We start from the raw sequence: 72,089 nt of genomic DNA, 5'->3' as shown, positions 1-72,089 counted from the left end.
TTCAAGAAGTTCCTATGCCAAATAATAATAATAATAGCTAACATTTACATAGTACTTTAAGATTTAAAAAATGCTTTCCAAATACTGTCATTTTTTTTGCTTACAGTGATCCTGGGAGATAAGAGCTATTATCATCCCCATTTTACAGATCAAGAAACTGAGGATGACTAACCCAAATTCACACAGACAAGTTTCTAAGTCTGGATTTGAACTTAGGTCTTCCTGACCTCAGATTCAACACTCTGTCACAGGTCCAGTAAAAATAAAATTAATATATAATTAATCTTCAAGTTAACTCAGCAATATTTTTCCTCACAGTTAATCTGGATTGATGTATCTTTAGATCAGGGATACCTGATGGGAACAGGACATCCTTGAAACTGAATACTGGCTGAGTGCCCAGTGAAGATGGCCCTATAGAATCCTGCCCAGTCTTGTTCTGCCCTGCCCATTCACATGGGATCACATTCTTAGCAGTGTATATTATGATAAAAACTTGGAATTCATTTGACCTTCATGACGATGGACACTCCTCCTACTCTGACTTAGCTGGAGACCAAGTATGTCACCGGTTTGGGTCCAAGGTCACCCCATCAGACAGTAAGTGCCCAGTGGGGAGAATATACATAGAAACATGAGAGAAAGGAACAGATGTGTCCCTGGCAGCTTCCTTTCCTGGACTCCCTCTGAATTCCTATTTCCTCTTTATCTATCAGATGAGGGTAGTGGGGAGGCGAATGGAAAAAGAAAAACAAGCAAAGTAGAGTTTAGAATCAATGGGATATGTGATCTGGTCTTAGAGAATGAATCTTACTCTCTAGTCTCAAAACAAGACAGGAGGAAGGGTGGAGTCAAACTTGTTATTGATTCAGCACAGCTAGATCTGTGAAGAAAGATTCCTAGTCCTCTCCCTTCTAAATTCTTGACCCTTAAGCAGTATTATGTAACCTCTGTCAATTGAGGACGAATGGACAGGACTCCATCTTGAAGATAACAATAATAATAACCTAGAATACCTCATGTTTTTCCCTGGTCTACGTAAATCTGAGGATATTTAAATTCTATTAGTTTTTTACAATATTTGTCAGTTTCCCAGAAATAAGGAAGATTCTAATCAGTATTTAAATAGAAGTTTTTACTTGTACAAGAATATTCATAGCTGTGCTCTTTGTGGTGGCAAAAAATTGGAAAATGAGGGGATGCCCTTCAATTGGGGAATGGCTGAACAAATTGTGGTTCATGTTGGTGATGGAATACTATTGTGCTCAAAGGAATAATAGAGTGGAGGAATTCCATGTGAACTGGAACAACTTCCAGGAATTGATGCAGAGTGAAAGGAGCAGAACCAGGAGAACAATGTACACAGAGACTGATACACTGTGGTACAATTGAATGTAATGAACTTCTCCATTAGTGGCAATGCAGTGATACCCAAAACTTGGAGGGATCTATGAGAAAGAACACTATCCACATTCAGAGGAAAAACTGTGGAAGTAGAAACACAGAAGAAAAACAACTGTTTCATTACATGGGTCGAGGGGATATAATTGGGGATGGAGACTAAATGAACATTCTAGTGCAAACATCAAGAACATGGAAATAGGTTCTGATCAAGGACACATGTAAAACCCAGTGGAATTGCATGTCAGCTATGGGAAGGGGTGGGGGGAGGGAAAGAATATGATTCTTGTAACCAAGGAATAATGTTCTAAATGACTAAATAAAATTTTCAATAAATAAATAAATAGAAGCTTTTAATTCAGGGCAATAACGAGTAAAGAGAGAGTATTATTCCAGTCCCCTTAGGGAAGATTGGAAGCCACTTTCCTGGGGAGTGTCTTTTCCATCCCTCCTTTCCTTTCCCAGAATGGTCCCATCTTAATCACCGTGGAAGACTCCCAACATCAAATGACAAAGTCCTAATGAAGTTCCACTAGCCTGAGGTCACTGTTGACCAGCTTCCACTGTAGACACAGGTTTGTGGTACAGTATTGGAATTGGAATCAGAAAGACTCATCCTCCTGAATTTAAATCTGGTCTCAGATACTTCCTAGATATGTGACCCGAGGCAAGTCATTTAATCTTGTTTGCCTCTATTTCCTCAACTGTCAAATGAGCTGGAAAAGGATCTGGTAAACCACCCCAATATCTGCCAAGAAAACCCCAAATGGGGTCATGAAGAGTCAGACATAACTGAAAAATGACTGAACAACAAAACTGATGTCATGTATCCTATTGAAAACAAAAAGCAAGTGTATTTGAGCTAAGGTTTTTGAGGTTCCAGAGTCAGACACAACTAAAAACAACAGAACTTCCTTTGTATGGTTTTCTGTTGTTGAAGCCTAGTTCCTGTAGCTTCTGCTTTCTTCAAGTACTTCTATTCGTAATAGTCACTGCCATCATTCCTTCCTGGCCAATCTCAAGGGCTCAGTTTAGGATCCTTTGCCATTTGCCCTGGTAATGATTGTTTCTCTATCTGCCAAATCTTGGAAGCCTCTCTCCTCCTTCCATATGGTTCTTTTTTATTTCAAGAATCTTTGTTCAATGGGTTACCTCTTAAATTCTGGGAAATATAGTCCTTCCCTACAATGTTGCCACACTCACTCCATTTATAGCCTACTTCAAGGATTCCCGACTTAATTGGTGTGGGTACCTCCTCTGCCACTGCAGATTGAGACCCTGCCTATGCCTTAGTAGGAGATCTTTATGAGTTGCTGTGGTTGGAAAATAGTTATCACTTAGGGGCCAAGCCACTGACCAAGACCCTCTCTGAATATAGGCCACTTGTGCTGTCAGTGCTGGTACTGGGCCAGACTAAGGGAAATGATTTGTTCAGGGTCATGTGGAAAGACACCAATTTGAATCTGCAGCTTTCTAACTCTAAAGCAGTTCTCTATTTACTACTCTAATGCTGCCTCTCATTATTATTGTTTTTTTTTACACAGGTCCCAGTATGTTCAATGTGTCCTTTCCCAGGAGAAAATGCATCCTCTCTTTGTTGTTTAGTCATTTTTGAGTTGTGTTTGACTTTTTTGTGAGCCCATTTGGGGTTTTCTAGGCAAAGATACCAAAGTGGTTTGCTGTTTCTTTCTCCAACTCATTTTATGGACAAGGAAACTTAGGCCAACAGGTTTAAAAGTGACTTGTCCAAGGTCACAAAGCTATTATGTGTCTGAGGCCAGATTTAAAATGTGATCTTTCTGACTTTGGGCAAGGTTCCCTATCTACTGTGCCATTTGCCATCTCCCTGCCCTTCCTAAAACTTTTACATCTTTGTGAGTCTGGAAGAGTCCATACTCAACCAGCTTTTTGAAGCCATCAACAAATTTGGAATAGTTTCCACAGCCAGGTTCTGAAAGATTTCCTTTTATCCATTTAAGTTGTGACTAATTGTCATGATTTCCTGGAAATCCAAGAAAGAAATGTAGGAGTCTTACTGGTGATTTGTTTTTGTATCTTTCCATAAAAAGAAAGAAAGAATAAAGAAAGATGACTTGGATGAAGTATTATTGCCTCAGCTGATGCTCAATCAATGAGTCAGTTCCTCGAAATGGGTAAGCTGGATGTTCACAGAAATAGATATCCAAGACCTAAGAGATGTATGCTTATGTGAGAACTGTAATGGAGACTATCATCGAAGACCTGTTACCCCAACCTGTTTCCTGCATCTCTTGTTCTTGAGTTGTTTCAGTTGTGCCTGACTCTTTGTGGCTCCATTTGAGATTTTCTTGGTAAAGATCCTGGCGTTGGTTTGCCATTTCCTTCTACAGCTCATTCTACAGAGGATGAAACTGAGGCAAACAAGGTTAAGTGACTTGCCCAGGGTAAAACAGCTTAAGTGACTGAGGCCAGATTTTTAACTCATGAAGATGAATCTTCCTATCCACTCTATCCACTGTGCCACCTAGCTATCCTAGTCTGAGAAATATCCCACAGAGAGCTTGTATGGCCTTTCCTGATTTCTTGAAAAAATGATGCTATCAGTCCCTTGAGCAAGATTGTCTTGGCCTGAGGGGTACACACGCTTTGACACATAACTACACAACACTGAAAGATGCTCCCTCCTTGTGCTGAAAAGCCTCCCCAGTGGATGAGTGTTTACATTTGACTGATCTTCAACAATGAAGGGTGTACTTGATTTTTTCACTGCTGAAACACAATGCATTCCTGTTAAGTCTTATTCTAGACCCCGGTGAGTTCAAGGTTTGGTCCCACACTCCCCAGTGACCAGATTTCCTGCTAAACCTGAGAGCAGGTTCTAAATCCCCAAGTCACAGACCCTCATTGGATGACCTCTTCCCAGAGCTCTGTTTGGGTCATACTGAGCTGATCCTAAGGATACGATTACTTTGTTTCTTCTTAAGAAACAGCAGCAACAACAACAGTAACAAATGGAATGAAAAGTCGGAGGTTACTTAAAAATTCCATTCACACAAGGATGATTCCTTTGATCTGATCTCCCCTGATCCTAAAGTTCTGAAGAAATTGCTTAGGAATATTCTCAAATCCTCCCCTCCTGGTCACTGCTGGTCAGACCATATCTAGAGAAATGTGTTGAGTTCTAGAGTCCACATTTTAGGAAGAACATTGACAATCTGCAGGATATGTGGTGAAATGTGACCAGAATATGATAATATGTGGATGAAGTGCTGGTCTTAGAAAAACCCGAGTTCAAATCCTTTTGTAGACACTTATTAGCTGCATGATCCTGTACAAGTCACTTAATCTGTTTTGGCCTCAGTTTCCTCATCCATAACATGGGGATAATATTTACAAAAGGATGTAGGAGGATCAAATGTGATATATATGTCAATAGCTTTGCAAGCATTCATGTACTATAAAAAGTTAGATACTATTATTATTATTATTTATTGTGATGATGATGATGATGATGATGATGATGATGATGATGATGATGATGTTGAGGCAATTAGAAACTATGCCGTACTCTTGTGTATGTTTAACTTGGCAAATTGAAGATTTAGGGATGAGTAGGAGAATTTGGTGGCTATCTTCAAGTATGTACTGGGCTACCAGTTGGAAGAAGGATTAAAGCTTGCTCTCCTTAGTCCCAGAGAGCAATCAACCAAAATACATTTGTTAAGGGAAGAACTAGGAACAATGGGTTGAATTCTTAAAGGCTGATTTAGATTGGATGCAAAGAAATCTTACTAATAATCCAAGCTCTAACATGGTGCAATGATCTGCTTTGGAGGTTAGAGCTTCCCTTTTGCTGGAGGTCTTCAAACAAAGGCCCAAGGACCACTTATCAGGTATGTTGGTCCAAATTTTGGCTGGATATAAGAATTATTTCAATATTTATTTGACAAGTCTATTCTCTTTCCCCAAATACAGAAACATTGCTGCATTTCCCAACCAGAAATAAATTCTGTTTCCTTTGAAGTATAACTTGGTGCATCTCTTATTCACTCTCAATCCTTTATACTGACTTATAATAATTTATTCATGTGCTTTATTCCCCTGACTAGACTGCAAGCTCCATGATAGTAGGGATTATGTCTTGTTTTGTCAGGTCCTGTTACAGAGGGCCTTGCACAGCCGAAAATTCAAAAAAGGGAACCTCAGTTTTCTACTCTAGCACCTACAGGTTACAGTTAAAGAATTTGAGGCCCCAAGCAGATTAATGGAATATATATATATATATATATATATATATATATATATATATATATATATATATATATATATATATATATATATATATACCAGATGAACAATGAAAAGAATTAAATCTTAAGAACTGTCTAGTCCAGCCACCATATTTTATAGCTGAGGAAATTAAGTTACCAAAGAGGGTTAAGTTCTACAAAGGGTAGAAGTAGATATCAATATGTTCCAGTGATTGATTAAAAGAATGGAATCCCATGAGTTGTCTAGTCCAGCTACTATATTTTATAGCTAAGGAAACCTTAAAAAGTCAACTCTCCAAGGTCAAACACCTTGACTAAGTCAGGAAGTAGAACCCAAGTTTATTTATTCCCTGGGCCAATTTTCTTTTTTTAGTAAACTCCAATGCCTTGTTGTTCTAGAACTTCTCTTTCATTTTTTGGTGAGGCAGAGGAGAGTGAGGGTTGGATGTAGGGTTAGGAAAACCTAGGTTCAAATCCAGCCTTAGGTCCTTAATATGTACCTGAATGACTATGGGTAAATTATTTCCTTCCTTCCTTCCTTCCTTCCTTCCTTCCTTCCTTCCTTCCTTCCTTCCTTCCTTCCTTCCTTCCTTCCTTCCTTCCTTCCTTCCTTCCTTCCTTCCTTCCTTCCTTCCTTCCTTCCTTCCTTCCTTCCTTCCTTCCTTCCTTCCTTCCTTCCTTCCTTCCTTCCTTCCTTTCTCTTTCTCTCCCCCTCTCTCCCCTCTCCATGTATGAATTTCTTGTCTTTTTAAATTTAAATGAAATCTTTAAAATTTTTTATATATATTTCAAATTTAAATTAAATCTTTTAACATTTCTTTTATATATGTATATATATGAAATTTAAAAAGATTTTCATTTAAATAGGATACTATAACTATTGACCAAATAGAACCCCAGGTCAGTAACAACTTCCTAATAATACACATGAAAATCTCTAAGTCACAAAAGTTTCTTCTGTTAAAATAAAGCCTGCAGTTCAAAGATCCTTTTGGAAAGAGGTGGAACCATTTCTCCAGCTCTTTGATTTTTGCTCCTGAATATAGAGGCTGCTGCACCAAATGCTTCATTTTCCTTTTCTCTTAGCTCTGTTTCCTAAAGCATACTGGCTCTGTTCCTTTCCTCTTCTCCACCCACTTCCCCAGTCCTCCCAGAATAGGCAAATGGGAAAGAGAGGAGGCCAAACCATTTCAGACACCAGTGGAGTTCACTGTCAACAGCCCTAGTGGATAAGGGTGGAGATGGTATGACAGTACCAAACTTTTGACTTGGTGAACTTTCCTCTTAAAAAAAAAAATGCAGCTGTGCTTCCTCCCTAGGGACTAAAGCCAGATAATCACTTCCACCAATATTCTGCATTTATTTAAATGAACGTTGGGAAATAGATCCCTGTGGCGATAAAAGTTGGAAGGAATGATTTTTTTTTCTTCTTCTCCAGCACACGTCTAGGTCAAGTTCCTTGTTGCCAAACACAATATTTTTCTTTTTCCTCCCATGAACTAAACAGCTGTGTTTCAGAATTCTTTCTTCATTGTCTTTTTTATAATGTTTCATTATTTTCTGATGCTGGGGTCACTAGGAAACTGGTCGAGAACTGGAAAGGGGCAGACTGAACCCCTCTCCCCCTACACATTTTTTAAGTGAAATATACATAATTTAATTTTAAAAAACATTAAGTGCCTATCATGTATAAATCACTGCCCTGAGTGTGAGAGCTACATCTGCACAAAGAAAGCAGCTTTCACTCTCAGGAAGTAGACGTTCTATTGAGGAGATGCAACTTCTATACGCATAAATGTGTTGTACTTGTTAACAATTTCTTGAAGAGTAATAATATATTAAGTTGCATTCTTCAGAAGAGAAATGATCCCCACCTCTGGGAGACTGAAAGCTGCCTGGGCTTTGAGCATTCTTCAGGCTTCTTATCCTTGCCCTCCCATCTCCCCCAATAATAATGGCTAAAAGGACAAATAGGTAAAAGGAAAAAAAAAGTCTTTAGGCAAAAAAATTGAAAAATTTGTCAATACTTGTGTCTTCCTTCTGTGGAGAGATAGATATAAGATAGCATATTACATATATATACATACATATGTTGAGATATAAATATATGTGTATATATATGTATATATATATCTTTTAAAATTTTTAAACCCTTACCTACCATCTTAGAATCTATATTGTGTATTGGTTCCAAGGCAGAAGAGTGGTAAGGGCTAGGCAATGGGGGTTAAGTGACTTGCCCAGGGTCACACAACTAGGAAGTGTCTGAGGCCAGATTTGAACCGAGGACCTCCCATCTCTGGCTCTCAATCCACTGAGCCACCAGTTGCACCTGTCCTGTATATATATTCTTTATAAATAGCTGTTTGCATGTTATCTCTCCCACTGGACTGTGAGTTTCTTGAGAGAAGGAACTACTTGCTTTTCTTTGTACCTCTAGAATTAGCAGAGTGCCTGAGACATAATTAGTGCTTAATATTTGTTTGTGGATTGTTTGAGAAGAAATAAGAAAGAACTCTAAAATCTTTTAGTCTCAGAGCTTGATTGTGTCATTCTTTTTCCTAACAAGGAAAGGATATCATTATCATAAAGAAAACTTCTTTTAATGAGTAAAAAAGTAAAGTTAGGATGTCTTTATAGGTTCTAGAGCTAATTATTGAATATTTATTGAATGCTAATAATATGCTGTTAGTAAATGATCAGAGCAAGAAGATTGTCTTTAAAACCTTGAAAACCTTTGGAAATTCAGAATAAACAGAAAAAAGAAAACGAGGAAGGGAAGAAATCATGAGGGGTATGTGTGTTTTAGATGGAGTATTGATCTCCTGATCAGTTTGAATATATGTCTGCTGCAAAGAGTTCTTAACCTGGGGTGTTTGGATAGATTAAAAGAGGTCTATGGACTTGGATTGGAAAAAATGACATTATTTCAATATTATTGGTTTCCTTTTTTGATCCTTTGTATTTTATTTTATATATAAATTTTAAAATATATATTTTTATTATGTTTTATTTGTATTTTATTTATATTTAAGGGTCTCATAAGCTTCACCAGATTGCCAGTGGTACGTGACAAAGAAAATTTAATAACTTTGTCCTATAGAGAATAACTGACAAATCCTGATTGTATTTCCATGACTGGACTTTGGTTGGCACAATTTGGTGGCACTTTTAAGAAGAGGAGGGAGGGATGCCTGCTCTATTCCCCATAAATCTTAGAGCACTTTTCCCCTTTATCTGGAGCAATACTAAGCCAAATGACATAAAAGAATTTAAACAACAGACCCTTCCAGGTCGTCCTAGAGGTAAAGTCAAAATTGATTTCTGAGAACTGAATTAGATCCTTCTTCCTAAAGGCTTGGCTGGCTAGAAATCTAGTAGACTGACTATTTTGAAGACCACTTTCTCAAAGCTTCTTTAGTTTATCAGGGAAATTAAAGTTCTTTTTTAAAAAATTAGTTTTACCAATGATTTTTTAGAAACCTGCCATTTCAGAAAATAGCCTCCCTGCAGCTTCTTCCGACCTTGTTGAATCCTCTTTCATAACAAAGAAAAATATTAAGCAAAAAGGAACAATTTAGTGACTGTTACATGACAATAACACAATATTCTATTCCTGTAGTCCCCTCCATTTCTGCTGAGAGGGGGCTATGTATTGTAATATTGAAAAATTAATACTATGCCAAATGTAATACTTAGAAATTGGTTTGGAAATATAATATTAGTTAATAAAATTGGTGTGGTCGCCATTTATAAAATAATTAATCCTTAAGTCACAAGGATGATAGTAGCTGCTTTTAACAATTTACTTTTCATATACATATAGTCTAAGAAAGAAATAAGGAGGGAAGGAAAAAAGGAAATTATTTTCTCCTAGCATACCACCCTAATCTTACCAGCCCACAAGAATGTCTTCTTCCCTAGCCACCAATGCCAAATCACAGAAAGACCCCCAGCCAAAGACCTCCAGAAAATACCCCTCCTCCTCCATGGTCTCATTCTTTATAGCCCTCTTTCTCCACATTACTTACTTTCCCTGTGTACTGGTCTATCGCATCTCAGGAACCAATCAAAGTCTCTGTTTGGAGCATACCAGCCATGCTAATGGGCTGGCTCTGAAGAGCAGAAAATTCAAGACCCTGGGAGGAAGGGATTCCCTTTACACAGTAAATTTCATTGTCTGTGGTATGGGACCAAAACTGATCAGTACTCAGAATTTGATTTTCTTTTAATTTTTCCACTTATATCATTCTAGGTATTGTGTATATTCTACTTCTACTATCTCATCCTGTTTTAGTTTATACAAATATCTCCAAATTTCTCTTAAGTCCTCATATTCATAATTTCTTTCCTCTTCGTAATGTTATATTACATACATATTTAGTCACTCCCAATTATTGAGAATCCACTTTGTTTCTGGTTTTCTAATGATATGATTATTTTGACATATGTTAGACCTTGAAAAGTCTTTGACCTTGAAGCATGTGCCTACTAAATTGACCCTTGGTCAAAGGTTATGAATAATTTAGTCCCATAATCTCATACATTATGCTATCTCTAATATATATGTTTATATTTTGTAAAATAATTTTATCCCATAATTTTTTCTTTCTTTTTTTTTAAATAAACCCTTACCTTCCATCTTGGAATCAATATTATATATTGGTTTCAAGGAGTGTTAAGGGATAGGCAATGAGGGTTAAGTGACTTGCCCAGGGTCATACAGCTGGGAAGTGTCTGAGGGCAGATTTGAACCCAGGACCTCCTGTCTCTAGGCCTGGCTCTCAATCCATTGAGCTACCTGGCTGTCCCCTATCCCATAATTTCAAGCTGTTTTCTAGAATAGTAGGATCGGCATAGAACTCTGCTGACAGCATTTTAATGTACTCAACTTCCCACAGTGCCATCCACATTAATTTCTGTTTTTGTTATAGTTGGTTATTGTTGATATCTTTGCCAATTTGATAGGTATTGGAGAAAGGGATTTGAAGTTCTAAAAACTTTCCCATCCTTGAAGGATCACTGACTGAAGGAGAACAATTGTACACAGTCTTCTCTGAATGGAGGAAGCACAGATTAAAGGAACTTTATCTGGCTAACAGGGTTACCAGATGGGTAGATCAGGGGAATAAAGTCATCACAGTTCATCTAGATTTTATCAAAGCATTTGACTGATTATCTCCATTCTTATGAACCAGAGGGAACTATATGGGATAGGCAAGCATAGAACTAGGTGGATTTGTAAATGGCTGAATGAGAAGGCAATGATTAGGTTAATAGATGGTTAATAACTTAGTTGGGGCAATTTTAGTAAGGGCAGCTGGGTGGTGCAGTGGGTAGAGTGCCAGGCCTGAAGTAAAAAAGACTCAAATTTGTGAATTTGAGTTTGCCCTCAGTTGCTAGCTGTATGACCTTGGGTAAATCACTATTTGCCATGGTTTCCTCATCTATAAAATCAGCTGGTAAAGAAGGAACTGGCAAATCACTCCAATATCTTTGCCAAGAAAACCTCAAGTGGGATCATGAAGAGTTAGATATGACTGAAATGACTGAATGACATCCAGCTTGAGCTGGATATTTTTTATTGTTCTTTCCCAGGGACTGTTCTTTGGAGATGTGGTGTACACAGTTTTAATCAATGGTTTCCATGACAGCATAGATGCTATCTTTGTCAGATCAGTAGATAAAGCTTGGGGGAGGAGTGACTGATGATAACAGAATAGTGAACACACCAGATGACACAGTCAAGATAAAAACTATATTTTTTTCTTCCACCATTCTAGATAGGCATAACCTCTTGTAACAAATTTAATATGCTAATAAGACAAATGTAAAGTTTTATACTTGTCTTTTTAAAAAATCTCAATTTTTTAAGGGGAAAGGGGAAGTGTGGCTAGAAAACTGTTTGTGTGTATGTCAAAGGTCATCGCTTGGAGCCTGCTCACAGTTTGCCTATCCCAGTTCCAAATGACCACGTTGGAACTTTAGAGAATGTTCCCATCCATGAGGCAATCTGAGACTTGGCAACCCCATGGCTCTCCCCGAGAACTTTCAATTCAGTCTCTTGCTTGGATTCTCCATGGAGTACTCTGCCTGTAATCCTCCTTTCCCCATGAAGGGTGGGGTTCTGTGATAGGCAATATTCTTTCCCCCATCCCATTTCTGCTCAATAGCCCCTCAATTTACCTAGGGAGCTTGTCCTTGGGCATCTGGCTGGCTTTTCTATTTTGAGTCTTCTTTGTTGACTATCATTCTCAGGGTGAATGTGCCTAGGTCTATAGGTGACAGTGACATTAGGTTTAAGACATTCAGAGGCACTTGGTGCTGGGAGCCATCAGACCTGGACACCTTGACAGAGTCACATGTGGTAGCTGGGGAGAACACAGAGTGGTCCTTGTTGAGATGTGATTGCCCACCCAATCCCCCTTTACATGACCTCTTTCATCAATGACCCTTACCTATGAATTGACATGATTATTCTCCCTAGTCTCAAAAGAAATAATGCAAGAGCAAAACAACTGTACCTTAATTCTCTAAAACATCACCAAAAGATCAGACCCTTAAACCCAATCCCAAAAAGACTATCATGGGTTAACTTTTATTTAGGTACATAATTCCCAGTAAAATCGCAGCTACAGGCCAAGGCCAAAGAACTTCCCCACTCACAGAAACCTATTCTCATGAAGCCAACACACAAATTGATCATAGAGGCCTAGGCGATAAGTACAAGTACATCAAGCTTCAGTATGCCTCAGTGACTCGATTACACAAATCAGTAACTCAGAAACTCCCTAGTAAAGAACCCTGAGAAATGACCAGTCTAAATTTGAATTATGTTCCCAGTACCCCTCAACCTCAATGATAGGATTTTTGAATTGTCTTTTAAGAATTGCTGATTAATTCTTCCCTTTTATTAAGAGCAATAAGTAATTTTCCTTGATTGTTTGTAAGCTCAAAACTTCTCACAGGGTAATGAGAAAATTAAGCCACCTGTGACAAAATCATTTATCTTGTGTGTAAATTTATTCTGTCTTTAATCACAATACAAAAATATAGAATGTTAATCAAGTGATTTGTTAAAAGTTAATATATCACTTTTCCAATTATCTCTCTTTGATTTTGTGTATCTACATGCCAAGAAAATGGGTATAAAATAAAAACCAGACATCAGGATGGCAGAGCAGCTGTCTGATGCAAAGCAATCCCATGGCTGTTATGATTAAGCTGTCTTCTGTTTGTTATTTTTGTTGACTAATTGTTCATCACCTGTCAGGAAACCCTGGAGTCATGGGCAAGTGTAGACTTTGCCCGCATCACTTCAGCACTATTCAGATGGGAGCTTCTGAGGCAGAGAGAACTCTGCACTTGTGAGAAGATTAAAGCCTGGCTCTTTTAGCCGCAGAAGGGAACAGAGACTTTTTTAGACAGTGCTAAGCAGAGGTGAAACACAAAATACCCAATCTTTTAGACTGCTCTATCTTTGGATGATGATGCTTAAGTGTGAGCCTTCAAGTAGATTTTGGCATGAGGTAAATTATTGAATCTTTTTAAGTTATTGTTAATGCACTGTGATTTTTTTTTAGCACGAATACCGACTTCATGTGAAATTCATATTATACACTGAGTACCTTTTTATTCCCATCTTTTGGAAGAACCCTCGATGTGAGCCATAACCCACATCCTAGGTAAATTTGTCCTTGAGGCACCAGAACACCAGCTGAAGAGGAGGAGAAAAAACTCTGTCATGAGAGAGTGGCTTCCTAGGTTGGACCAGATTCAGATCATACACCTAAGTACAGAACAGGGAATGGGCACAGGGCCTCATATCCATGTAAATGTTCCTCAAGGGTGAACATAAAAAAGATATACAGAGTTTCACAGTTTACAGATTCAAAATAAGTCAAGAATAGGTCATGACTGGTTATCAAAAAGCTAATGCTGACCTACAGGTTACATGGGGCATGTAGGTGGTACAGTGGATAGAGTCCTGAGCCTGGAGTCAGAAAAAATTAAGTTCAAATCTAGCCTTATACTTACTGACTATGTCACCCTGGACAAGTCACTTCATTCTGTTTGCCTCAGTTTCCACCTCTGTAAAATGAGCTGGAAAAAAGAAATGGCAAAGCACTTCAGTATTTTTGCCAAGAAGACTCCAAATGGGACATGCAGAGTCAGACACAAGTGTAAATGACTGAACAACAACAGAGATTTATAGAGGAATAGTGCCCAGAAAGGAGGGGGTAACTGCTGTCCTCTGCCTTCTTTAGGGTATTGTAATAAAGTGGATAATCTGTGGAGACTATTTCCCCTCCCCTGGTCTTAGTCAGCCACCTTCTAAGTAACTCAGGGGAACTATGAGATTTCAGAGAAATATTCTCTACTCTTCATTTCTCAAGTAAAGGGGTTTATTGATAACAACAGGATGGGGATTGAGGAGAGAAGGATGAAGTTTGTCCCTAATCTACAGGAAGGGTTATGAAGGTTTTAGGAAATGTCAGTCTTGTCACAACTGTGAATCAGGAACAGTCACAGAGATGGAGGACAACTGTTAAGTCTTCTTTCTTCTTCCAATTACTCAAAGCCACCAACAAAAGTAAATTTCTCCTCAGATTAGTTCCAGAAGCCCCCCCAAAGGTCCTTCAACCTATGATGACAGATGAAGCTAGCCACCATTGGTCAGTAACCCCCAGAGAAGAAGTTTTCTCAGTTCATCTTCCCTGGTCAGCTCCAACTGCCTTTCCTGGGAACATTCTGTTTTGGAATGTTCACCTTGATTGACAGATCAGGTCCTTTACTTTGGTTTGCATGCTTGTCTTGTCTTGTAAATCCTCTCTTTCCTCATGCCTCTTCCACAGTATTTACATCTTTAACATTGTATTCAGTTTTAGGTGTCACATTTTAGAAAGGACATTGATAATCTGGAATGACTCTAAATGAAGGTACCATGCTGGTTATGGATTGAAGATCATGCCATTTTAGGATTAGTTGAAGGAACTGGGGATGTTTATGCTGAAAAAGAGACCATTTAGGAGAGACATGATAGTTTCCTTCAATTATTTGAAGGATTTTAATGTGGAAGAGGGACTAGGCTTGTTTTATCTTGTCCCTGAGGGATACAAGGGATAATAAGGAAAAGTTGCAGTGAGGCAGATTGAGGCTTGGTGAAAGGAAAAAACCTCCTCAGAATCCCAAGAATTCCTGAGAATCCAAAAGTGGAATGGGTGGCCTCAAGTGAAAAAGTAGGAATGATTTCCCTGGAGCTTTTCTGAATAGAGGATGGACAGCCACATTATGACAATATTCTAGGTGCAATTTTGATTCTCTGTGGTCACTTGGTCTGTGATTCTGGGATATGCAGAGATTCTCACAATTATAGGACCACGGAGTCATACATGTAGAGCTAGCAGGAATCCCAGGGGCCATCTTAGTCCAACAGAGCAGAGATGATCCTTGGTCACTGAAGGCTATGTTCTCAGAGTGCATGATCTCATTATGCTGGAAAGGTTTCAAGTTCCAATCAATCAGTCCATTAATTCACAAGCATTTACTAATTGGTTACTTGTGCTAAGCACCATATGAAGCAAAGAGTTATAAAGAAAAAGTTAAAACCCCAAACAATTCCTACCTTCTAGGAGTTTACAGTCTGATGAAGGAGACAGTATGCATGTCAATAGAACACATCAGATAAGCACAGAGTCTATGTGAGGTAGTCTCAGAGAAGACACCAACAGTAAGGAGACAAGGAAAGGTCCCTCAGTGATGGCGGAGTGGAAGCCAGGGACAGAGAGAGACAGAGAGAGAGAGAGACAGAGAGAGAGAGAGAGAGAGAGAGAGAGAGAGAGAGAGAGAGAGAGAGAGACAGAGAGAGAGAGAGAGACAGAGACAGAGACAGAGAGAGAGACAGAGAGAGAGAGAGAGAGAGAGAGAGAGAGAGAGAGAGAGAAAGAGAGAGAGAGAGAGAGAGAGAGAAAGAGAGAGAGATAGATGAGGGGGGGGGCATTTACCAGGTGGGGGGCACAGAGATTGAACGTGACAGCTAGAATAGTATCGTGGCAAGAGGTAGAATATACGTCACCCCTAATCAGCCTAGTAGAGACTTAAGAAAGTTGTTCATCGAATGATGATTTTTTTCCCCTATTTAGTCATGATGGCTCAGAGAGGTTGTCAGCTAAGGGACAGAGGTGTTACACTGTGATAATGAAGGGAATGCCCTAAGTTATGAGAACAGGAACTTGAGGAAGGGAGAAATCTTGTAGGCTACTGTAAGAGGTGTCATTGGTCACGAAGAAGGAAATGAGTTGAAAAGATGAGGGCTGAAATCAGGAAATACCTTTTTCCCTTTATAATGAAAAGATGAAGCAACATCAGCTTTGACATACACTTAATGAGCACCAGAATAACTTCCTATGTTGTGATATGTGAAACTCTGGTGAATTTCTCATCCCTTTATTTTTTTCATTTCCTAGAAAATGAGCTAATTGAGTTTTTACATCATAGAATTTTAGAACTGAAATGAATGTTTAGTGACAATCTGGTGTATTTCATTGATGAGGAAACAGAAACCCATCGGGGTGAGCGACTTGTCCAAGGTCATGCTGTGAGCTGTCAGGATTAGAACTCAAGTCTTCTGACTCCCAGTCTGTCTTTCCTATACCCTGAACCTCACACTGAATCCTATAGCAGTTATCACATATATCTAGGACAGAAAATTAAGCAAATATTTTGCTGAAATTTTCACTTAAAATTTAGAAATTTATCATTACTGTTTATAATCCTATTTTATTACTACTAATACTTCTATCATCACTATCAAGCTAAGTTTATTTTTTTGCCCAGAGTCAGGCTTCTCTGACACTCCTTAGACATTTCTATATCATGCTGTTTCAACTCAGTTCACCATCATACCCATCTCTCCCCCAACCTCCTGGATGCCTGGGCTCTGCCCTTGGGATGCTGGTTCTAATAGGTGAGTTTTTGCTTTCTTATTCTGAGAACCAGGTCTGCATGGCACTTTCTGGCTTCCTTTTGTGTGCTATCCCACCCTCCCCTTTCCTTTTATTCCCCTCCTTCCCAAGTTTTCTACCATTGGAAACTAAGTTAAGGGGATTTCCTTGCTTTTTATACTTGTATCCTCCTGACTTAGCATACTTAATAAATGCTTTCACAATATATCTTTATCTGTCTATTAAACAAAATCTAGCCACTCGAGTGACTTAGACCATGTGAAGGCTAAATAGGCCATGGTGACAGAATCAAATGTTTTTAGTTTTTCTAGCTCAGTATTTATGGAAAATTCGATTTCTTACACAGATGTAGCAGATTGACCAGACTCACTTTGTCAACTCTTATAGGCATAGGATTATTTTTCTTGTGATTTTACTGGGCATTTAAAAGGCAACGAGTTGAAGAGGCAAGAATTGAAATCAGGAAATGACTTTTTCTATTTTTTTATATGAAAAGATGAAGCTACTTCAGCTTTGACATATGCTTAATGTCAAATTTCTGTCAAAATAGTTAATGTAAAATTTAATGTCAAAATAGAATAATTTTCTATGTTGTAATATATAAAGATCTTGTGAATTTTACATTCTTTTATGTTTTGTTTTCTAGAAAATGAGCTTATTGAGTTTTTATTTCAAAGAATGTTAGAAATGAAAGGAATCTTTAGTGATAATTTGGTCTGTGGTCAAGGTATGCAGACAGGAGGATGGGCTTGTGGGTCTGAGTGGTACGTGCTCTCCTTGGCTCCCCCTGCCCCACCATCTTCCCCTATGGCTTCTGTGAATCAAGATTCTTGGTGAGTTGTTTTTGTGGGCAATGGAAATCATGACACTATGGGCAAAGCTAGTGGAAACAGTTGAGCACGAATGGGCTGGTGAGGCATATAGATACTATGTCCTTGATCATTCCCATTCCCATTCCTCTCATCTTCTTGTAACAACAGTCCTCCATTAACTGTTCAAACCTCCACTTATTCATCCCTCTTTATTCCTGAGAAAGAAGAAAGAAAAGAGAGAGGAGGAGACAAGATGTTCATCCATCTGAGGTTGTCAGTAAAGGTTCATGTCTTTTATTTCCTCACTGTAACTCTTTGCTTTATTTTCATTTGTTTGATAAAGAGGCATAAAGGTGTCTACCAAAATCCACCAAATGTTTATGTATTGATTTTTAAAATAGAGTCATTTTTCTTGTTCAGTCATTTCAGTTGTTTCTGACTCTTCATGACCACATTCTGGGGTTTTCTTGGCAAAGATACTGAAGTGGTTGGCCATTTTCTTTTCCAGCTCATTTACAGATAAGGAAACTGAGGTAAACAGGGTTAAATGACTTGCACAGGGTCACATAGCTAGTAAGTGTCTGAGACTGGATTTAATCAAGTCCTTCTGACCCTAGACCAGGACTCTATCCCCTCAGCCACCCAGCTGCCCTTAGATACTCTTATGTCTATGCTAATAAATCTATTACTCATTATCTACCCAGATAGAAAGTAGACTCCTTGAGGTGAGAGACTTCTATTTCTCTCTTTGTATCCTGAGACCCAGCAAAGAACCTAGCACAGGATTAGTTCTTAATATATGCTAATTGATGAATAATAATGCCTACTTTTTATGATTGTTGTGAGCACTGATACTATAATATGGACGTTAAACATCTTAAAATGCTATTTAAATATGAGTATGTTATTATTATTACTATCACTACCTCATTTTCATCTCTTCTTTGAAAAGAGTTCAGATAGGATCTGTCCTTGGACAAATTATTTTCCTGCTTAGCAGCAGGAAAGCTTTTGTATTTAATGTTCTATGAATTATTTCTCAGATAAAATAACTGCCTTTTGGACTCAATACATGTAAAATTTTTAACATATGCCAAGGAAAGCAACTAAAGGCTACAAGCTTCAATCTGAAAGTCACATGGAACCAACAGAAAAGCTGATACCTTCAGCTGTTATCCTAAAATCAGAACTGCATGATTTTGCAACATCAGTCCTGAGGGGCATGTTCAGAACTATAAAATGGAACATAAATTCAGTATCTTAACAATAATCCATATGATAATAAATAGTTAAACTACGTATTAAATTTAGTTAACTACTCTAAAGTAGTTAAAGCAAGATGAACACTTCCTTACCCAGAAAGAGGAAGAATATTGAGGGACATTCATTGAGTCCATAATAACTAGATAATACTTTTAGGATCAGGTAGCTATCCCTTCACCAAGAAATAGTAAAGGTTGAAGCAGGCCCATGTCTTTGGATTTATCTAATGCAAGTGAACAGTTTACTTCTGAATGGACCTTGTGAAATTAAGGTTAAGATTTTTTAAAAAATTAATTGTCTGTTGCATTAAAATACACAGGTAAAACTCCCCACCCCCCATTTGAAAAGGTATCATTTGACAGAAAGATACATGAATTTATAAAACTATATCTTGTTTATTTCTATTTATCATATCTTTTTCTGGAGGTGAACTTACACAAGTTATTCTTCAAACAATATTTCTGGTACTGTATATAATGCTCTCTTGGTTCTGCTCATTTCATTCTTCATAATCACATGTAGGTTTTTCCATGTTGTGTTTTTTTTTAAGCTCAATAATTAAAAATTATTTTTATTTTATCGGGTACATGTAGAAATAATTTTTGACAATTGCTTTCTGTCATTTGAGGATTCAGATTTTCTTTTCTCTGTCTTTCCCTCCTTCCACCCCAAGGCAGTAAATAGTCTGATATAGGTTATATCAGTATTTTTGTTCAGTGCATATTTACATATTGCTCATGTTTTGGCAAAAGACACACATCACACATGCAATTAAAATATCCTGAAGGAAATAAAGTGGAAGATGGCACACTTTGATCTGTGATCAGATTCCAGCAGTTCCTTCTTTGGCTGTGGAATAGGATTTCCATTCTGAATCTCTGGTGTTTATCTTGGAAACTTGCTTTGCTGATAATGGTCTTTCCCAGTTGATCATCATATAATATTTCTGTTCCTGTATACATTGTTCTCCTGATTCTACACTTCTCCTGGTTCACTACACTTTGCAGCAGCTTAGATAAAGTTTTTCTGAACTCATCCTGTTTGTCATTTCTTATAGCACAATAGTAGTTTTTTACTTTTCATTGGATAGGATTTGATTTTTGTTGTTGTTGTTGGGGAATCGATAGAATACTGGTGCTAGAGTTAGGCAGAATGTTATCCTAAAATCAGAACTGAATAATTATGTGACATCAGTCCGAAGGGGCATGCTCAGAATTATAAAATGGAACGTAAATTTGGAAATTATCTTAACAATAATCCATATGATACTCAAATCCACCCTAAGATTCTTACTAGCTATGTGACCCTGGGAAAGTTACTTAACTCTGTTTGCCTCAGTTTCCGCATTGGTAAAATGAGCTGAAGAAGGAGAAGGCAAACTACTCTATTATCGTTGCCAAGAAAACTCCAAATGGGATCACCAAGAGTCTGATATATCTGAAAATGACAACACAACAATAAATATCCCCATTTAATAGACTTGGGCACAAGGGTCAGAAAGGTCCAAGTGCCCAAGGTCCCACAGCTTGAAGTCTTAAAGATGGAAAATGCCCAATTGGCTGGTTTTTTAAGATTCAGTCGGTCCACAAACATTTATTAATGAAAGAGTAAATTCAACAAAAAATAATGCTCAGCCTCTTTGCTGCTTATTGCTTTTAGAGGACTGTTTCTGTTGCTTATGGGACATAGGTTTTGAGTTACAGAACAACAATGGTGGAGGTGAGGGAAGAATGGAGGATGACTTTGAGGTCTTGAATCTGTGTTAAGGAGATGATGATGTCCTCAAAGGAAACAGGGAAGTCTGGAGAAGAGAAGGGAGAGAAGGAGGAAGGGATGTTGAGGGGGAGTAGATGAGTTCTTTTTTAGTTTGAAATGTTGATGAGACATCCAGGTAAACAGCTGGAAAAGTGGGACTGCAATTCAGAAGAGAGATTAAGGCTGGCTATGTGAATTGGGAAGTCATCCACATGGAGATGATAACTGACTAGTAGAAAGTGACATCATCCCACAACTTTCAGAGTGGCAAAGACAATGACAAATGTTGGTGGACTGTGGGAAAATGGGCACAAGGTGCAACTTTAGTGAAACTGTGAATGGGTAAAATGGTTCTAGAAAGCAATTTGGAATTATAAACAAGAAATTACTAAAAGTTTGTGCCTTTGAACCCAGCTATGTCTCTTCTGTGCCTATCCCCATAGAAGATCAAAGAGATAAAAATCCCACATAGAAAAAAATCTGAATAGCAGCAATTTTTGTGATGGCAAAAAACCCTGTAAACTAAGAAGATGCCTATCAGTAGGGGAATGACTGGATATGTTGTGGTAGATGAATATGATGGAGTACTTGTAGGCTGTAAGAAATGACGAAACAGATGATTTAAAAAAGACATGGAAAATGTTTAAACTGATGCAGGATGAAGTGAGAAGAAGGGGAAGAATGCTTTATAGGATAACAATGATATTACAAACATGAAGAAAAAAAACAACCCTTACCTTCTGTCTTAGTATCAACACTAATTCTAGTGCTAACAATATTAATTCTAGTGTTAATACAAAAACAGAAGAAGGGCAAGGGCGAGGCAGTCAGGGTTAAGTGACCTGCTCAGGGTTACACAGATGAGATGTATCTAAGACCAGATGAGAACCCCAGTATCTCCACACTCCTGCCCTGGCATTCTATCCACTGCGCCTACCTAGCTGCCCCCAAAATGAACAGTTTATAGATGACTTTTATAAATGAATAAAAAATGAAATGAGTAGAATCAGGAAAACAGTTTATATAGTAACAATGACAGTAAAAACAAACAACTTTGTAAGGACCATGATCAGTACAATGACCTTCCATGATTTCAGGGGACTGAGGATGAAATGGGCTTGCCATGGCAGAGAGGTGATGGATTTGGGGTGCAATATATATATATATATATATATATGTGGCTGGGTGCAATATATATATATGTATATATATATATATATTGCACCCAGCCACTGAGGGAATTTGATTTATTTAACTAAGAAGATTTATTACAAAAACTTTGTTTGTCTTTTCCTTTTTTTTTATCCAATTGGGTAGGAGATGGGAGGGTGAAAAAATTTTCTGTTAATTTTTTTTTAAAGAGAGGAGGGGGTGTGCTATAGAGATTAAATATTGCCTGGGCTTTTGGGTTATTATACTTAACTGTTTTCCATTTTTAAAAAAGATCTCTCACAAAATGGAGATAATCTACAAATGTTGGTAATATAAAAACAAAACACAATAAGACTTAAAAAAAATATATATATATATAAAATCACCCAAGGAAGGTAATTATGAAGGGCAGAGAAGAGAACCCAGAACAGACTTGGAAAACACACATACATAGTCAGGAGTGCTACAGCCAACTCCTACCACTTCACCTGATTCTTAGTGTGAGCATTTACTCTCAGAAATCAGCAAAATGCTAAAAAATCAGGGCTTGGTTTATTGTTCTGTAAGTTGTTTAGATTTAAGAAAACAATGGAGAAAATGTTAGTGATGCAAATTAAATCTTAAAATGTGAGCCACTTTTCTGGAGAGTCATTTTGTTAAATATTTACCAGCATACCCCAGACAGATCCAGCATAGGATGCTGTAAGTTAAGATGAAATGAAGGAGAAATTAGCATGACAGAAGACAAGGGAGGTGGTTGCCAGTGTCAATGATTCACTAGAAGCCATTTCTATTAATCAGTCTAGTTTCCTATGTTTTCTGCTTTGTATAATGTTTATTTCTCTCTGCCAAAAGCAATGTCAAGCCATGTGCAGCTCTAAGAAGGGCCAAAGGCAGAAAAAATATTCTGTTATTTTCTTTAGTAAACACAGAACATAGTAGGAAGTTCTTAAGTGAGCCTTTAATATTCTTTTATAGAAATCCATGTAAATACAACTCATTCATCCAGAGTTCAGTGGACTTCAACCTGGTGTGACCTAGGGAAGAATTAGAAGTAATGACAATAAGCTTCTAAGGAAAATAGTTGTTGAAAAGTCCATGAATTTTATTTTGCAGAAGGGACTGGGATTACCCTCATGAAGTTTAGTAATTTAATAGATTTGGCCACATGGTTTCCCCTTAAATTATAATCAATTAGAAGAAAGGAGGTGCATATGACTTTAAGAATCTGGAAACATTGAGCAGTGCTAGCTAACTGCATGAAGCAGTACTAGGAGAATTACAATTTCTATTCCTATTCCTAGTATGTGTATATCTATATATCTATATGTGTATATGTATGTTTACATATATATCTTCCTGATTTGTGAAGAATTTTGCATACATTACTTTATTTGATCCTAATCACAAACTTATGAAGTAGGTGTTATTGTTATCTCCATTTTACAGACAAGAAAACTGAGTCAAACAGAGTTAAATGACTTGTCCAGGGTCACACAGTTGGTAAATGAAGCTGGAGTTTGACTCAGGTCTTCTTGACTCAAAGTCCAGCAATCTATCCATTGGGCCACTGAGCTACCTTTAATAGCAGTCTTCCACATTGAGAAAAGATGGAATAACAAATCATTCAAGTACTGAGTAATATGGTTGGTGTGTGTGGCAGGACCAGGGTCCCCTGATATACTGTAGTAGATAATAGGTAATACCACAAGGCTATTCTTGGGTCTTGCATGGCTCTTGCCTCTCCTGTCAGTTTCCCAGTCACCTAAAGGCATTAAAAAGTTGGTGTCCCCTTTGACTCAATGTGTTTCTGGAGACCATAAGAGTTTTCATACTTGCACTGTGGCCAGACTTGTTTCCATGTGGACATGAGGGAGGCCAGGATCAGAGAAGCCAAGCACTGTTGTATCCTTGTAGCATCTATATCCTTGTTGTGTCAGGACAAAGCAAACCTTTCATTATCTGCACAGTGACTTACAAGTTTCTTCTTTTTGTTGCACCATCAAACCTGAACAGGGGGTTGATGTTAAGTCTACCCCTACCAGTGTGAAAGACATTTTATTTTTCCACATTGTTCATTTTTGTAAGTGGATAATGTTATAAAACCCAAACCCCAAAACATAGACCCAAATATACAAGTGATAAATCACATGCTGTCATCTGCATTTCGACTCCCAATAGTTCTTTCTCTGGGGGTGAATAGCATTCTTTGTTCTAAGTCTTTCAGAATTGTCCTGAATCATTGTATTGCTGGTAGTAGCTAAGTCTATCACAGTTGATCATTTCACAATTTTGCTGTTACTGTGTACACTGTTCTCCTGGTTCTGCTTATTTCACTCTTCATCAGTTCATAAAGGTCTTCCCAGTTCTTTCTGAAATCATCCTGTTCATCATTGCTTATAGTGCAATAGTATTCCATAACAAACCATGATTAGTTCAGCCATTTACCAATTGATGAGCATCCCTTTAGTTTCCAAATCTTTGCCACCTCAAAAAGAGCAGCTATAAATATTGTTGTACAAGTAGGTCCTTTCTCATTTTATTGGATACAGTAGTATCCAATCTAGTAGATCTAGTAGTGGTATTACTGGATCAAAAATTGTTGGAAGGGATATTAGAAAGATTTCTTTCCAAGGTTGGCTCTACTCTTCCATATCATTTCTCTGCACCTTGATGCTTCTCAGCTCTGGCTTCTGACTGATCCTAGAACTCCTTTTATTGCTCCAGAAACTCCTCTTCTCTCCAGAAGACCTGGTTCAGGAACTTGGTCATCTCTAGGAACTGTTCTTGGTACACAAGAAAAAGTATGATTTTAGAGGCATAAGACCCAAGTTCTTATCTCATCTCCATTACTTGCTACCTGTGGGACTTTAGACAATAATTTTTCTCTCAAACTCAATTTCCTCATCTATAAAATCAGAGACTGAGCTAGATGGTCTCTGAGGTCCCTTCCAGCTGGATAAGACCTTCATCAACGATCCTCTGAGTCCAGGAAACTTGCTCTGCTTGTGCATGGAATCATAGAAGGTGGATGAAATCTATGGAGCCCCACAGCCCTGAAGCCCAGGTAGAGAACTACCTGCATTAGGCAGTCCTGTGCCTCCAGGAGAGATGGGAGCCATGGGATGGCAGTGAGGAAGTGAGAAGTTCTTGGACCAAATCAAGATCAGTAGGAATGTAAACCAATAACAATAAAACAGAAATAGTTAATACAAGAAGGAATTCCAGAACAAGCAGAATTTCTGGCCCAAACCTCCAGAACAAAGGAGATGACTTTCTGGGCAATGATACACCCAGGTACCAAGCAAGCAGGAGATGCCAAGGAGCAAGAAAGACATGCCCCTTCTGGGGAGCAGTGGTGTTAAACTCAGATAGAAATAGGGGCCACCAAATTATACATAAGGATCCCTACAGATGCATGTTGACTTAGAAAATCACATATTAACTTTATTTGTGTCTATTATATTTTTATTATTTTGCTAAATATTTCCCAATTACGTTTTAATTTTGCTTGGTTACACTGAGGAGCGTTTCAGAGCCAGTTGTGTTTGATGCTTGTGATGTAGAGGTTCAAAAATAAACCCTGTCCTTTACTAACCTTGTGATTTATGTGGAGTGTACAGATCTGGGGGAAAGGTTCTTTTCCCTTTTCAGGATTTTTCCTTCAACAGTGTTATGTAAACCCCTTCCTCCCGGGGTCTTGAACTTTCTGCTTGTCTGAGCCAGTCCATTAACATGGGTGAAACACTCCAAACAGAGACTTTGATTGGTTCCTGAGATGTGATAGATCAGTGCACAGGGAAAGGAAGTGATGTGGAGAAAGAGGACTATAAAAAATATAGGGGTCTTTCTCTGGAAATTTTTGACTGGGGATCTTTCTGTGATTCAGCATTGGTGGCTCATGTGGAAGACACTCTTGTGGACTGGTAAGATTAGGGTGGTAGGCTAGGAAGAAATATTTTTCTATTTCCTTCTCTCCTTATTTCTTTCTTAGACTATATTTATATTAAAATTAAATTGTTAAAAGCTACTATCATCCTCATGATTTAAGGATTAATTATTTTATAAATGGCAACCACAACATTTTTTAAACTAATATTATATTTCCAAACCAATTTCTAAATATTACATTTGGCATAATATTAATTTTCAATTTTACAGTGTCTAACCTCCAAGGGAGTATTATGAATATGGAGGATGATATAGGTCCATGGGAAGGTGGGACTCACCTGTAAGCATGATTGTAGGTGCCTCCCCCTTTTTGGAGAGCAGCCAGGGTAATGCTAAAAGACTAGAGAATTGCTGTAGATAGAAGAGAGTTTCAACCATCCAGTGAAGGTGGGACTCATCTGAAGGAAGCTTTGTTTGACTCTAGCAATCCTGAGTACTTCTCCTAACCTGGGAAGCCTTATCCATGGTAATATTGTAAGTCTGAAGATGACTATGTAGGTCCCCAGAAAGGTGAAACTCACTGCAGGAAGACTTGAAATTTAAAAATAAAACCAGAACAAAACAACCTTACCTTCTGTCCCAGTATCAATTCTAAAACAGACGAGTGGAAAGGGCTAGGCATATTGGGTTAAGTGACTTGCTCAGGGCCACATAGCTAGGAAGTATCTAAGGTCAGATTTGAAACAATATTTTCCCAACTCCAAGCCTGGTGCTTTATCAACTGTACTACTTTGATGCCCCAGGAATTGGCATTTTAATAAACTTGAATGTCTTTCTCTTTTTGAGGAAGGGGTGCCACAATACTAGCCTAGTGCTGAGTCTAGAGGACTGTAAAGTATAAAAACCCACTGAAATGGATGAATGATAAAGCATTTGGTAAGTGCTTATATAAGTGTGAGGCACTGTGCTAAGTGCTGAGAATACAAATGCAAGAGGAAAGACAAAGGAGCTTTCATTCTAATGAGAGAAGACAGCACTTAAAGGGGAGGGTATTTATGCAAGATGGCATGGTTTGGAAAAGGTCAGAAAATGAAGGGAAAGCCTGGTTCTGGGAAAAAGAAGTGGAAAGCTCAGATATCAGAGTCTGAGTCCTGGGGGTAGAGTTCAGAGTTTGGAAGGAGAACTGTCTTGACTGCTTATAGGCTCAGGTCCTTTTGTTTTTCATTTTTTGAATGTATTAAAGAAAGCCTGTTCAGTCTCTTTACCACTTCTGTAGAGACCTAGACATTGGCCAAATTCTGCCACTCTCAGTAGAAGCCCTTTAGATGGATGGATCACAGTGACAGTTATGTGTGGAGCACCCAAGATTGAGAGGTAGCTGGATGGCTCATTGGATAGAGCACTGGTTTTGGAGTCAAGACCTGAGTTCAATTCTAGCTTCAGATACTTACTAGCTCTGTGATCCCAAGCAAGTCACTTAACCTCTTTTTGCTTTAATCTATCAAAGAAAATGGCAAACCACTCCAGTAACCTTGCCAAGAAAACCCTGTGGATGGCAAGGGCATGATATGGTCCATGGGGTCATGAAGAGTCTGATCTAACAGAATAACTGAACAATGACCCAAGAGGTAACCAGGTCTATAAATCCGGAATTCTGGACCACGAATTCCATTCTATCTTCTTCCTAGAGCGGTTGTGGGGCAATGCTTTGTGAACTTTAAAATTCTACCTAAATATGAGGGGCTATCATGATTTCCAGACTTGGAGGGCCCTTCAGCATGTGTCTATGAGACTAGAAATGCTACATTTAGACCTGTGAGCGTACAAACATGTGTTTTGGGTTAATGCTAATAACTTCTGTCGGAGTGCTTATTTCCTGTCGTCTGGTCTAAGACATTTTGCAGAGTCACTCAACAGCGTGGTTCTTCTTAAGCATAAATAAAACAATTCCTTAAGCCAAAGGAAACTCTGAGTAGGAAGAATTAGCTTTCATACAAACTTTTTGGATCCCTCTCTTCATGAAAGCTGGCTGAGTAAAAATGTTCTATATTGAAAGACAAGAAAAGCTTGTAAATATTGTTCCTTTCTTTATGTATATATGCCTGATACTATATTAGATATTTGTCATTTGGAATGTAACCATGTTTCCATGCAGTTCTGATGAACCACTTCCAAGTTAATTTGATTCAATAGTGAAGTAATTGTGTATAAAATCACAGAGCAGGAAGGAATTTCTGAGGTATCGAAGTCAGCTCATATCTGAACAAGAAACCATTCTACAATCTACCTCAAAGTGATCATCTAGCCTCTGCTGGAAGATCTCAGGTGTGGGGGAACTCACGCATTCCAAAGCATTCCATTCCCTGTGCATTTAGTTCTAAATTGTAGGAAGCTTTTCCTTATATCAAGTTTTAATCTTCCCCTTTATAACTTCTTTCCACTACTCTTGATTCAGTCCTCTGGACCATGTAGAATAATTCTAATAATATCTTTTCCATATGACATCCCTTCAAATACTTGAAAATGACTATTATGTACCCCCATTTGTCTTTTCTGCTTTAGACGAAATACCACCCTTTTCTTTGACATATGCCTTCCTATGATGTGGTCATTACATTGGCCATTCTCTTCTGGACACATTCCACTTGGTCCATGACCTTGCTAAAATGTGACAATCAGACCTAAACATAATACGTCAGAAGTGTTCTGCTCAACTTAAAGTAAAAATAGTACCCTTCTCTTCTATATTCAAGGCAGTCTGCCACTTTAAATGAGGCCAATTTAGCTTTCTATGGCTACCATGTTATAGTTGATTCATGTTGAACTTACTGTCTGTTGAAATCCTCAGTTTCTTCTCCTCCATAAAAAAATAGTCCCACATTGGCTAGACATGGCTTGCTCAATTGATTTTTTGAACCCAAGTATAGAACTTTACATTTATATTTTTTGAACTTCACCTTAGTCTCTCCAATTCATCATTTGAACCTGTCTTGTATACATGAGCATCTCCCAGAGTGGGTACAAAATCACCTGGCTTCAGGCCTGTGATGTGAGTGATCTTAGGTGAGCAGGGTGTAACTGGTGATGTTGAACAGCATTCCGAGGCCCATATCTCCGGATTGCTGGTATAGCTGACAGGAAAGCTCATCATTCACTAACTAACAGAGAGCATGGCACAGAGGCAAGCCGGCGAGAGGAAGATCTTTCGGATTCCAAGCACACATAACGATCCTTCTGTCATCAGGGTTGGTTTAATCTGTGTTCATCTCTTTGTATTCTGCCCCTAAATGTCTCCACTGGAAACCACAGACTGGTTCCAAATCTTCTTCGTTGTGAGGGAAGCTCAGGTTGTCCAAAAAGTCACGCGACTCATTAGCACTCCAGAACTTCACTCGCGGAGAGTTCCTTATCATTTGTGCAGCCCCTAATAAACCACAGCAGTTCCTCCAGGACTCCCTTCAAGAACACACACTTGGTTGTAGCGGGCTTGAATGCCGATCACAGACAGGGTGCCAGTGCCCGTGCGTGCGGTCCTTCTTCCTGGAGCCATACTGGGTGACGTGGGCGATCTGCTGCAGATACTGCTTCTCTCCGTGCTTCCGGAGCGTGGGGCTGCGGTCGCCCTCTGGGCTGGCGACAGAGGCAGAGGCTGCTGCTGTATCATTCTGGGGCTCAGCTCTGGGTTCTGGGATGGGCTGGCTCTGCAGCGCTGGATAAAAGCCCTAGTGAAGGAACCTTAGTATCAGTTCTAAGACAGAAGAGTGGCAAGGGCTTGGGGTCAAGTCACTAGCCCAGGGACATACAGCTAGGAAGTGTCTGAAGCCAGATTTGAACCCCCATCTTCCTGTCTCCAGGCCTGGCATTCTATCCACTATGCCATCCGGCTGCCCCTGCTTGACCTGCTTTTACAGAAGCCCTGTCTTCTCTTAATGATCACTTCTCTTTCTAAATGCTCATGAACTATTGCTCTAAATGTACATTTAAAAATATGAGTAAGAGCAAAAATCAAAACCATGAGATAGTTTTCAGATAGTGAAAATGTTCAAATAGCTAAAATTGGTTTTTAAGTAGGAAAACCTGTAATAAGGTGGGGAAAACATATATTATCCTCATTGTGCAGATTAAAAAAAAACAACTGGCGCTCAGAGATTGCCTAGAAACTATCAGAAATATGTTTTGAACCCATATTTCCCCATTTGGGGTCCAGTGTTCTAACTAACTATTATGTCATATTGTTGCACAAAGCTGATCTGATTGAGTCTTTATCAGGGAATCAGGAAGAGGTGGTATGCAAGGTACAGTCACAGAGATAATAATGACAAAAGGCTTTGGCTGGGAGAGAAGGGAAGGGGCCATCTTAGTAATTACCATTGGGTAGATAGATGAAGGATCTTGAAATAGGAAATAGTGATTGATCATTACTTCTGATCAATGTAATTAATCATTACATTGATCAAAACCTGGGACAGTGCATAGAGTATGAGACTTGGAATCATGAAGACCTGAGTTCTTATCCTATATATATACTGGTTTCAGGGCAAAAGAATAGGAAGGGCTAGGCAAAGAGGATTAAGTGACTTGCCCAGGGTCACACAGCTAGAAAGTATCTGAGGCCAAGACCTCCTGTCTCTAGGCCTGACTCTCAATCCACTGAGCCACCCAGCTGCCCCACCCCAATACTTTTTTTAGTTGAGTGACTCTGGGTAAGTCATTGAACTTTTCTCATCTGTGTAATAGTAATTCTAAGGGTGTATATTGATTGATTCTGGATAATTAATGGATCAAATTTTGCTTACCCTCCTCCCTTTTCCTCCCACTACAGAAGCCTTTCAGCTTCCCCTCCTTTTTCAGTTTCACTCAGTGTGAACTATTATGCTTTAGAGAAAATACTCTTTTCTTTAACTCAAGTAAGGGTTTATTGGGGAACACAGGACAAGGATGGAGGATAAAGTATGAGGGATAGGTTTCCCTATTCTCTAAAATGAGGGTTAGGAGGATATTGGGGAAATGGCAATCAATCAGTAGCAGAGACAGTCAGAGAGACAAGAGGACAACTGTCTATCTTCTTTCTTTTTCCTTCAAACTCAAGTCTCAGAGATACAATTAGCTCTTCAGGTTCAGCCACCACCATCAGCCACATCAAAAGCCTCAGCTTCTTCTCCACCACTCTGTCAGAAGCCAAAGGTCAGTCCAGCTCAGTTCAGCTATTGGCTTAGCTCCAACTGTTTTTCCTGGTAACATTCCAAAATGGAATGTTTCTTTTGACTGACAGATAATGTCCTTTGCATGCATGCATATTCTCTCTTTTACATCTGTAAAATGAGGATTGTTTGGAGGATCAAATGATTTAGCATGTATAAAGCACCTTCATACCACATATCTATATCTGTATCTATAGTTATTTTTATTATTATATATACTGAAAGGACTGGAAGATATTACTGAACCACTTTCAGTGATAGGTGAATGATAAAATAAAAATTTAAAAACAATAAAAAAATTTAAAGTGATAAAAAACCAATTAGGATCTTTACCATTTTCCAGCAGAATGGTAAAGATGCTAATTGGTTTTTTTTTTTTGAAGAAAATGGGATGGAGCCTACAAACTATAGTCCCATTGAACTTTATTTCAATTTCTGCCAAAATTCTAAGAGTATGATTAAAGAGATAATAAACATCTAAGAAACAAAATGGTGATCAAAAAGATCCAGCATGGCTTCCCCAAGACCAAGTTATGCCAAACTAAGTTTATTATTAATTATTTATGTTATTTTGATAGTTACCAGACTGGCAGACCAGGAGAATATGGTAAATATGGACTGTTCCAAAATTCTTAGCAAATATTAAGTTTTAACAAATTTAATAGTACACTAAGTCTGGGAATACCCTGTATAATTTATGTAGAGTTTAGTAAAGCATTCTAAAGTCTCTCATGATATTCTTTTTTTTAAAAAACCTTATTTTTTTGACTTAGTAACAATTCTAAGACAAAAGAGCAAAGGCTAGGTAAATGGGGTTCCGTGCCTTGCCTAGAGTCACACAGCTAGGAAGTGTCTGAGGCCAGATTTGAACCTGGGTTTTCTTGACTTCAGGCCTGGCACTTTATCCTCTGTGTCACCGAGGTGCCCCTTTCATGATATTCTTATGGGAAAGATCAGAGATATAGGACACATGTTAGCACAGTTATGTAGATTTAGAACTGATAAAAGAGCCATACTCAAAGAGTAATCATGATGGTTCAATGTTGACTCTGAAGGAGGACTTTCATAGGCTTGACCCTATGCTAGACTGAAATGATGAACAGTAACAGGTCATCTCTTTCCAAGGTTTGTCTTTAAAACACCTTTGTAATAAGGGAAGAACAGAAATGGGTTTCAAACAGGTAAAAGAGAAGATTTTTCAAAGAGAGGTTTGCTGGACCTGACCACATGCTATGGAACTGGTGATGTGAATTCTGGAACATGAAAGGTGGACACCAGCAGTTACTGGGGGGCTCTTAGACTTCCTGTTTCTGGGAGAGCCTGGAACTTCTACTTTATCTCCATCTCTCTGAAGAGGAGGATTTGGTTTCATATCCACTGGAGCCAAATATCTTGATCCCTGCTGTTCTTAAAAAACAAACAAACCCCAAAACAAACAAAAAAAATAGAAAAGACTAGAAAAACCTCTCATTGACTTGTTATCATCAGTGTTCCTGCAATCTGGAAGTACCTGTCAACCCTGAAGGTTTGTGACCTGCAAGCCAGTACAACTGTCTGTCCTGGGAGGACCTGAAGCCATATTCAGCCTAACCCTATTAGGGTTTAACTCTACCATAAAGGCTCACCCTAACCTACTCTGAAGAACTTACCAAAGTAATTTGGAGGATTAGTAGTGTCAGGTAGTCAGATAGCCAGGGAATTTAGACAGAGTAGGGATTTTAAGGAGATTTGAAGAAAATGAAGAAACCCCCATGCGGGGGTTGTAGAAGGTGGGCATCTACCTAGACCCCTTAGTGTCAGGGTATCCTAAGTCCTTAATCCTCCCCTCCATCAAACTGGTTTTAAAATAAGCCCCTGTCCTGTTTTGAACTCTGTCTGATGCTCTTAGCGCACTTGTCCCTGGGAGAAAGTCCTTCTCTGTGGGTTACCAAGGAACCAACAAAACCTTAGTATTTTACCATTACCAACAACAACCATCAAGAATATCCACATTTGGAAATAGAAACACAGAAGAAAAACAACTGCTTGCTCACATGGGTTGATGGGGATGTAGACTCTAAATGACCACCCTAGTGTAGATATCAATAATATGGAAATAGATCTTGATCAAAGACACATGTAAAACCCAGTGGAATTATGTGCCAGCTATGGGAGAGGGTTGGGGGGAGGGGAGATGAAGAATATGAATCTTGTAACCATAGAAAATATTATAAATTAATTAAAAAATAATATCCACATTATTTCACCTTGTAGGCTCGTATCCCATATTCCTTAATCAAGACCTATACTGGGTTAGGAATTCCCTTAGAAAGCACCTGAGAGAAGACAAGAGTTTAAACATATCACCTAACTCCTGCCAGAGAGCTGAAGGACTCAAAACAAAAAACACTATGAGACCTATATCCTTGGATGTGACCATTGTGGGAATTTGTTTTAAGAGATTGTGCATGTTTCTTTGAGGGTTATATTTTTAAAATTCTTCATAGATGGGGAGGGGAGAGGAAAGATAAATGCTTAAAAAAAAAGATAAACATTCAAGAGGAGGTCTCCTCTTCAGGGTTTTTGAATCTTTTAATTAGGACTAATTCTTAAGCCAAGGGAATATAGCTCTAACTAGTTGAATTTCAAGTCCAGAATTGGACCTGTGGGAGTGAGACCTCCATGATCCATTCTCTGGTACTTATATTGTTTCCACTTGAGGATAAAACTACAGTGAAAGTGCCAGAAAGCTGAATATCCAAGCTTCCTTCTAGCTTGAAATTCTTATGTCAGCAAATCAGTGGTAGAAACTTGGCTCTAAGAATGAGAACTGGTTTGGGTTGGGGTCAAAGTAATACAGGAAGCACTCACAGCTAAGTGAGGGGAAAATTGGGGAGGAGATGATATTGATGTGTCACATCTCTGGAAGATTTGGGATTGATCTGGATTCTTACATGCAAATAACATTTGGATTTCTAAAAAGGAAATTTAAAAGTATCTGGTGAATAAATATTCATCAGTTAATGTGTGTGAACAATAGGGTTTTAGGTCTTTTGATAGGAATCCAGAAGAAACTGAAAGGGGAACAATTGTCCTTACTGTCCAGGATAGCTAGAAAGAATCTCTCTTAAGCATTTCCTAAGTATCAGTCAATGTGCTGTCTAAATGCTGGGGATATATATATATATTAAACCAGGGGTCCCCAAACTACGGCCCGCAGGCCACATGTGGCCCCTTGAAGCCATTTTTCCGACCCCCCACTGCACTTCCGGAAGGGGCACATCTTTCATTGGTGGTCAGTGAGAGGAGCACTGTATGTGGAGGCACCGCAAAGCACAGCATCGCTCACCTACAGTACTACCTCCAGTGACATAATCCTTTGTGTGGCACCTTGCTCTGAAAGTAACTGAAGGAGAACGAGGCGCCAGTCAAAGGATTATGTGGCTGCAAAATGAAAGACATCAGCATGGTGAGTGGTGATCTGGGGGAGGGAATTCTGTGCTGCCTGGTATAGTGATGGCGGTGATGGGCCTGTGCAAGGTATGACAGGCCCATCACAGCCAGTGCTACAGCCTCCACTATCCCAGATAGGGGTATACAGATTTGTTCATAGTTTTTTATAGTCTAGCCCTCCAATGATCTGAGGGACAGTGAACTGGCCCCCTGTGTAAAAAGTTTGGGGACCCCTGTATTAAACAAACAAAGTAGTCCTTGCCCTCTAGAAACTTACATGCTAATGGAGAAAGACAACATATGAAGGGGATCTGGAAATTAGAGAGGGGTGATATACTTGTGGCAATATAGTCTGGACATGGTGGAGGAGAGTGGAAAGGAAACAAGACACATGAAGAAGAAGAATTTAATGTGGACAAAGTTAGGTCAAAAGTCATCTATATGGGACCAGAGTGGTTTTAGCAATGGGGTACAAGTTTCTGGTGGGAAAGAAGACAGAGTGTAGAGTGAGAGCTGAGGGCTTACAAAGCACTTTACCCATACCATCTCTCTCAGCAACTTTATGAAGAAGACCCTCTAGGTTTTATTATCCTCATTTTACAAATGAGGAAATTGAGGTTCAGACTGGAATTGAATAGCTTGTGGTAACCTTTTGAGGAAGTATCAGAGGTAGGCAAAGTAGTGATGTGGCAAGAGTGCTGAATTTGGAGTAAGAGGAACTGAGGTGAAACTTTGACTTGGTGACTTTGGATACAAGTTCATCTGATCTCTGTGGGCCTTGATTTCCTCATCTGAAAGATGAGAAGGTTAGACTAACTGGAGCATAAGGTCTCTTCTATTTCTAAATCTATGACCCTGTGATCCAGGATTCTCTTGATTGCAAGTCTAGTGCTCTTTACATTAAACCAAAGATTATTAGACCTGGAAGGGACCTAGGAGGTTATCTAGACCAAGGCCCTTGTTTTACTGTTGACAAAACTGAGACCTGGAAAGTTGATGTGGTAGTGAGTGGCAAAGACATTTAATTCCAAGTACAGAGCCTTTTCTCTCATAACATCTAGATGGTGAGATAAAATACACACTTAGGATAACTAGAGAACCTCTACAAAAACAGACTGAGACAAGGGCAAGCTGCTTGCATAGGGGCTGAAGATATCTAGGTTTCATATATATTTCCTAGAAAAAGTGAGTTTAAATGGTTTCTCTTAATCTACTAAACCCCAAATTATACTACTCTGTACTCTCCAAAAGTTACCTTGTTTACTGACTGTGTGACCTCAGGTAAGTCACTTAATTTTTGTGCTTTAAGGTTTTAAAAGCATTTTTACAGATATTATCCTAACAGCAATCCTGGCAGATAGATATTATTACTATTTTTTTTTTCATTTTGCAGATGAGGAAACAGAGACAAAAAGTCTTGCCCAAAGACACAAAGAGTTAGTAAATGTTTGAGGCAGGACTCAAATTCAGATCTCTCTGACTCCAAATCTATCAGCTTACTTACTCAGACATTTGGCTTCCTTTGCTAGACTATTCAGAGGATAGTGCCTTACTGGGAACTCCTTATGCCATAAAAACCATAGGTTGTTTTAAAAAAACTTTATATATACTTACTTGTTCCTCCTCCTCCAATAGAATAGGGGATACTTGAAGGGAAGGAATATTTTCCTTCCTTCCTTCCTTCCTTCCTTCCTTCCTTCCTTCCTTCCTTCCTTCCTTCCTTCCTTCCTTCCTTCCTTCCTTCCTTCCTTCCTTCCTTCCTTCCTTCCTTCCTTCCTTCCTTCCTTCCTTCCTTCCTTCCTTTCTTCCTTCCTTCCTTCCTTCCTTCTTCCTTCCTTCTTCCTTCCTTCTTCCTTCCTTCCTTCCTTCCTTCCTTCCTTCCTTCCTTCCTTCCTTCCTTCCTTCCTTCCTTCCTTCCTTCCTTCCTTCCTTCCTTCCTTCCTTCCTTCCTTCCTTCCTTCCTTCCTTCCTTCCTTCCTTCCTTCCTTCCTTCCTTCCTTCCTTCCTTCCTTCCTTCCTTTCTTGCCTTTCTTTCCATGAATATTGTGAAATTCTTTTATTAGATTGTGAGCTCCTAGAGGGCAGGACTGTTTTTTGCCTTTTTTTTCTTTTCTCTCCCCAGTGCTAAATACAGGGCCTGGCACATAGTTGATGATTAATAAATTTTGTTTTTGAGGTTTTTCTTTGGTCATAGAATAGAATGATTTTTCTCTCCTGGTTATAGAATAGAATAAGGTTTCTCTCCTTCCTCTAGTATCAATCAGAGAGTCTTTTTCTTGCTTTAAAAGGGATTCTTTATTCCTTTTTAAATTTAATGGGGGACCTGGAGGTCCTCTTACCATAGAGATGTGTAGGGATTAACCAGCACACAGTGAAAGGAAGTAGAAACCAGAGAGACAGAAAGTGAGGTAAGAAGGGGCGATAAAAGGGGACAGCATCAGTTGCTGACAGTTAAGGTTGGCAGTTGTGGTGAAGTTGGCTGCTGGGAGTGCGTTGGATTGGTGGTTGGCATTGCTGGAATATAAAAGGCTAGCCTGAGCTTATTGAGATTTTTGGCTTTAGCCTGTAGAGGGCTTTTTGGCTTTGGGGGTTTGGGACTTTTGGTTTGGGCCATTGGGTTTTTTTCCTTTCTTGAACTTTTTGGGAGGTGGTTGGTCTTTGTTGATAGACTTAATTGAGGCTGGATTAAACACTGATTGGGTTGGTTTTGATTGGGTGGATTGGGTTGGAACTTTGTGGGGTGGTTGTTATTAATGGTAGTTATAGGAAAATATAGGCATTTTAGATAATAATTATAGGTAGCTATAGGATAACTACTATAGACATTAGGAAATTTCTTTCTCTACCTCTTTCCTATATTTCTCTCCTTTACTATATTCATTTTACTATATTTTTTTACTATCTCTATTTTAATAAAACTAAATTGTTAATTGTTAAAAGCTGCTAGAAGTTTTCTTTTCTCTGGTTTAAAGGAATAATATTAATTTACAACTCTACTATATTGTTATGAAAACTTAAGTTATTAAAAGCTGCTCTCTTATTTTGTCAAAACTCCCAATTTAACCCTTATATTGTCAAGTGCTTTTCTTCATATCCTGTGCTTTCTCTATATAGGTAGGATACAGTTCTCAGAGACTACTCAGAAACCACAGTGACTCCAAGTACAGTATGTTTTAGGACTTTCAAAAATCTCTACCGAGGCTAGAATGAGAATTAAAAGGTAAAAAGGGAAGAGACAAGGGAGGGACCTTCAGAAAGGTGGGCTAGGAGAGCAAGGGGAGAGGATATGGAGGGATTTTGGGGAAGGGGTATGAATCAGAGAGGCACTGGTCAAAGAAAATTGGACATCTAAGCAGGGATATCATGGAAAGAAAGGAAGAGTGGGATAGTGAGAAGGAACAGAATGGGTATAAATGCACTTCTAATAATTATGACATTGAGTGTTAATGGAATGAATTCATCCATGGGAAAAAAGGGACAGCTGACAGGATAAAAAGCCAGGATCTGGGAGTCCAGGGGGCGGAATCAAGATGGCAGCTTGGCAAGCAGCAAAAGTTCAGACCTCGTGGAAGACCCTTCCTTAACCAATACAGACTGAATGCTCCTAGGGCACCAAAATTCAATCTGAAAAACAGGGCAGAAGCGGGGAACCCACCTTCTGGACTCAAATCCAAAGGTACGCCCCCAAAAGCCAAAATTCGATAATATTCAGGGCTAAGGGGAAGGCAGAGCGAAGGTCCCAGGACCCCTCCCCCACAACCCAGAGGGCTAAGCCCCCAGCAGCAGCAGGAACCTCTGAGTGGGCAAAGGTGCTGGTTTGGAGGGTCTACCTTGTGAGCAGCAGGGCGCTGGGCTCGGGGCATCCAGCTTGGACAGCAGGGAGGAAGCCAGGGAGAAACGGGCCATGGCTGGGTCCCTCCATTGGGCTCCAGTCTCACCCTTGCCTAGGGCACATCCAGACCAATACAGTTAAACCTAATTCCATCAGAACTCCTCAGAGTTTAGGGAGGTGGGCAAAGGCACTTGCGGACAGTGGAGAAGCAGCTGGAGAGAACTGGAGAGAGCCTGGGTGGCCCAGCCTCCCAGGAGTCTTCAGAGCCTCAGTGCTTCATACCACATACAGCCCAACCCAATTGAACTCAATCCAATCAAAAGCCTCCAGAGGACAGGGAAGCTAACATTCTTCCCCTAGAGACTGTACCAAGAGATCTGACAAAGCTCCAAGAGGGGAGACTGACAGCCCCAAAACAAAAACAAAATGAGAGGAGCAAGAGCACAGCCAGATAAGGAGCAAAGAAGGGGTCAACTCAAGCAAACAACAGAAAAAGAAGAAAGAAATTACAATAGACAGCTTCTGCACAGGTAATGAGCAAAGAGCGAATGAAACAGAGGGGGAGGACCCAGCAAAGAAAAAATCAGAAATCCCAGCGAATTGGATACAGGCTTTGGAAGAACTCAAAATGCAATTCAAAACACAATTAAGAGAGGCTGAAGACAATTGGGAAAAGAACTTAAAAACTAAGATAAGTCATCTGGAAATAGAAAATAGTGTCTTGAAAGCCAAAATCAACCAGCTGGAAAATGAGGCAAAGAAGATGAAAGACTAGGCAAAGCAAATGAAAGATATATCTATCTTATATATATATATATATATATATATATATATATATATATATATATATATATATATATATATATATATATATATATATATATATATATATCTAAAACCATCAGCAAACATCATCTGCAATGGGGATAAACTAGAAGCCTTTCCAATAAGATCAGGAGTAAAACAAGGATGCCCATTATCATCTCTATTATTTAACATTGTACTAGAAACACTAGCAGTAGCAATTAGAGAAGAAAAAGAAATTGAAGGTATTAAAATTGGAAATGAGGAGACCAAGCTATCACTCTTTGCAGATGATATGATGGTTTACTTAAGGAATCCTAGAGAATCAACCAAAAAGTTACTCAAAATAATCAACAACTTTAGCAAAGTTGCAGGATACAAAATAAACCTGCATAATTCATCAGCATTTCTATATATCTCTAACCCATTTCAACAGCAAGAATTAGAAAGCGAAATACCATTCAAAATCACCCTAGACAATATAAAATACTTAGGAATCTATCTGCCTAGACAAACACAGGAACTATATGAACACAACTACAAAACACTTTCCACACAGCTAAAACTAGATCTAAACAATTGGAAAAACATTGATTGCTCATGGGTGGGACGAGCTAACATAATAAAAATGACAATCTTACCCAAATTAATTTACTTATTTAGTGCCATACCCATTGAACTACCAAAAAACTTCTTTACTGAATTAGAAAAAAAACATAACTAAGTTCATTTGGAAGAACAAAAGATCAAGGATATCCAGGGAAATCATGAAAAAAAATGCAAAGGAAGGAGGATTTGCAGTCCCAAATCTCAAACTATACTATAAAGCAGTGGTCATCAAAACAATTTGGTACTGGCTAAGAGACAGAAAGGAGGATCAGTGGAATAGACTTGGCGTAAATGATCTCAGCAAGACAGTTAATCCATTATTTGATAAAAACTGCTGGGAAAATTGGAAGACAGTGTGGGAGAGATTAGGTTTGGATCAACACCTCACACTCTACACCAAGATAAATTCAGAATGGGTGAATGACTTGAACATAAAGAAGGAAACTTTAAGTAAATTAAGTGAACATAGAATAGTATACCTGTTATACCTTTGGGAAGGGAAAGATTTTAAAACCAAGCAAGACTTAGAGTCACAAAATGTAAAATAAATAATTTTGACTACATCAAATTAAAAAGTTTTTGTACAAACAAAACCAATGTAATTAAAATCAGAAGGGAAGCAACAAATTGGGAAACAATCTTCATAAAAACCTCTGACAAAGGTCTAATTACTCAAATTTACAAAGAACTAAATCAATTGTACAAAAAAATCAAATCATTCTCCAATTGATAAATGGGCAAGGGACATGAACAGGCAGTTCTCAGCCAAAGAAATCAAAACTATTAATAAGCACATGAAAAAGTGCTCTACATCTCTTATAATCAGAGAGATGCAAGTCAAAACAACTCTGAGGTATCACCTCACACCTAGCAGATTGTCTAACACGACAGCTATGGAAAGTAATGAATGCTGGAGGGGATATGGCAAAGTAGGGACACTAATTCATTGCTGGTGGAGTTGTGAATTAATCCAACTATTCTTGAGGGCAATTTGGAACTATGACCAAAGGGCAATAAAAGACTGTCTGCCCTTTGATCCAGCTATAGCACTGCTGGGTTTGTACCCCAAACAGATAATAAGGAAAAAGACTTGTACAAGAATATTCATAGCTGCGCTCTTTGTGGTGGCCAAAAATTGGAAAATGAGGGGATGCCCTTCAATTGGGGAATGGCTGAACAAATTGTGGTATATGTTGGTGATGGAATACTATTGTGCTAAAAGGAATAATAAAGTAGAGGAATTCCATAGAGACTGGAACAACCTCCAAGAAGTGATGCAGAGCGAAAGGAGCAGAACTAGGAAAACATTGTACACAGAGACTGATACATTGTGGTACAATCGAAGGTAATGGACTTCTCCATTAGTGGCAATGCAATGTCCCTGAACAATCTGCAGGGATCTAAAAAACACTATCCACAAACAGATGATAAACTGTGGGAGTAAAAACACCGATGAAAGGCAACTGCTTGACTACAGGGGTGGAGGGGATATGACTGAGGAGAGACTCTAAATGAACACTCTAATGCAAATACCAACAACATGGAAATGGGTTTGAATCAAGAACACATGTGATACCCAGTGGAATTGCGCGTGGGCTATGGGAGAGGTGGTGGGAGAGGGGGGAGGTAAGAAAAGAAAATGATCTTTGTTTCCAATGAATAATGTTTGGAAATGACCAAATAAAATTTAAAAAAAATTAAAAATTAAAAAAAAAAAAGCCAGGACCTGACAATGTATGGTTCAGCTCTGCTTTCATATTATCTCCCTCATTAGATTGTGACTTCCTGGAGGTGAGGGGCTGTTTTTTGCCTTTTTTTTTTGTATCCTTAGTGCTTAGCACAGTGCCTGGTACTTAGTAGACATTTAATAACTGTTTATTGATTTGTGGATTGATTGGGAGAGGAAGTTTTTCACTAGGAATTCCCTCCCTTGGTCAAATCATTGGTCCAGTTTAAGGCACTCTGCTAGGTGATTGGGTGGGGGGTCAAGGTGGGATGTGACAAAAACAAAAGATAAGTCTTCCCGACTCAAGACCTGGTACTTTATTCATTGGCCATCTAGGAGCTTACATTCTATCATTATCTCTTAAATGACTTATGGGGTTGCTCTCAGCTCTAAATGGATGATTCTATAAGATCTTGTTCACCTTGGAATCTAAGTTCCCTATGGACAATAGCAGAGTTCCCACTCTGGTTCACATTTTCTACAAAAGCTTTCAGATTGTTCAAAACAGATTTTTTTCTTGCTTTCCCTTCTAGTTTTCCTCAACCACATTTCCATAAGTAAAAGCAGTAGTTTAGAAATAGCAACATCTTTTTTTTTTTTAACAAATTAGCAAATGCTTAATTTTTTTAAAATATTTTTTCCCTCTTTTTGTGCATGGCCAACTTAGAAGCACTTTTATCTTCTTTGGGTTTGTGTTTCTTGCTGAGATACCCTTTGATCTGTATACTTGTCACACATATTTGTCAGACAGATCTATGCTTTAGGAAAATCACTTTGTTGCTGGGTAGAAGATGAATGAAAGGAGAAAGAGACTTTAGGAAGGTGTAAGCCACTTAGTATTAACGCCGGTGAGACATCCAGGATGTAAAGATCACCAAAGCCATGAGAGGAGCTGAATGCTGGACAGACCACTGATTGGTTAGAGCGACTCTTCAAATGTGCATTGCGCCTCGCCATCCAAAACACGCTCAGGCAGTTTGCGCATTTTACAACGTGAGTCGTCTTAGAGATTCATCTTATTTGCAAACATTCCATTCCTGCCTGGACGACAAACTGTCTGCCAAGGGACCACTCACTGCAAGCTCAACCGAGAAATGGAACCAGTTCAGAGATGCAGTGAAAGAAACATCAAAGGCAGTCCTAGGCCCCAAACAACGCAACCACCAGGACTGGTTCTACGAGAACAGCACTGCTATTGAAGACCTATTGAGCAAAAAGAACAAAGCCTTTATGGAGTGGCAAAATAACCCAAACTCTGCTCCTAAAAAGGACAGATTCAAGTCTCTCCAAGCCACGGCGCAGCGTGAGATCAGGAAGATGCAAGACCGATGGTGGGAAAAAAAGGCAGAAGAAATCCAGTGTTTTGCTGATACAAAAAACTACAATTTTTCAGTGCCCTCAAGACTGTCTATGGGCCATTAAAACCCACCACCACTCCCTTGCTATCCTCTGATGGTGACACTCTCATAAAAGATAAAAAAGGCATCAGCAACAGGTGGAAAGAACACTTCAGTCAGCTTCTCAACCGACCCTCTTCAGTCAACCAAAGCGCCCTTGACCAGAGCCCCCAAAACCGCACCATTGAACAACTTGACGTCCCTCCTTCAATAGAGGAAGTCCAAAAAGCCATTCAACAAATGAGTGCAGGCAAGGCACCCAGTAAAGACGGGATCCCAACCGAGGTGTACAAGGCCTTAAATGGAAAGGCACTCCAGGCTTTCCACATAGTGCTGACCAGCATATAGGAAGAGGAAGACATGCCCCCAGAACTCAGAGATGCCTCCATTGTAGCCCTATACAAGAACAAACGCGCACGAGCAGCCTGTGACAACTACAGAGGCATCTCACTACTCTCCACTGCTGGAAAGATTCTTGCCCGTGTTATGCTCAACAGACTCCTGTCATCTGTTTCAGAGCAGAACCTTCCTGAATCACAATGTGGCTTCCGACCAGATCGCAGCACCATCGACATGGTCTTCACAGTGAGGCAAATGCAGGAAAAATGCCTTGAGCAGAACCTAAGTCTCTACATTGTCTTCATAGACCTAACAAAGGAGTTCAACACAGTGAACAGGAACGCATTGTGGGTGATCCTCAGCAAGCTCGGTTGCCCAGCAAAATTCGTCAAACTGATCCAGCTCTTTCATGTCGACATGACAGGGGAAGTCTTATCTGGTGGAGAGACTTCCGATCGCTTCAACATCTCCAATGTCGTGAAACAAGGCTGTGTCCTCGCTCCGGTACTATTCAACCTATTTTTCACTCAAGTATTACGACATGCTGTGATGGATCTAGACCTGGGCATCTACATCAAATACTGACTGGATGGCTCACTATTTGGCCTTCGCCGCCTGACTGCAAAAACAAAGACAACAGAGAGACATCCTGGAAGCTCTATTTGCAGATGACTGTGCTCTCATGGCCCACCAAGGAAATCATCTCCAAACCATTGTGGACAGGTTCTACACCGCAACAAAACTGTTTGGCCTGACTATCAGCCTCAGCAAAACAGAGGTGCTGTTCCAACCTGCACCAGGGAGACCAACTAACCAGCTGTGCATTACAATTGATGGCACGCAGCTTTCTAACATCAACACTTTCAAATACCTGGGCAGCACCATCGCCAACGACGGGTCCCTAGAACACGAGATTAATGCCAGGATCCAAAAGGCCAGCCAGGCACTTGGGCGGCTGTGCTCCAAAGTCCTCCAACACAGAGGTGTAAGCACTGCAACGAAGCTCAAAGTGTATAACACAGTGGTCCTCAGCTCGCTCCTGTACAGTTGTGAGACATGGACACTGTACCGGAAGCCCATGAAACAGCTGGAGCAATTCCACCAACGCTCCCTCCGGTCAATCATGAGGATCCAATGGCAGGACCGAATCACCAACCAGGAAGTCCTCGACAGAGCCAACTCCACCAGCATCGAAGTCGTGGTCCTCAAAACCCAGCTACGATGGTCTGGACACGTCATCCGCATGGACCCACAGCGAATACCAAGACAGGTATTCTATGGTGAACTGTCAGCTGGACTCAGGAAACAAGGCCGACCAAAGAAAAGATTCAAGGATCAGCTAAAGTCCAACTTGAAGTGGGCTGGCATTACACCAAAGCAACTAGAACTCGCTGCCTCGGACAGAAACAGCTGGCGAACCCACATTAACCATGCCGCCGCCACCTTTGAAGATGAACGACGTCAATGTCTTGCCGCTGCGCGTGAACGCCGACACCAGGCCACAGCCGCACCTCCCGTAACAACTGGCGTCCCATGCCCCATGTGCCACAAACACTGTGCCTCAGCCTTTGGACTCCAAAGCCACATGAGGGTACACCGTAGATGAAACTGCACAAAGACAATAGTCATTCTCAGTCAACGAGAGACTACCACTATATATATATATATATATATATTAGTATTATTATAGCAACCCAGGTGAGAGGTAATGATCTAACCTTACTTGCTCCTAAACAGTATTCATTTCAAATTCCTCACTTCCGTCCTTATAAATTTTCCTTCCTCCCTCCTTCTTCCTTTCCTCCCTTCCTTCCTCCCTCCATTCCTTCCTCTCTCTCTCTCTTCCTTCCTTAGAACAGTAGGCTATGGGCTCTTAAAATATTTAGATTGATTGATTAATATATTATCGATGTTACAGCTCAGTCAATAAGCTAGAACATTTATAGGCTCTAGCTAGTGATCCCAGATGTTCACACTATTCTTTGCTAGATTAGACTTTTCTTGGAAGAAAAACAATGTGGTACAGCACAGAGAGAGGTACAGGAGCCAGAAGTTTGGGATTTGTATCTAGACTCCACCAAAGACTATTGACAAGTGTTACTTAAACTCACTGGAGTTGTTGACTCATCTGTAAGATGAGAGTTTGGGCTAGATATCCTCTGAGGCCCCTTCTAACTCTAACTTTATGATTCTTTTCACTTTTGAAGCAATAAAACTAGTAGAAGGATGGTTTTCACTGAAGTAATTTCTCAGAATCAGGGCTATCCCCCAAACCTGGAAAGTCCCCTGAGGAAGTTCTGATATAATATTCATTCATTCATTCATTCATTCATTCATTCATTCAACAAATATGTAGTCAGCATCTATTTTGAGCATACCCCATATATAGAGTGTCTTGGAAAGAACAAGAGTCCTTTCTCTTAAGGAAGTTATTATGTAGTCTTTACTTCCTGTATCCAGGTTTCCTTCCTCTTGACTTTTTTTAAAGCTATTGTTAACCGTTTTTGGCAAATAGTAGATTAACCTAAAATCTTGTTCTTGAGAGCCCTTTCATAAAGGACCTGAGCATCCTCAGGGAACTGAAAAGTGAGCATATCTCTTCTGGGGGAAGGGGCTTTCCTTTCACGTGCCATCCCCACCCCAATCTCCTGACACTCTGTAATGCTTCTGTATTAGTGAACAAAAGAAGATGAAAAGTCATTCTCAGGGCCCTTCTGCCAGTGCAAGGTCTTTCAGTTATTCATAATTGCTCTGCCATGAATAGAATCTGGTCCCAGGTGACACTGGTCAGAGCAAGAGTTGATTTATGTCTGCTTTATGCATCATCTTGAATCTTGGCCATGTGTGAGTAATGGAATTCCTTCTTCTTACTTAAAATAGAACTCATTGGAATTTGGGAGACCTGGATTAGAAGACTTTTTCATGATCATTTTGATTATGCTTTTTTTCAATGGATGATGCTTAGAAAATATCAATTGGGTCAAAGAGATTTCCCTAATCTGAGATTACCTAATCTGGTTTTGTCAGAAGGGGTATCAAGTCTTGTTAGTAGGACAATTTATGCTCCTAAGGCTCCAGGCTGCAGTCTGAAGACAAGGAGTTTACATTAATTAGTGGAGGGAATCCAGTGGTATATTTACTTACTAAGGGGAGTCCAGGGGAGTTGTCTGTCATTCTCTCTTACCCCACCATTTTGCAAATGGTATGTGTGGAATGTTCTAATCACATAACTCTTCCCCTAGTCATTGCTTTCCTGGTGTGTGGAGGCCTTTCTAGGGATGATGTAACCTGGGCTGATTTGGGGTTTTTTGGGGGAAGTGTGGGAGGGGGGAGGTGTTGGCTATGAAGTTTTTCCGTCCTTTCTCCAATCCCGCCATGCCAACATTTTTCTACTCTTACAGAAGAAAAATGAGAGCCAGGCTGGCAGGCAGGTTGGATTATATATAATTCTCTCCAACTGAGTTATAAATTTGATTTAAGAAGAAAATGTGGGATGGGGTAGAGATACCTGCTTCTATACTCAAAGAGACAATATTGTGTAGTGGTTAGAGCAGAGAATTTCAAAGCAAGAAGACTTGGATTTGAATCAGGGCCCAGATACTTTCCTAGCTGTATAGTCCTGGGTATTTCATTTAAGATATCTGAATTTGTTTATTTGTAAAGCCAGGGGCTTGAACTTGACAACCTGTAAGGGCCTTCTGCCTCTAAATTTATGATCCTATTATCTCCCGGCACGCGGAGGAGTTGGGAGAGGGGCCAAGCAAAGTGGAATAAATACTGAGCCATTTCTTGAATGGCTAGAAAGTGTTGTATGAGTATGTGCAGCTAGACAACTTCCTCTTTAAGGCTTATCTCTACACAGATTTGAAAGGCTTATGTAAGTTCAACAACTCAATACAGTTATAAAAAAAAAAAAAGAAGCATTTATGAAGTGCTTGCTATGTGCAAGGCACTGTCAGAGGTCCAGGGGATAAAAGCCAAAACAAAATGATGCCTGCCTTCAAGGAGCTTACATTGAATACAAGAGCAGGAGATACATAATTACAAGATGATTTGAGGAAGGAAAGAGAGACAGATAGACAGATAGACAGAGAGGCAGAGGCACACAGAGAGACAAAGAAAGAGAGAGAAACTGAGAAAAGGGGAGTCAGAATGGAGGAAGGGAGGAAGAGAGACTGAGAGACTGGCAGAGATAAAGACAGACACAGAGAGAGAGAGAAAAAAAACAATAAGGGAGCAGTGATAACAGAGAGAGGAAGAGATCAAAACAGAGACAGAGAAATAGAAAAAGGAGTAAGAATGGAGGGATGGAGGAAGAGAAAAAGACAGGCAAAAAGAGAGAAAGAAACAAAGAGAAAGGGGTAGATATAGAGACACAGAAAGATAGAAACAGAAAGAGAAAAAGGAGAAAAAGTGACAGAGACAAAGACAGAGAGAAACAGAAAAAGAGGGAGGGAGGGAGGAAAAAAGAATGCGACAGAGACAAAAAGAGAGAGAAAAACAAAAAGAAGGGGGGGTCGAATGGAGAGGGGGGAGACAAAGATACAGAAAAAGGGAAATAAGATTGGAGGGAGGGAGAGAGAGCTAGAGAGAGAAAGAGGGAGGGACAGCAGAGAGAGAGGGCTAACAGTAGTACCTCAAATTAATTTTCAGATGAATTAATTTTCACTTCATTCATGATATGAAAATAATATAAGTAATTAAGACAAATTCAGCTGAACAGGATGGGGTGGTTAATTAGTATTGTGGCTCATAGATTCGGCATTATTTAATAATGTTCAATATTTGGTAGCTTGCGATTTTGACTAATTATTCTAGCTAATTATATTGTTAAGATCGGTTATTCATTTTGTCCCTTTTAAATTTTGGTGGCCTAGGAGAATGCTTATCCCATCCCATCCTAGCTATACCTTTGCAATCTACTGGATGTCTTCCTGCTGGTAAGCATATATTCAGCACTTTCTATGAGCTGGGTAGTTTATAAGTGCTAAGGCAACAGATAACCCTTCCTCTCCAAAAGCTCACATTTTAATAAAGAAGACAAACAACTATATATAAAGGCAACTAGGTGATACCATGGCTAGAGCATTGGACATGGAGTCAGAAAGACCTGAGTTTAAATCTGGTCTTAGAAACATATCTGTATGAACCTGGGCAAATCATTTAACCTCTATCTGCCTCAGTTTCCTCATCTAGAAAATGAAGTTCATCTTAGTACCCCCCTCTCATAACTGTCATTAGAATAAAATGAGATGTCGAGCCCTTTGTAAATCTTTAAATCTTATATGTAAAATACAAACTATGTACATGCCAGACATTTGTGTTTATCCATTTAAAACCCACCTATCCATTCATCTCCACAATCCACATTCTTACATGAATAAGACTCATCCATTAAATGGGAAGAAATGCCCCCAATTTCAAGTCTTTTAGGCTATTTTGCATCTTAGTTGATTATGAAATAATCTGATAATCTAAATAATCTGATATCAATTCCAGGGCTGTAGGATTTGCCTATGAGGCTGCAAAAATAGTGATGAGATAGTAAAAAATGTAAGGGGATGAGACTTCCAGCTGAGAACCTGGATGGTTCTCTGGATGGCCACAGACTGATTGTGGTCCTAACCTTTCATTCCTCTGTCTAGCAAACCTCCTATGCAGAGACAGCTCTGCTATTAAGATTTCAACGTGATTCATCCAGGTCTTCAATGTTCTTGTAGATGCCATCCATGTGTAGCTTCAGTTCTTTGCGATGATTTGCTCCATGGAAGGTTGCCTCCAGCGGCTGGTTCTTCCTCATTTTCATGACTCACTTGGGATTTGCTCTTGTGAATACAACTGGCTTGGGGGCTGGAATTTTTGGGGACTGCCAAACGTCTGAGGTTAACCACAGTGTTCCAAAGACCTTGGATTGTTTCTAGTCCTCCAGCAGAACTGGCAACACATTCATTTCTCCTCTTCTCCTAATTATTTGGAAGAAGCTCTGCATATGCTCTGAGCATTGTCAGTCTCAGAGGAATGGTGACCCATGTGAGCAGACATGCTCACCACCCCCGTGTCATAGATGATGTTATGGGAAACAGACCAACAGGGATGTTTGGAGAGCCCGGGACACTGAAGAGAAAATTACGAAATTAATTCAATGAAGCATCCAGATTTCCCATGATCTGGGAATGAGTCTCTTGGGAGATGTTTACAGACAAATAGAAATTAAGAGTTGTTTCTAAGCAGCTCTTCTCTTGACATGATTCTTTTGGTATAAGAAGAGCCAAGTGAATCAAAGCTCAAAATTCAATTGAAAAAATGGAAGCCATGGGTAGAGACTTCCATTACTCTGCAGTGGCTCAACCCTTCCTGAGAAAATTCCTTAGAAGCAAGCTGATCGGCTTTGAGAGGGGAGATTACCCATGGGCAGCATGTGAAACAATTTAGGATAAAGGTCCATCTCATGAAGGGGTCTTGGACAGTGGCTTGCTGCCTTTGAAGCCTTCAACTCATCTTCAGAAGATTAAAGAGAACATATTACACTGATCTGGCTAGTTAATGAGCTTCCATTTAAGCTGTCATGACAAATAGAAATTTTCAAAAGATTATTTTTCTTCTGATATGTGCCAGTGCAAAGGGTATATAAGTGTGTGTAGATACTCAGAGATGTATTGAGCGATGTTTGTGTTTTGGACAGTGGATACCAAACCCAAGAAACTGGAGAGGAGCTCACCTGGTCTTGGGCATCTTTGTATTTGGACTAATTGTTACTGTCAATTAGGTGACATACTCAGTTGCTTCTATGCTATTAAAAAACAAGTACTGGGGGCAGCTGAGTGGCTCAGTGGATTGAGAGCCAAGACCAGAAATGGAAGGTCCTGGGTTCAAATTTGGATTCAGATCCTTGCTAGCTGTGTGACTCTTGGTTAGTCACTTAACCTTCATTGCCTAGCCTGTACCTATCTTCTGCCTTGGAACCAATACACAACATTGATTCTAAGATGGAAGGTAAGGGTTAAAAAAAAAGGCAAGTATTCCTATAGAACCCTGAAATTTCAATATATTGGTGCAAAGTTCCTACTATTCTGCTCCAATTTCTGCTTTGTTGTGTACATGTATGTGCATGCATGTGTGTATGAGTGTGTATGTGCATGTGTCATAGTGGAAAGAACACTCAATGTAAACATGGCAGTAAACCAGCAGGGCTGTTTGGAGAGCCCTAAAGTTTGGAGAACTTCAAATCTAGTGCAATAAAGAAGCCAGAATGATTGTTATTTACTAGCAATAGGAGCCTCAGTTTCCTCATCTGTTCCATGCGGATAATATACCAGCACTGTTGGTTTCACAATTTTTTTGTTACATGTAATTAACTTTGCTACTAAAAGCAGTGCAATGATCCAGGATGATTCTGAGGGACTAATGAGAAAGATCCCTATCTACATGTAGAGAAAGAACCACGGCAGTAGAAATCCAGAAGAAAATATACGATTTCTCACTTGTTTATATGGGCATATGAATTAGGGTTTGGGTTTTAGAAGATTTCTCTATTACAGAAATGAATAATATGGAATTGGGTATTGAGTGATAGTACATGTATAGTCCAGTGAAATGACTGGTCAGTTCTGGGAGCAGGTAGGGAAGAGGGGAGGGAGACAACAAGAATCATGTGATCTTGGAAAAAATTTTTTTAAATTTAATTTAAATAAAAATATATACTTTGCAAAATTCAATTTAAGTGTGCATAATAGTTTTGTATGCTCTTTATGTATGTGTATATACTTGCATCCTACATCTGTATATGAAAGATGAGTATTTACATATAGTAATTTAGAGCAATACAAAACATAGCCATATATAATGTCTAAATACACCCATTTATCCAGAGCCAAATTCTGTCTGTCATTGTGTGCAAGCAGGACCTATTATATTTTTATCTTAGAAGATAAGACTCCCTAGCCAAGAAAAACAATTCTTTCTTTCCCCATTTAATCCTTTTAGTCATCTCTCTGACTCCATTTCTGTCTGTCTCGGTCCTCTTTCAAGATAGGTAACAGCAGGTCTAGAGATGGGACATTCTGGGTTCAAATATGATCTTAGGGATTTCCTAAGTTGACTCTGGGCAAGTCACTTAACCCCCCATGGCTTAGCCTTTATTGCTCTTCTGCCTCAGAACATTTGTCTTTCTTTGTGTTCCCAGTGTTTAGCACACTGCTAAACTTATTTATTTATTTTTAAAATTTTTGAGCACATAGTAAGAGCTTCTTGGTTGTTGTGTCATTTTTCAGCCATGTCAGACTCTTCATGATCCCATTTAGGGTCTTCTCAGCAGAGATCCTAAAGGGGTCTACCATTTCCTCCTCCAGCTCATTTTTCATATAAGGAAACTGAGGCAAACAGGATTAAGTGACTTGTCCAGGGTCACATAACGAGGAAGAGTCTGAAGCTGAATTTAAACTCAGGAGGAGGGGTCTTTCTGACTCCAGCCTGGCACTCTATTCACTGTTGCCCTCAGTAGGAGCTTAATAAATTCTTATTGACTGACTGACTCTTCTCTTAAGACTTTCCAGTGATACTGGCCATCTTGGTGTTTCCTGAAAAGACTACTTCATCTCCCACTCCCTGTCTTGACACTGACTCTACCCTAAGCCTGGAATGCTTTCCCTCCTCTCCTCCTCCTTGACTTCCTTCAAGACTCAGTTTAGATCCCACCTTCTGCAGGAAGCTTTTCCATCCCTCCTGCCTTCCCTTTGGGAGGTGCCCCAGTGGACAGAGTCAAGCCTGGAGTAAGGAAGATGAGTTAAAATCTGGCTTCAGACACTATCTGTCTGACCCTGGGCAAGTCACTTCACCCTGTTTGCCTCATATTCATCATCTTTAAAAAGAACTAGAGAAGGAAATGGCAAACCTTTCCAGTATCTTTGCCAAGAAAACCCCAGATTGGATCACAAAGAGTCTCAGACACAATTGAATGACAAGAATAAATTCCTCTGATATTACCAATTTACCCTATGAATAGATATTGTAATATATACCCATATATGTAACACATAGAGTGCTAATGTTCATACAGCTGTGTATATATTAAAGAATATTTATATAAAGATATATGCCCTGTATGCACATAGTTTTTTTGCATATTGGCTTTCCCATTAAGATATAAGATTCTTGAGATGAGACACAATGGTTTTGCCCTTCCCTGTGTTTCCAACTCTTAGCCTAGTGCATGGAACATAGTGGGCTTTATTATATTATTTATTAATTATAATTGTTATCTGCTATATAATATACAATATATTTTAATTATATAATATAACTATATTTAATTATTAAATTAATTATATGTACAAATGAATAGACAAATAATATAAAAATAGTCTGAATATATGAACAGTATATAAATAAAATGACCATATAACAAATAATATATAACAAACATATTAATTAATAAATCAATTAATTATAATTATATGCAATTAACAATAAAATATATAAACAATATATTGTATTAATAGATTCTCACTGCTGTTGCCAACATTTAATCAGTAAATTAATTTTAATAAAGCTCACACTCAGAAAGAATAAAATCTATTTATGGGTGTTATTAGACTTTGGATAAAGGAATGTTGAAGAAAATGAAGGACATGTGGCTTTCATTAGCATGTGGTCTGCTAGTCGAAGAGCAAATGGGAGATGGGGAAGAAAGCCATCACATCATGCTTGTCCAGACTCCAGATCCCTTTTGGTTGTTGTAGTTCAGTTGTTTCAGTCGTGTCCGATTCTTCATGACTCCATTTGGAGTTTTCTTGGCAAAAATAAAGGAATGGTTCATTGTTTCCTTCTCCAGCTCATTTTACAGATGAGGAAAATGAGACAAACAGGGTGAAGTGATTTTCCCAGAGTCCTACGGCTAGTACAGGTCTAGGGTTGGATGGGAACTCAGGTCTTCCTGACTCTAAGCCTACAGTCGATCCACTCTGCCACCTACCTGCCTTACCAGATCCCAAGAGACTATTGGAATATTGTCATGGCATGTGGAGTGAATGAATAAACAAATGGAAAGGAGCAGCCAGGTAGCACAATGGAAGGAGCACCAAGCCTGGAGCTGGGATGTCCTGGGCTCAAATCTGGCCTCAGATATTTCCTAACTGTGTGACCCTGGGCGAGTCTAGCTCTTACCACTCTTCTGCCTTAGAACCAATACATAGCACTGATTCTAATATGGAAGATAAGGATTTTTTTTTTAAGCTCTCTATAAATGCTGGCTATTATTCTATCCCCAGAGTTTAGAGTCGTTCCTCAGCACAGAATTGATGCTTACTTAGTATTTGCTTTTAAATATAGATTGAATTGAATTGTTAAAGGAGACGATCTGGCCAAGTGAAAGAGAACAAGGAATTTACAGATGGGCAATGGCAGGTCAGTGTTAGTGCTCACAAAATATTCAAAGACTTAGAGAGGAATGGCTCCAGAACACTGGGTAGATTCCTTCTCAATACAAATCAGACAGGATCAGAGAACACAAATGGAAGAATACCCAACGTTGACGAGATCTCCAGTCCTTAAAGTTCTAAAGTATAGAAGGATTAAATTGAGAGAGTAGTTAATATTGAGGCAGTGTTTTCAGATTTTCGAAGCACTTTACATGTATTATGTTATTTTATCCACATAATCACCCTTTGTAAGTGCTATTATATTTTTATTTATTTTTATTTTTAATTTAATTTATTTTTATTTAACAATTTATATTATTTCCTGTTTACAGATGAGGAAGCCAAGCCTGAGAGAGTTTGGATGACTTGCCCAGGACCACACAGTTACTTGATGGCTGGAACAGAATGTGAAGTCAAATCTTCTTGAGTTCAAAAAACCAGTAAGCTGCCTCTCTAAAACTTAAAGCCACAGTTAAAAAAATCATATTCTATAAACCCTTCATTCAACAAATATTTATTAATCTTCTATTATGTGAGTCACTCTTCTGAGACAATGAGCAAGACACAGATTTAAAAATACATTGTCCCTGACCTCACAATCCAGTAGCAACCTTACAGCCATTTTAGCTGAAATAGAATAGAAGGAAATTGAGTTAGGAGCTCATCTATAAACTGTTAGGTAGGCAAAGTAAACAAAGATCATGGAAATGTTGGTCAAGAACTGAATAATAAAAAGGAAGAGAAAATGAAGAGCATGAGAAAGCCTGAGAAGCACTTGATTCCCTGGCTGTATTGTCACCCACTCCTTGGGTCATGTTGCTTTGAGTTGGACTCCTAGGAAACTGGGTGCTTCCTTGTTTGGGTCACCATCTGGGTCAAGCCAACCACTCATTTGGTTTCCACCATGGTTCTGCTTCTTGCGTTTACAACAACTGTGTGAAGGATAGACCATCTAAGGACATTCTCAGAGAGTAAAAGAGCTCATTTTGTGTGAGTGGGAGGAGATGTCTATCAACCCAGAATAAAAATAGTCCAAAAGCCAGGACTGATGGGTCTATGTCTCAAATTCTCAGCAGTCAGCTCTTTTCATCTTCCTTCCCCAAGTCTGGTCAGAAACAGACAACTATGGTTTATTTGTGCTTACTCATCCCAATAGCAAACAAGTCAGTTCTAATTAAATTTCAGTTTCCCTAGAGTTATTCTGCTTTTAGGAGATAGGATTTGGTCAGGAACTTCCTAAAGTCCTGATTTGCTTAAGCTTTTCCGGAGACCAAGGGCAAATTGGAGGAGTATCATGACATTCGTTTAGCCCATGTTACTATGGTTGCCTCCATATAGAACACATACATATTGGATTGTCAGTCCTCTTCCCCTTTAACCTTGTTTATGTCATGGACCCCCATTAGTAATTTAGTGAAACTGAGTCTCAGAATAATATTATTTTCTTTTTTTTACCTTTTAATATATATGTATGTAACAGAATAAATATAAAATATGATTTCTTACAAAGATGTATATATCATCTCTAATTTATTGCTAATTTAATAAATCTAATGTGAATGTCTCATCTCTAAAATAATGTAATAAATCATAACAAATATATTTATCCAAAAGAAGCAAATTCTCACATTAACTATGTCCAGAAATCCATGGTTCATTCTTTAAATTCATAAAAAAAAACCAAAGAATTACAGAGGAAAATAATTATATTGAAACAGTTATTGAAATATTTGAATTTATTTATTTTTTAAACCCTTACCTTCTTTGCCATTATTACTTTCTAAGTAGTGTACTCTGCATACTGTGTATACAAACACATGTACTCAGTGCATATATAGTTTCTGATTCTTTCTTCATCTTGTTTCTTCAGATAAGTTTTTCCAAATTTCTTTGGGCTTCCATTTTTGTAATTTCCTTAGGACAAAAATATTTTCTCATGATAATATTAGGGCAACTAGATAGAACAGTGGATAGAGCACAGGGCCTGAGATCACCATAGACCTGGGTACAAATCTAACCTGTGTGACCCTAGACAAGTCATTTAACCTTTTTGTCCTCAGTTTCCTCATCTTTAAAATGATCTAGAGAAGGAAATAACAAACTACTCTGGTATTTCTGCCAAGAAAATTCCAAAAGCTGTCACAAAGAATTGGACACAACAGAGATAAAATTCCATAATTTATTGTCCTTAGTATTTGGACATGTAGGTGGTTCCCAGTTTTTTGTTTTTGTTTTTTTTTGCTAGTACATGTAAAGCTACCATAAATATTTTTCTAGATATTCTGCTACTCCCCTCTAAAAGTTTTAGGTATAGCCCAAAGTCTTCCAAATGGAATGACTTAGCCAAAGAAGGTGATCCATGTGAAACCCTTTCTGCATATTGCAAGGTTGCCATGGCGCTTTGAAGAAGAACAGTTGAGAAGACCTTAATTCTGATAAGCTTTTCTTCTTCTTTAGCAAATCAAAATACATGGGAATTGAGAGATCAAAGGGCAATAAATACTGATGAGGAATTTGTGGACCACCCAGCCGTACAGGATTCCTCCATTTTAGAATAGCAAATATTGGCATGAGTCAGGGTAGGAAAGGAAAAACTATGAGTAAGTATAAATCATGAGTATTGGAAAAACCTAGTTCTTCACATATGGTGTTTTAACATAATAGCCTAGAGTAGATTAGACTAGATTTTTAGGTAGTGTGTCTGCGAATTCCTAGTAGCTCCAAAACCTCCCACCTTTAATCAGGTGTTTAAAAACACCACAGTGAGGGGAAAGTCTTTTTGAGTTTTGTCTTTAAGTGTTCTACAAACCCCAAAGCATGAGTTATTAGAGCAAGGGTTCACCATTTGACAAAAGCAATTAGGAAAACTAGAAAGCAGTCCAGCAGGAATTCAGTAGAGACTGACTTCTCAAATTGTTTACCAAGATAGACTCTACATGGACACATGACTCAGACATAAAGGGTGATGACACACGTGAGAGGAGCAAGGAAGAAATTACTTTTCTATCTACAGACAGAAGAGTTCATGGCAAATCAAGGGTGATGGGGATGGGGAAGATAAAATAGGCAATTTTGATTATATAACACTTAAACGTTTTGGAGAAAATGAAATCAATGCAGTTAAAATTGGAAGAGAAACATGTAGCTGAGAAGAACATTTCTAGCACACTTTTCTGATAAAAGTTTCACATTCAAGATGTATTTTACCTTTCATCTGAGCCCTGCTTCAGTCATTCAATCCACCAATAAACATTTATTAAGCATCTACAAGCCAGGCACTGTACTAAGTGAAGGAATACAAAAAGAGGCAAGAGATAGTCCCTGTCCTCAAGGAGCTTACAATTCACTGCAAGAGACAGCATGTGAATCAAAAATATATATGAAAAAAGCCTTATACAGGATAAATAGGAAATCATTAAAAGAAGGAAGGCACCACAATTTAGAGGGACTTGGAAAGACTTCCTGTAAAAGTTGGGATTTTCACTGGGGCATGAAGGAAGCCAGGGAAGTCAGTAGGTGGTACTGAATATGGAGAGCATTTCAGGCATGGGAATTAGCTAGAGGAAATCCCTGGAACTAAGAGATGGCATGTCATGCTTGAAGTAGAGTTCTTCTAACTTCAAGCGGACTTTCTCATGTTCTCCTCTTAGATCTAATGCCAAAGTCCCATCCCAGCTCCATCTTCCTTATTGTTCATGCTGGTCCCATTAGTGCCTCTCATAAAGAATGACTTCTTAGAGAGATATCATGAACGAATGGATAGAATATTTGATGTGGGATCAGGAAGACCTAGGGTCAAATACTACCTTAAATACTTACCATCTGTGTCACCCTAGATTAGTGGTGGCAAATTTTTTAGAGACTGAGTGCTCAAATTGCACCATCAGCCACATGTGAGCCCTCCATACCCCTAACTTACCCCAGACAAGGGACAGAGGAAGAGCTCCCATTGGGCTGCTGGGTTGAGGGGACTGGTGATGTAAGAAGTGTCCTCAGGCACACATGAAGAGAGGGAAGGGAGCAGACCCTTTCAGCATGCACGGCATGCATGCCATAGGTTTGCCAACACAGCCCTACATCAATCATTTAATCTCTCCATGCCTCAGTTTATTCATCAATAAAATCATGAGGTTGAATTAGATGAGGTCCCTTCCCTCTCTGTATCTATAATCCTGAGACTTTTACTTGTCACATCAATATGTCAATGGCTAAGTCAGTTAATAAATATTTAGTAAGTTCCCACTATGTCATTAGACTCTGTGCTAATAGCTGGAGATACAATTCTCAAGTTACTCACAGTGTCTTTGTGTTATTGGTGTGAGATGCAGTGATGCATATCACAGCTCATTCATGCAAACCCCCCCCCCCAAATCTGGCAGGAGGGAGGGTTCACCCAATGTGTTTGCTCTGTATTCTCTTCATGTCAATGGAGCACACAGTTGCCAACCACTTATTTCTTGTTTTCCAACCATCAGCTCTCCATTTTCTGATATGCATTCCCCCTCATACTCTGTATAATGTTTCCCTGCATAATTTCTTAATTTCTTGTTTGTGATATTTTGTTGTCTGTTCACACCCACCATGTGGCCTCCATTGCCCTTTAAATGATCCCTAACTTCAATTCTTCAGAGACTAGTGTTCCATGAGTCACATAACTAGAAGAATATTGGTGTTAAAAAATATGGGCTTTGTTGTGATTTTTTTTTAAATCAGAGTTTTAGGCTGAGACAAATAAGGAAAGATTAGGAAACTACATTTTAGCAGAGAGAAAAAAAGTGAAATTAATGCCCATTGTATCCAAAATCTATTTCACAAGGAAATTATGAAATAATTTGAGAGGGGCCATAACTGTGCTTGGAAAATGATGAGAATCATCTTAGGACCAAGTCTCTGAATTTTGCAAACCCATTAATTGTTCCCAAGGCCACACAAAGAGTAAAGTTAATTAAATTGCTGTTATTTATATTTATTAGTAATCAGACATCAAAGGCTATTGATTTGGAATGAATTACTTTAGGCTTTGATTAAAGTGCTGGAAAAGAGTAATTAGGTGGAAAAATGAAAAGAATTGAGATTATTAAATCTGAAGAAGACAAAAGTACTTCTGGATTAAATATAAAATTTTCCACTCAGCTGACAGATTAATTTTCCCCCTTCAATTCGGTAAGTTCCAGTGACTTTCTGTCACCTCCAGGATCAAATACAAAATCCTGTTCACCATTCAAAACCCTTTATATTATATATATATGCATATATATATATATATATATATATATACACACACACACATATATATATAATCCAGGGGAATTGGTTGTCAACTCTAGGAGGGTAGAGAGACAACAAGAATCATGTAACCATGGGGGAAAAAAGTTAAATTAAAAAATTTTTTAATTAAAATAAAAAATTTAAATTAAAAAATAAAAAAAACCACCCTTTTTAATGTGACTTTCTCCCACCTTTCAAATCTTCCAACGTTTTATTCTTCTCTCTCTAGCCCCTATGTATTGTTCAGTCTAGTGATACCATGCTTCTTGCTCTTCCCCAAACATGACAGCTCATAGCATGACTCTAGGAATTTTCACTATTTGTCTACCTTTTCTAGAATTTTATCTCCACCATGATCATCTCTGTTTTCTGGCCTTCCTTCAAATATAATCATACCAAGGCAGATTGTGGGAAGATGGTAGAAGAAGTCAGGAGATGACCTTATTCTCCAAATCTTCCCACAAATAATTAAAAATAATGCCTCACAGTCAACTTTAAAGCCGTAGCAATAGTTGAGTTAGGTTGAAACAGTTGTCCATTTCAGGACAACTTGGGAAGATGCTGGAAAGGCTCTGACTTCATTGAAGTACAGATGTCTCCAGGAAAATGTAGAAATCAACAAACAAGCCCTGAGGATAGCTGTGAGGGTGGGAAGCTGACTTTGGCATTTTCACTTGTTAGTGGCAAATATCTGGATCAACAAACAATAAGCTCAAGGGGCAGTTATGTATTTGGCCTCTGCTCTGGAGATTTCCACTCACCTACTGTGGCTAAATGAAGATTAGGCAGCTGAACAGGGGAAGACTATGGGCCTGGATACACTGATACCCAGGCTATGGCTACTGGTGAGGAGAAGTTAGGAATTAGCACACTCAGGTCAGTGTGGCTGTGGAGAGATGAGGGCCCTACTGGCTATGGCCACTCCTAAGAGAGCAAAGTCCCCAGTTGTGGTTTCTGAGCAGAGAGGTGAGCTGAAGCTTGTAGCCACAAGGAAACCACATGGAATAAGAGGATTTTTTTTTGTATTGGGACTCAAAGGTGGAGTGAAAAAAAGAACTGATGGAGTCTGAATGAAGACCAAAACATATACTATTTCACTTTTTCTTTTTTGCTTGTTTGTTTGAACTCTTTTCCACAAAATGACTAATATGGAAAAACCAACAAGATGGCGGCCCAAGCAAATTAAGAAATTATTATTGGTTCCTGAGATGGGATGTGTGAGAGTTAGTGAATGGAGAAAAGAGCCCCAGAAGGTCAGACCAGGAGGCTGTCTGGGTCTTCTGGCTGGAGCATGGAGAATGGAAGGAACACTTGCCAGAGTTTAACTACAGGCTCATTATGGTGGTCAATAGATTAGAAAGCTAAGTATTTCTCTACCTCTTTCCTACCTTTCCCTCTCTTTACTACTATTATTAGTTTGATTTAATAAAGTTATTAAGCTACTATCAGCCTCATAATTTTAATTATTGCAGAAGAGAATTTAGAACTCAAAATTTAAGAAAAATGAATATTAAGAATTGTTTTACATGCACTAGAGTAAAATAAAATGTTATTTAAAAAAGAAAGAAGCCACCTACTTTTTTTCTAAATGAGTAAGCAAAAGGGAAAAACCTAATCCTAGATAACTACTATGTTAAAAGAGAAGACCATGATTCAAGTTCAGAAGACAGTGAAAAAGTTACAACATCTACTTCTAAAAATTCAAAGAAGAACATAAAATAGTTGCAATCCCAAAAATAGTTCTTAGAAGATCATAAAAAAGACCTTAAAAACCAAGGGAGAGAGAAGAAAAAAGAAAAAAAAATTGAGGGTAACCCTGCACGACTCAAACCCAATTGTCTAATCCTTGCTGCTCTTCTGACTTCCAAGTCAGAAGGAAAGGGTTTTAAAAAAATAAGAGCAAAACAAGAAAATAATGGGGAAAAGTTAACTAATAGGAAAAAGAGATCCAAAAACTCACCAAAGAAAAATAACTCTTTAAAGATTAGAATTGGACAGAATGGTACTTTTATGGTCACCTTGCCCAAAGTGAGGTTGGAGTCCTCCAATTGGAGGAAGTTTGGAAAGGGATGTCACAAAGAGCATAAATTGGAATATGAGGAGGAAGTGAGGGCCTTTTGCCTGGGAATCCTTCATTGACCATGCTCTTGGAAGACATTGCTAAGGGAATAGTCAGCCACACATAGCTGGTGCCTATTCTTTCTCTGACCCACTTTTAAAATTATTTAATAAATAATTACGAATTAGTATACAGTGTGCAGAGAATTTTAGTCACAACTCAAGGAGAAAAATGGATATTTAACAACTTAAAGAACTTGCAATTATTCTTGAGAAAAAGACCAGAACTAAATGAAAAATTTGATTTATAAGAATTAGAAGAAACATAAAAAGGTGTGAATCTTAAAACTACTCAGATAAACATGAAAGATTAATAATAAGGATTTCAGTAACATGAAACCATTTATTTCTTATATGGGAAAATGTAATTTGTAACCCTTAAGAATGACATCATTACTTGAATAATTTGAAAAAGCCTATATAGATAGATAATGATAATAAAACTATCTCTTTTGTAGACTCATAATGGCATATGTGGGAAATACTAGAGATTTAAGAAAAAGAAAGTAGAAAAATGGAGAATTTTTTTTTTAAGGACAGTTTCTCAGATAGAGGTCATATATCTAAAATGTATAGAGAACTTGTCAAATTTATAATAATATAAATCATTCCCCAACTGATAAATGATTAAAAGATACAAGCATACAGTTTGGGGATGACAAAGTCAAAATTATATATATATGTTCTAAAATATTTATAGCAGCAAGACATAATTCTACACATGCATATGTATGTACACATATATGCATGGTATACATATATAATTTCTCACACATGTATTTCTATATATATGCACATACACATACATGTATGCATATATGTCAAATGATGCTTTCTCTAGTGCCAAGAGGGAGGGAGGATATACCTGGGAATTTTAATGTAATAAATGAACAACAACCAAATGCCTCCCCACAATCTTACAGAACCCTTTTGTCAATCACTCTTAGTTTTAGTGGTTTCTCTCTAAGATTACTCCCAGTTTGTCCTGACTATAGTTTGTTTGTGTACAATTGTTAGTGTGTTGTCTCCTGCATAGGAGCTATCTTTTTGCCTTTTTTTTTTTGTATTTCCAGTGGTTTACATAGCACATAGTAGATGCTTGATAAATCCTTGTTGACTGACTGCTAATTTAATTCCAATAATCAAGAATAAGATTAAAGTTAAGGACAGATTATTCTCCATCTTCACAGAAGTTGAAAAAAATAGATTATACATAAGAGATTTTCGACTGGACAGAACAAAAAACTTAGAACCATTCATTATTTCAGAATTTACTTTTCTCAACCGAAACTCTTCTTTCTCATCTTATCTTTGATACTAATGTGATTCTGTCTTTTTATCTGATGGGTTTGACTGGCAAAACTGTCTCTTCCTTCTGAAATGTGTTGCAACCCTCAGTTCTGTTGTAGGAAACTACGGGGACCAATAGTTCACATTTCTCTGGCAGTGTAGGTTCACCCTGTTAGATAGGTACAAGCATCATTACTGCCCTCCCTTTTTTAAAATTAGATTTATAGAGGAAACTGACATGTCTGAGAACAAATAATTCCTACTCATGGCCACACAGCTACTTAAGTATTAGAGCTGGGCTTTGAACCCAGCTCTCCAAAGTACAAATCCAAGGCTTTGTTCATGATGCCATGTTGGTTCCTTATTACACTCACCTAAGTTTAATTATTTTAAATGGACTTCTCACTCTAGATCTATTAGTTATAGATTTGGGAAGGTTCCATCTTCCTTTCCTCTCCTCTGTTGAGCCCTTTCCTAACTGGTCTCTAAGCTATTCCTTCTTCTTTAGACTTTGTGCCTTTGCTTCATTGTAGAATTATAGTGTCCAGCTCTCACTGGAAGGGATCTTAAAGGCTATTAAGTCCAACTTTATCCTTTTACAGATGAAGGAACCAAGGCCAATAGAGGTTAAATAACTTGTCTTTGGTCACACAACTAGTAGGTGGCAAAGTTGGATTTGAACCCAGGTCCCCTGATTTCAAATTCACTGATCTTTCCTTGAATTTAATGCTCTGGCCCCTGAAGTTCTCACTTATTCTTAACCTGTTATTTCTATTCCTGGTTTATTTGCCAGAAGCAAATTCTCCTGACCAGGCTGTCATAGGTCCCTATAGCTAGTGAAGTTTCCTATTGTCCTGGATGGCATCAGCCTCCATGGCCTGGAATTAAAGATCTAGGACTCTATTCCTATATTCCACCCAAATATGGACTCCCTAGGCTATTCACAATGTAGTCTCTTTCCTGAAACTGATCATTATCTCTAATCCTGACCGTTCCCTCTGGTGTCCTTCCCCAGCTTACCTGGCAGATATCCTCTAGGGACACTGGACAGTACACACCTTTCCTCAATCTGCCCCTTTTACCCTATCCCCTTCTTTTTCTGCACTCTGTCATCCCCTCACCCTCCACCCCAACGCCTTTATCTCAGGGCCCAGAGTCTGACTCAGCCACTCTCCAGAGAGGAGGCATTTGATGAGCTCCAAATTTTTCACTAATAAAAAACAAGAGCTGAGACAGAGTACATGGTGCCAATATATTCTTCATTACTGCTTCCAATCTTTCCTCTCCATTTTCTCCCCCACTCCCACAGTAAATAATTGGGCAAACTTTTAAGAATATCAACAACTCTCACTCATTTTTCCTGCCCTTGAAATCTACTGTAAAGATACGATGACCACAGAAATTATAGCTGGACTCTAGAATGGGGGGAAAGTGGACTTTTGTAGGGCTAGTGATCGTTTCTATCCTGAAACCCTGGAGAATGGACCAGCGGACCTCCTGGAAGTTCACTCAATAGTCATAAAGAAAATATTTATTGGCTTTCTGCTAAGTACAAGATAAGAACTGTCGTGAGAGATATGGTGATGAAGTGGGAAAATACAACTTATTTTAAAGCCAGAAGACCTGGGTTTGAGTTTTGGCTCTGATGCTTAGTAACTGTGGGATCAGTCAAGTCATTTATTAATAGAATGAATAAACATAACTCCACTGCTTTGAATCTGATGACAGAAATGGTCTAATTGGTGATCCAAAATGGAAATTGGTCTTGATTGTCAGCATAGCACACTGGAGAGAAAATTAGAGTTGGGATGTATGCAGGGGAAATCAGAACCCCACTATTACCAATAATAGGCTAGCATTCCTTTCCACTCCATTGGGGTTTGGGAAGTACTAGAGATCTCCTTTGAAAGGGACACAGTGTGGAATATTTCTGGGAAAACTCAATTTCCCTTAAGATGAAGTAGAAAAAAAATTAAACAAGGAAGAGAGAATTAAATAAAATAAGGAAGAGGAGAATTCAGTAAAGTGAGGATGGGGTATAGTAAAGGGAAAGACAGAGGACAAATATCTGTGGGGAAGGATAGAAATGAAGAGCTATATGACAATCAATCAATCAATCAACATCTTTGTTAAATATCAACCCTTATGCAAAGTGCTGGTGGTTCAGTAACAAAAATGAAAGTGTTTTCGTCCTCTAAAAATCTGCATTCTAACAGATATAGAATTTGGAGGAAGGGGGCAGCTGGGTAGCTCAGTAGATTGAGAACCAGCCCTAGAGACGGGAGGTCCTAGGTTCAAATCTGGCCTCAGACACTTCCCAGCTGTGTGACGCTGGGCAAGTCACTTGACCCCCATTGCCTAGCCCTTCCCACTCTTCTGCCTTGGAGCCAATACACAGTATTGACTCCAAGATGGAAGGTAAGGGTTAAAAAAAAAAAGAATTTGGAGGAAGAAGGAATCTTTGAGATCAGTTGGTCCAATGGGTCCAAATGTTTTTGTTTCTTATATTTTTGGTGCCATGGACATCTTTGAATGTCTGGTGAAACCAATGAATCCATCCTCAGAATAATTCTTTTTAATGCATAAAATAAAATACATCAGATTACACAGGAAATCAATTACATTGAAATAAAATAATTTAAATATTAAAAATAACAAGTTTGTGAAGCCCAGGTTAAGATTTCTTGATTTAGTTCAACACTCATTTTATAAGGAGGGGAATGGCTTTCCCAAAGTCACATAAGTAAATGACAGAGACCAGATTTGAAACCAAGCAATAAAATGATTTATTTTTCCATCCACCCAAGATATTGTCAATTTTATTTTTGGTTACATAAAATGATACTATTTCTTCTTAATAGCTCTATTTTTCTCAGTTCAATCTGAAATGGTCAGTTTCATTATTATGTTTAAATTCACGAGCCAAGATTTAATAAACTGTCCAGTTCTAAATTTTTTTTAAACCCTTACCTTCTGTCTTGGAGTCAATACTGTGTATTGGCACGTATTGGCTCCAAGGCAGAAGAGTGGTAAAGGCTAGGCAATGGGGGTCAAGTGACTTGCTCAGGGTCACACAGCTGGGAAGTGTCTGAGGCTAGACTTGAACCTAGGACCTCCCATCTCTAGACCTGGCTCTCAATCCACTGAGCTACCCAGCTGCCCCACCAGTTCTAAAATTTTAAAGCATCTAACATATCTAGCACACCCAGGGAGACAAAAAAAAAAAACACCCCCCCCCCCAAAAAAAAACCCAGTCCCTGGTCTGCATTCTTCTAGGCCAATATAGCACAGTTTATATAAGTATAAAGATAGAAACAGATTTATGATTTTATTGACATGAGCAACTTCTCAGTGAAGAAAAATCTACTAAAGGAGGTCAGCACCTTTTCTTTACTTATAGTCTTTTAAAAAGTTTATTTATTTATTTATAACTTTTTTACCTTATTTTCTGCCACAGAATCAATATTATGTATTGCTTCCAAGGCAAAAGAGCAGTAGGGGACAGGCAATGGGGATTAAATGGATTGCCCAGGTTCTCATAGCTACAAAGTGTCTGAATTCAGATTTGAACTCAGTACTTCTCATCTCTAAATCTTGTTCTCAATTCACTGAGTCACCTAGTTGTCCCCTTTAATATTCTTTTTTAAAAAATCATGTGTTCCAAATTCTCTCCTTCCCTCCAGCCCTCCCTACATCCATTAAGAAGGCAAATAAAATGTTATCGTCTTCATTTATGGTCTTGGAGAATAGCTGAGAATATTGGCAGGTGAGATAAGTAGCCTAAATTCATACATTCAGAATGAATCAGAAAGCAAGACTTGAATGCAAGGCTTCCTGGCTGGCTTGCTATCCATTAGGCTATGCTGTCTTTCTTGAAAATATGTAAGTAATAATACAAAATAATATTAAAAAAATATTTTCTTTTACTAATTACATGCAATAACAAATTTCCACATACATTTTCTGAAATTATATGATCCAAATTGTCTCCCTCCCTTCTTTCCTTCCCCTTCCCAAAGTTGATAAGCAATGCATTCTGGGTTATACTTGTATTATCATGAAAAACATATTTTCATATTGTTCATTTTTAAAAAGAATACTTCTACAAAACCAAAACTCCAAAATAAAAACCCAGATAAACTAAAGTGAAAAACTGTATGCTTTCATCTGCATTATGACTCCAAAAGTACTTTCTCTGGAAGTGAATAGCATTCTTTGTGATAAGTCCTTCAGAATTGTCCTAGATCACTGTATTGCTGCAAGTAGCTAAGTCTTTCTTTCACAGTTGATCATTCCACAATATTGCTGTTACTGTGTACAGTGTTTCCCTGGTTCTGCTTATTTTACTCTGCATCAATTCATGTATGTCTTTCCAGATTTTTCTTATGTCACCTTGCTCATCATTTCTTTATAGAACAATAAAGTCCCATCACCATTATACATCACAATTTGCTCAGCCATTCCCCAACTGATGGACATCTCAATTTCTAATTCTTTGTCACCACAAAAAGACCTGCTATAACTATTTTTGTACAGGTAGATTCTTCCCCCACCCCTTTTTAAATCTCTTTAGGATTTAGATCTGTATAGTGGTATTACTGGATCAAAGAACATAATACAAAGTAATTTCAAGAGGGGACTAATGGTGGAAGAAATCAGCCATGGTCACCTTTAGGCAGTGACACTAGAGCTGAGGTATTTTCCCTGGTGATGGTAAAGAAAGTGGGCAGAATTGGGAGGAATCAGTGGCGTAGTGGGAAAAACACTGGATGAAGAGTCAGGAGAGTGTCCTTATTCTTTTGCTAAGTAGTGGTGCTGAATGACTTTGGGTTACCAGTTCCAAAGAAGAGAGGATTAGATTTTTGTTATTGTTGAGTTGTTTTAGCTCTATCCAACTCTTTGTAATCCCATTTAGAGTTTTCTTGGCAAAGATACTGGAGTGCTTTGCCACTTCATTCTCTAGCTCATTTTATAGATAAGAAACCTAAGGCTTGCAAGATTAAATGGCTTACCCAGGGTCATACAGCTAGGAAGTGTCTGAGGCTGGATTTGAACTCAGGAAGATGAGTCTTCTTGACTCCAAGCCTGGCCCTATCTCTTTCCAGTTCCTCTAGGGTAGGGTTCTCTGTATAGGGAGCAAACTCTCTGAATGTATGCTTCTGAAATAAGAACTCTAACCATAGCCTAAGATGACCACAAGGATGTTACCTCAACCTCTACATGATCTCTCCTTGTCACAGAAGGCTCGATAAAGGAAGTGGAATGTGAGCTTTGGAGGCTAGAGAAGCAATTTGGATGGTGTCAGAGGAAAGGGGAGGGTTTTTCTAACTAATCCTAAAGCTGAATCATCACAGCAAAATTCATACTCTTAGCAGAAGTGGTTGCTACTTACTGAAAGAAGTGGTGTTTTCAAGGAAATGAAAGGTTCTAGAGGAAATATTACTTAACGTGTCTTAAAAACGACTGATGGACTGAGCCCTGAGTATCACCCAGAGGCAGACATTGCCCTGTGCCACTGGACTCCCAAGAGTTAATGCCCTGCATCTTCTGAGTCAGAAGAACATGCCCTCCTCCCTGCCACGTAGCCCTGGCTTGCTTGGATTACTTGAATGTTGCATCCCAGGTAAGACATTGAAATGTGGAGAACGTCACCTTCTTTTTTCTACAAAATACTCAGCATGAGGAAAGTCTGTCAACCACATTGAGCTGGTTAAGGATGTGCATATAGGAATCAGCAAGAAGGGAAGTGGTCAATGAATTGACTTCCATTGTGCAATAATAATAATGAAAGCTAGCATTCATATAATACTTGCTATGTGCCAGGCACTATGCTAAGGGCTTTACAAATATCATTTCATTTAATCCTTGCAGTGACTTTGTTTTATTCCCATTTTACAGATAAGGAAATTAAGGCAAATAGAAGTTAAGTGACTTACCCAGATTCACACAGTTTATAAGTGCCTGAAGTCAAATTTGAACTGGGGTCTTCTTGACTCCAGACCCATTGTTCTATCCAGTTCATCATCTAGATGCCTCAAGAGGGTAAGTTTGAGTCGGTAAAAATTTACAAAGGTAGAGCAGATTCATAACTATACTCTGAAGTGATCAAAGAAAGAACTCATATGTACCAAAATATTAATGGTAGCTCTTTTTGGAGGGGCAAAATGTCGGGAGAGAGTGTCAATAAATTGGGGAATGATTAAACAAGCTATGATAAATGAATTGGGGTGAAATGCTATTGGGTTGCAAGAAATGATGACATAGTTTCAAAGAAACCCAGGAAGACTTGCATGAACTGATGAAGAGTCAAGAGAGCAGAACCAACAGAATGATTTCTAGGATAACAACATTGTTAAAGATAATTTTGAATGATGTGAGAGCTCTGATCAATGTAATGACCATCTATGATTCCAAGATTTTGGAGGACTGATAAAGAACTATGCTACCCCACTCTTGCCAGGAAGGGAAATGGACTCGAGATGCAGAACGAAACCTGAATTTTTGCGCATGACCAATGAGTGAGTTTTCCTTGACTATGCATTTTTGTTAAGGACTTTTGCTTTTTATTTCTCTTTTGTAAGGTTAGTGGGAGAGAAATAAATGCTTGTTGGTTTTTTTTTTTGAAAATTTTGTTTAATGAATTAATTTAGAATATTTTTCCATGGTTACAAGATTCATGTTCTTTCCCTCCTCTCCCCCCCACCCCTCCCATACCCAACTGCAATTCCACTGGGTTTGACATGTGTCATTGATCAAGACCTGTTTCCATATTATTGATATTTGAATGAGGGTGAACTAAATTCTTGTTAATTGAAGATACAAGGAAATTTTAAAAGAGAAAAAAATCAAAGTTAGTCTGAGTGCTTTGCAATTGTTTCCAACTGGCTATGGTTGGAGAGAAACTCAGGTCTGGTTTGGGGCCATGATTAGAACTAGAAACTTTGGACTACCACCACTATGGTAATGAACTGGGTTGATTGTATTTTTGGAGAGGAAAGCAGTGGAAAGATCATTGACCCTGGAATTAGAGGATCTGGGTTCAGTTCCTGCCCCTGATTTTAACCGTAGGATCTTGTGTTTAACCTATTTCCACATTTTTCAAACGAGGGGATTGGACTAAACGGCCTCTGAGGTCCTTTCTAGAACTGTGATTTGATGATCCTTTTGAGACTGCAAGTTCAGCTCATAGCATCAAAATCAATTTTATCGATTGGGACAGATAGTACTGTTCCCCAGAAATTCAATTCAATGCACGGGATTCTAGATTTAGAATTGGAAGAGACTTCAGAGACCATTTCTAGTTGAACTCTTAATAAGAAAATCTGTGCTCAGGAAAACTAAATGACTTTTTAAAAGTCCCACATGCAGTGGCAGACATAAGATTTGAACCTCATTCTCTCTGACTCCAGAGCCAGGGTTCTTTCAACTCTGCCATCATCATTTCATCCCTTCCACTATGAACTCTGATGAGATCAAGGACCGTCTTTGGTCTCTCTTTGATCCTCAGTGATCAGCACAGTGCCTGGCATACAACAAGTGCTTCATAATTACCTATTGATTGATTAACCATAAAAGCAAAAATTTAGAACTGGGAAGAATATCATAAGCCCTTTTTTCCAATTCTTTCCTTGAAAAAAGAAAATCCATTCAATGAGTATTTATTAAGCCCCTTCTATATACAAGGCATTGTGCCAGGCACTGGTAATTCAAAGATAAAATATAGTCCCTGTACCCCAGGAGTGTACATTCTACTGGTGACCTGGCACAAGTAAGGAAATACAATATATGGGGCAGTGAAGCAGCATAGTGGATAGCCTAGAGTCAGGAGAACATAGGTTCAAATCTGACCATAGACACTTCTTAGCTGTGTGACCTTGGGGAAGTCACTTGTACCCATTTATTGTTCTTCTGTCTAAGTATCAATTCAAAGACAGAAGGTAAGGGTTTAAGCAAAAAGAAATACAGGTATCTGTTTCATATCATGATTTTCCCCATTGCTGTTTTGATATATCACAGATCGACATAAGAAATTAAATGGGAATTTTGGGGGAGTTTTGCAGAAGTTACAGATGACATGTGAAGGGCAATGGATGACACAGAAAAAGTTTAGAAACTCAGAAATGCAGTAAAAATATATATCATTATATACCATCCACATATCTTATCTTTTAATACCATAAATATACACAATTTCTTTTACTGTAAACACTCTCACAAAAGAAAAAGAAAAATGTTCAAACTTCTTGGATATGAAAAGGGCCAAAAATTTTTAGACAGATTTTTCCAGATTGTGGGGGGGCACTGTGCCCGTAAACCCCCACTTTGTGTACAATATATAATCTAAAGATGGAGAGAGCATGACCTGGAAGAGCCTTCCCATGAGACGAGGCACCTGAGCTTTTAAGCAGAAGGAAGGAGAGGAAACATCAGGCAAGTCCTAGAGGGCAATCTAAAAAAGAGTGATGTATTTTGGAATTCAGGAAGAGCAACCAGAACAATTTGGCTAAAATGGTGAGTATGTGAAAGGGAGTAATTTGAATTGTCTTAAAAGAGGGACCTAGATCATGGAGAACCATAAATACCAAATGGAGGAATTTTAGTCTGTACCTAAGGGACTAAACAGCTAGGTGATACAGTGTTGGGTCAGGCAGGAAGACTTCCTGAGTTCAAATGTGCTCTCAGACATTTACTAACTATGTGACGCTGGGCAAGTCACTTAATCCTGTTTGCCTCAATTTTCTCATCTGCAAAATGAGCTGGAGAAGGAAATGGCAAACATCTCCAATATCTTTTCCAGGAAAACCCCAAAATAGGTCAATGAAGAGTTGAACATGACTTGAAAAATGACTAAACAACAATGGGGACAAAGGAAATTCTGGAGCAGAAGAGTACTAGGAATTTTCTGGAAAGATAAGTAGAAGCCAGGCCATGAGGTACTTTAAATGCCATGTTGAGGAATTTTAGTTTGTACCCAAGGAACCAATGAAAATTCTTAAGCAGGGTAGTGATGTGAATAATAGGATCATAGCTTTAGAGCTGGAGCAAATGGAAAGGGCTATTTAATCCAATCCTATCAATTTACAAATGGGAAAACTGAGGTCCAAGGAAGGTAAGTGACTTCTCCAGGGTAACACAGGTAATACATGTAAGAAATGGTCACACTAATGGTCTTGGGAAAATTATTTTGATAGCCCTGTGGAGGCTGATTTGGTGAGGCGAGAAACTGAAAGAAGAAGCACCAATGAAGAGCTGATTGCAATAGTCCAAGCAAGGGGTGATATGATCTTGAATTAAGCAAAGATTTCCTATTCACTTCTATCCCTCATTAGAATGCAATCTTCTTATGAGAATGATGATTTCATTCATAGCATTTAGTCCCTAGCACCCAATAGCTTGCTGTCACCACTTAGAAAATGTTTGTTGATTGATTTATTGAACAAGGCTGAAAGTCTTTGCTACTTATTTTTAACAAGAAAGAAAAAATCAAAAGTAGGCTATTAAAACAGCATCCTGGGGCTCATAACAGAAAGAGAAGTGATGGTAAATAAGCACTTACCAGTCCCCCAGATTTTTAAGCTGTAGAGTAACCATTCAGGGCATGTTCTCCCATTGGTCCACCATATTTTCTCTCTTAGCCAGATTTTAGTGAAATTAATTTAGCAGGAACCAGCAACCAAATCCTGGTTATTCACAACATTACCAGATAAGGAGAGTCTGAACAAAAGATCCATAAATAATCTTCCTTTGGTCATTTGTTTCAACCTCATTTCCCACAATAAGCCTTTCTCCACCCCAGCCCTGTCAATGACTTACAACATGGGCTGATTTAATGTTCATCTGTTGCTCTCTTTACTCACTCTCTGGCACGAACATTTATGGATCATATCAAGACCAAAAGAAAGGGGAAAAGAGGGAGAACCAAAAGCCAAGAACTTCGTTAATCTCTAAACTATATTATTAACTATTATTATTTAAAAAACTATCATCATTAACTAGAATCTTTTAATTTTGGCATTGAATTCTAAAATCTTAGAAACAGAAGGGATTGAAGAGGTTGTTCAATTCAACCTAATGCAAAATTCACATATTATCTTTGCAAATCCTAAATAGTGGTCATCCCAATTCTGCTTGAATAGTCTGGTGAGGTTCAAAGGCATAAAGCACTTTGCA

The 72,089-nt window shown here is 38.7% G+C and overlaps 1 pseudogene; it reads right to left on the bottom strand.

Moving 5' to 3' along the window:
• Positions 1-28,441: 28,441 nt before the first annotated feature.
• On the bottom strand, positions 28,442-48,634 carry LOC100616917 (thymidylate synthase-like; annotated as a pseudogene).
• Between the last annotated feature and the right edge of the window lie 23,455 nt (positions 48,635-72,089).

The sequence above is a fragment of the Monodelphis domestica genome, chromosome 2 (genome assembly GCF_027887165.1).
Source record: "Monodelphis domestica isolate mMonDom1 chromosome 2, mMonDom1.pri, whole genome shotgun sequence".
Classification (NCBI taxonomy): Eukaryota; Metazoa; Chordata; class Mammalia; order Didelphimorphia; family Didelphidae; genus Monodelphis; species Monodelphis domestica.
Note: the sequence above shows the minus strand (reverse complement) of the source record. Positions and strands in the feature narration are given on the sequence as shown.